General features: G+C 40.3%; 1 protein-coding gene across 1 annotated transcript; it reads right to left on the minus strand.

The window, feature by feature from the left end:
* Positions 1-224: 224 nt before the first annotated feature.
* Positions 225-42778, minus strand: LOC149318196 (putative guanylate cyclase soluble subunit beta-2). Its single transcript, XM_089507740.1, has 16 exons — positions 42600-42778; positions 35700-35773; positions 32448-32542; positions 31090-31250; positions 29495-29594; positions 26806-27026; positions 24986-25097; positions 21486-21589; positions 19595-19811; positions 17395-17715; positions 16280-16428; positions 13381-13527; positions 10606-10760; positions 5977-6176; positions 4501-4623; positions 225-2389 (listed from the first exon to the last, which is right to left on the minus strand). Exons 1-16 carry the CDS (start codon positions 42600-42602, stop codon positions 2235-2237), a joined length of 2337 nt encoding a protein of 778 aa, XP_089363866.1. The 5' UTR covers positions 42603-42778; the 3' UTR covers positions 225-2234.
* Between the last annotated feature and the right edge of the window lie 21436 nt (positions 42779-64214).

Here is a 64214-nt window from a genome sequence, read left to right on the forward strand (position 1 = left end):
AACTCTGGGAACTGTAATTTTGTGAGACATTTAGACTTCTCTGTCAGAGAGTTCTGGTGCCACAATAAATTACCATTCCCAGGATTCCCTAGCACTGAGCTAGGGCAGTTAAAGCAATCTCAAACTGGATTATTTCTGCACAGTGTTTTGGACCTACCTATGGTGGGTGCAGTACCACCTGGATACTTCAGCAAAAATAATTTTCTTGTTAAAAATAGCCCTCCATAAATGACATTTTTTTTCACATAAAAAAGAATGCTAATTCGATACTTCATATAAAACATTTATTGCCCAAATAGAAATGATGTGATACACCATGATGGTGCATTCACAGTGACATTCATACAGATAAGAAGACCATACCTGCATATACTGAAACTCATTGGCAACCACACCAATTCAGTCAACTACACACTGCAACTATGGCTACTGGCCTTCCATGAGATTTACTGACACAGTGGTTAAAACTAGGATGTTAAACAGCTGTGCATGAAATCAATACACTCTATTTTCAAGATGAACTACATGTAACTTGTAGTTCTGGTTCCTTCTCCTCCACCTCAGTTTCTATTATGCAAAACAGTTAAAGGTGGTTCCAGGCTTACTGAAGGACTTAGGAGGAGGAAAGGGGGACTGTTCGCTCTTCTCTTCCTGAACCAATTACCTGCTCTGAATGGATTTTCTTTCTGAAACACAATAAACACAGGGCCCTGAATCTTGTATCTCTTTGTATAAAAAAGTATAAGAGAGGAAACTATTGAGCAATTTTTCACAGAGACTGATTCTATTTGGAAGCTAAGTGGAGCTTCCAAATTCAGAGGCAGCATTTTTCAGATTGTTAACTGTGAGGGCTGATGCTTATGGTACCTCCCATGTATCAGAATCTTTGAGGAATTCAAGTTTTGTTAACATATGGTCCTCTAGATCCTTATTGAATCCCTCTATCCTACTTATATGAAAGTTTGGGAGGAGAATGGATGGCAGATGCATATATCCGATGGCTAATCAGTAGCAGTTTAGGAGCTGTACCTAGGTACCATCCAGTGGCCATTGTGCAGCCAGGGAGAACCACTGTACGAGAAGGTACTGGAATACCTTCACACAGAACATCAAAAACAGGAGTTGCACTAGAACAGTGGTTCCCAACCTGTGGGTCGGGACCCCTTTGGAGGTCAAATGACCCTTTCATGGGGGTCTCCTAAGACCACTGGAAAACACCTATTTAATTACAGTTATGAAGTAGCAATGAAAAAAATGTCATGGGTTTGGGTCAGCACAACATGAGGAACTGTATTAAGGGGTCACGGCATTAGGAAGGTTGGGAACCACTGCACTACAATAACTCCTGATTATTCCAGCAAAAAATATAAAGTGGGTTCTGGACTAAATATCTTCACACACAAGTGGGTCACAGGAGGGGAGCCAGAGGTCTTGCTTGCATTGGTCAGTTAAGTCCAGGGCCAGTCTATAGCACTATGCTCTGGAAGTGGCTCTGGATTGGTTGCCAGGTGGCTGCAAGCACTGGGCCAAACCCAGTGTTGTGGTGCAGCATTGTCTGCATGAGCTGGCCAGGATAAAATTGCATTGGCATGGCTAGCACATCCCGTGTCCCTGAAGCCACCTTCAGAGGGTCTTTAGAGGCCTCTGCCATGTAATTTGGGTGTCCCTCTGTTCTATCGCTTTGGTCACAGGTGAGCCTATCCTTCGGAGAAGCAGCAGTGCACTGGTAGGCCTGTCCATGAAGCTGCTGCAGTGTGACGACTCCAGAGAGAGGCCAGCAATGCCAAGAAGGGAGATGGCATGGTTCTTGGCTTGTGAACACATGTCCAGAGCAAGTCTGGGGGCCAACTGTTGCAGTACTATTGAAGAAATCTTAGCCAGGCTCATGTTCACTACAAGCCTGATTCCTGAATCCAGTCATTCTTTTCTGAAATGTAGCAGACTTTGGAATAAGATAACAAACACATTTAAATATGCAGACACATGGAGGACAATCCTCTTTTCATCTCACGCAACTAGATGTGTCATGTTCATATGTATAAGATAAGTCAACACTGATTGTAAAAATGCCAACCTTTGTTTCATTATTGCTACCAGTGATTTCAAAATATGTCAATATTGGGAGCACATGTTGTACTACTTTTATGCAAAGTCAAGACTCCAAGAGACCAACAGCAAAATACAACATCACAGAATACACTCACACTCTTCAGCTTGAAAAATTCAGGAGCTGTTTAAAGTATGTTGCAGAAATTGGATCTGACATTCCTGATCCGTGGTGCCTCTGCTGCTGGTTTGTTTCTTCCTTGCATATGATGGGGAGGGGTGTCTTTGTTCGACTGCTGGTCACCATGGAGACTTACATAGGACTCTCCATCATGTGCTCTGACTGTAAAGACATAGTTCTTCTATGAGAGCTCATCAAGATCATGGATCTTCTATTCACAGCTACATCATGAGGAAACCTAATAAAATCTTTGAAACATAGGTTCATATGACAATGAAAAGCATCATAACTGAGTAAACCTGCTTTCAGACCCATATAATATGGGCTTCTTTATAAAAAAAAAAAAATCTCCTAAAATCCTCTTTGGTGAACAATGAAAAGCCTTCTTAGATAAAGAGCTCTGAGGTAACTAGTTATAAATATTGAACTATTTGGAATTATTGGATAATTTCTTTACCCAATAACTAAGGTTTGTGTAAAGTACAATGCACTTGGAACTTAATGAAGTGTTACTATGGGGGAGTACAGTCTGCCGAGAAATGGTGGCCCGCAGGTGCTTCCTTTTACTCCGGAGGGACGGCACAGCCCCCAAACCACGAGTTCCTTCTGGGATGCTGGAGTGATGTTGTGAGTGTGCCACTGGCGCACTCGTGACATGCGGTGATGTGCGGATACCACACATTGCTTACATCAAAATGGCGGTGCCAGTAAGGACAGGAAGCCACCATTATTGTGCTGCTGCACCATGCTAGGGTTAGGGACTGTGTGGTTGGTGTGTGGTCCCTAAGCCTAAAATCAGTGCCAGCATGGAGCATTTGGCTTGTCTGTTCTGGGCCTAAGGTACCTGGAACTTCACTTCTTTTGCAGTGTAAGTGCTTAGTTGCTCTCCTAATTACTGGTGTGTATGGGCTCACTAAAGGGTGGAAGAAAAATATCTCATACTTCAAGCACTGGCTCATGCAGCTGTCTCATGCTTTGTTGTGGGTAGTGAGGTGAGAGTCAGATGTGAGGAGCCAGTTGTAGCATTCAATTTTTTTAAAGAAGTAACAATGTTAGTTATTTGTTAGTTGAGAAATATATGTTAAATATATGACTCTAACAGTAACTAGCTACTTTGAGGAGTTTAGAAGTATAACTGTAATCTGTTAGGTTCTTTGGTGGGGTCTTCATCATTATAAGAGAAGAATCCCCACTCTGAACACATTGGACCAATTTTCTCAAGGAAAGTGATCTTTCTGCTACAGTACTTAGAAATGACTCCCCATTTCAAAGGCTGTAGTTTGGCTATGCTCCTGATTTGTACCAAGGTACAAAAAAAAAAAAACCTTTTAAAAGCAGAATACAGACCAAGTGCACAGCTGTACTTGGTTAAAATGAAAACAGGTTTGTTTGTGTGGATTGAAGAATGCTGGCCTCATTTTGCATTGTTATGGTTCGCAGTGACCCTATTAATGCCACACACTCACAGACACAGCAAGGTGACACTGGCATAACTAATCACACATTTTTCAGCAAACTTCACTCAAATTTGGAGTAAATTCCAATTACCTCCCCCCCCCCCCCGGATTAAAGCCCTGAGGCACTGAAAAGGCCCAGATTTGACCTCAGTCATCCCATACATCATGTAGACAGCTCATTGTGAAGACGATCTGAGCCCATTTCATTGGACCATGTAGGCAAGCCCTGAGTGGTATATATGGCTTCCTACAGCCAGCATGAAGCACAACCTCTCTTGATCACTGGGAAGCTGCCATGAGAAAGTCTAAGGAAGATATTGGAAGGGGAGAAATTTTGAGTAAGAGCAGAATATCTGAGAGAGGAAAGAGTCCAAGAAGAGCTCGGGGGGCGGGGAGGACCAACTAAAGAAGACAGCAGAGGACAGAAGAGCATCTAATACCCTCAACACAGCCTTCAGGCAGCAGCAGCTTGAAAGCGAGAGAGTAGTAGTATAAAGCTTAGAGCTGCTTCCCAACTCAGGGCTATATAGCAGCAGACAGATATAAGACCCTAAGTGGACATCTTCTTTTGTTTTGTTTTCGACTCCATTCTGTCCTTTTTCATGCTCCTTGCAGGTTGTGGGAGACATAATTAAAGTTTAAAGAAAGTGAACATGAGTCCATCAATTCACACAAACCTATCTGGGGGGTTTCAAACCAGGAACTTCTTCAAGTTCCTTCCTTAGTGCACTTTGCACAAGGAATCATTCTTTTTCCCTCTCAAGGTAGAGTTAAAATTAAAGGCATCCTAAATCCCAATCCCAATCTTCTTGATACCTGCTAAATCTTTGGTTCTTGTTTCATTCTTTCTTTTAATGTTGGCTTGTGCTTCTGTGGAACTATCTGCATATTTCATTGCTATGATAGGAAATGATTCTTCATTTGAATTTAGTTGTACAGCTTGAAAAAGAACAGAAAAAGACAGAATTTTAACAACTGGAAGAAAGATTTACAATAGAATTCTGCAGTGGAAAGTTCTTCTGTTCAGTATTCCAGTTACTCAGAATGCACTCCTATGCAATACTCCATAAGAATATAAGAAAAACATGCTGGATCAGATCAAAGGTTTATTTATGCCATATGTTCCGTTCACACAGCAGCCAAGGTGTTCCTATGGAAAGCCCATTAGTAAGTCATGTGTAAAACTGCACCCTCTACCTCATTTTCCCCAGTTACTGATATGAAGAATCATCATGTCACTGTAGTTATTATACACCCTTCCTGGCTTGCAGCATTTGATGGCTCTATCTTAAATGCATTCATCCAATTGCCTTTAAAAACCATCCATGTTGGTAACCATCACTGTTTTTGTTGCAGTGAATTCCATCCTTTTACAATGGACTGTGCAACTCCATGTCATTTCCCCTTCCTACAGACGTTCCATTCCCTATGTGGCAAATGTGCATTCTACTGAGCATGGGATGTCAGCAATGGGATGTTTTTGTGGTCCTTTCCCACCCCTTTAGATGTTTTTCTTTAGGTTTTTTTGGCACTTCTGCAAATGTAAGGGTAACCTGCAAGCATGTGCAAGCATTGTGAAAAGATAGGGCTGTTTTTGGCTACAATAAACAATGGCTAGCATCCTTTTAGGCAATTATTATGTAATTAGTTAGATGTACAACCTTATGGCTGTTTTATATTCACATTTACAATTGTGGTACCATTGCCACAACCACAACTGTCCCTTAAACCCACCTAAAAAGCTAGGCAGCCATACTGAGTGCTGCAGAATTCATTCACTTGGTACAGCTGCCAGGCTTTTTAAGGTGGGTTTCAAAGAGTTAGATCTGGAGATGGAGGAGATTATCAGATGGGGGGGGGGGGGGGAGAGAATGACAGGAGAAGGATGGGAGCGAAGCACCATGCTCCTGTCCTTGCATGAAAATTATTAGATGATGTTGTGATTATCCTGTGATTATACTGTCAATGAAGAGGAATTGTCCCGTCATTTACCTCCATTTCTTAATAATGGAACAACCCATTAATTCTGAAGTGATGGGACAATTCCTCTTTATTGATGGGATAATCATGAGATAAGTGCCCTGTGTCTTCATGCGACTTTCATGCAATCACACAATAAGGATGGGAGCATGGTGTTTTGTTCCTGTCCTCCTGTCATTAACCCCCACATCTGAAAATCTCCAGAGTGTAGCTCTGACATCATAGCTATGTGTCCCATGCAGGAGATCAGCCAATGGCTTTCTTAACTCAGACATCAGAAATAGAAAAATATGTTGGTTTTCTGTCATCTACCTTGTGAAAACTTTTGAAATTCTTCAACTCTGCATTCTTGATACAGTTGAGCAGATTCATGGTTGAGATCAGGCCTCCCTATGATTTCACTCTCTGTTGCAGTTGTATTTTGGATGAGGAAGTATGTATGCATTTTCCCTTTGCCTTTCACGTCAATTTCTCCTCTTTCCATCATCTCAAAATTCTTGTCCTTTAAGCACCTGAAAAATAAAGAGAGCAACACATTTCAGCAGAGGATTTTGAAGAAATGTCCTTATAAAACAGTAAGTGCCTTAATAAGCTCTGTGAAAAATTTGATTATTACTAGGCAATGCACTAAAGACACTACAAAGATCAGGGACACATTCACAGAATCATAGAATCATAGAGTTGGAAGAGAGCGCAAGGACCATCCAGTCCAACCCCCCTGCCATGCAGGAAATCTCAATCAAAGCATCCCTGACAGATGTAAAATAAAAATAATAAAAATTTTATTTGTATACCGCCCTTCCATCAATCAGGGCGGTGAACAACACAATAACAATACAGAAACACCATGAAAATACAATACAGTCATATTGAAAACAAAATTAAAACACCATCAGTCGATCACCATTGTCATCGGGGGGGGGGGGGGGGGGAGAGACCAGCTGGAACTTCATTCGGGGAATGCAGATTGAAATAAGAAGGTTTTTAGTTCCTTCTTAAACTGGGCCAGGGAGGTGGCCGAGCGGAGCTCTATGGGCAGCGTATTCCAGAGGGCCGGGGCGACGATGGAATATGACCTCCTCATTGTGGAGGTTAGTCTAGCCCCTGGGACCCTCAGTAGTTGCTGCCCAGAAGTTCTGAGGGTGCGGGGCGGAATGTATGGAGAGAGGCGGTCCTTCAGGTATCCTGGGCCCAAGCCATATAGGGCTTTATAGGTTATCACCAACACCTTGTACTGTGCCCGGAAGCGGATGGGCAGCCAATGCAGATCTTTGAGTATAGGTGTAATATGACTGGCCCTGGAAGTACCAGTGACCAGTCTGGCTGCCATATTCTGTACCATCTGTAGCTTCCGGGTATGGTATAAGGGTTGCCCCATGTAGAGCGCATTGCAGAAATCCAATCGAGAGGTTACCAGAGCATGTACCACCGTTTCAAGGTCTCTCTGGGCCAGGTATGGGCGCAGCTGGCAAATAAGCCAAAGCTGATAACAGGTGCTCTTGACCGTCGCATTCACCTGAGCTGTAAGGTGAAGCGACGAATCAAGAAGCACCCCCAGACTGCGCACGGAGTCCTTCACAGGAAGCGTGATCCCTTTCAGGACAGGTGGAACCACCGCCATTCCTGGACCAGGGGAACCTATCACAAGTACCTCCGTTTTCTCTGGATTCAGACTGAGTCGGTTTTCCCTCATCCAGCCCATTACCGACTCCAGACAGGCCACGAGAGGAGAGACGCCATCCTCAGTCACTGCATCAGTCAGAGACATAGAGAAAACTACTTGGGTGTCATCAGCGTACTGATAACCCTGCGCCCCATGTCTCCGGATGATCTCTCCCAGCGGTTTCATGTAGATGTTAAATAGCATGGGAGACAGAATGGCTCCTTGAGGGACCCCAGTTGTGAGGGACCTCTTATCGGAGCACACGTCTCCCAGCTGCACCATCTGGAACCTCCCAGAGAGGTAGGAGCGGAACCACTGGAGCGCAGTGCCCCCGATTCCCACCTCTGCCAGGCGCTCCAGAAGGATACCATGGTCTATGGTATCGAAAACCACTGAGATGTCCAAGAGCACCAACAGGGACATGCTTCTCCTGTCGATGCCCAGACGGAGATCATCGACCAAGGCGACCATGGCCGTCTCAACCCCGTAGCCCGCCCGAAAGCCAGTTTGAAATGGGTCCAGATAATCCGTTTCATCCAAGATCGATCGAAGCTGGATTGCAACCGCCTTCTCGATCACCTTCCCCAAAAATGGCAGCAGCGAGACTGGCCGATAATTACTATGTACCAGGGGGTCGAGGGAGGGCTTTTTTAGCAGCAGTTTTATGGTGGCCAATTTCAAGCTGGTTGGAAATTGCCCATCCCTCAGTGATGTATTTATAATCCGGTGTAACAACAAGGTTACAGCCGGTCCCCCCTGAGCCGCTAGCCATGAGGGACAGGGATCGAGAGAACAGGTTGTCTTCTGAACACTTCCAAGGATCTTGTCCACATCATCGGTACTTACCAACTCAAACTGATCCAGTTTAATAGAGTCCACGGAGGCTCTGGATGCCTCTACCCTAGGTTCTGCTCTAATGCCGGCGTTAAGACCTTCGCTTATCCGAGAGGTTTTATCCGCGAAGAAGTTGTTAAATTGGTCACAGCAGGCCTTAGAAGGTTCAAGGATCTGGTTCGGGGCAGGAGGGAGCTGAGTTAGCTCCCTGACCACCCTGAACAACTCTGCTGGACGCGACTCCGCGGACGCGACACGAGCACCATAGAACGAGTTCTTAGCTGCTCGTATCGCCTCTCCATAGTCCTCCAACAGGCGGTCTAGGAGAGCCTTGTCGGCTAAGCGTAGGTGTTTCCGCCAGCGGTGCTCTAGCCGTCGCAGGTCCCGCTTCCTCGCCCGGAGATCTTCCGTGTACCAAGGCTTACGTTTGGAAGCAGGTCTGAGAGGGCGCTTGGGAGCGATACTGTGTATAGCCCTAGAGAGACCGGTATTCCAGATACCAGTCAGGGCATCAACAGAGTCGCCGTCACTTCCAACCATGTGTCCCTCTAGGGCTTCCTGGAACCTTTTGGGTTCCATCAGCCTTCGAGGGTGGACCATCCTAATAGGTCCACCACCCCTGGGGGGGATCTGGGTAGAGACCTTGATTTTTGCCTCCACAAGGAAATGATCCGTCCATGACAGGGGGGAAATACTGGTTATTTCCGCCCACGGATTTTCCGCATCCGAACAAAAGACCAAATCCAGTGTATTACCCGCAAAATGCGTTGGACCCGTAATCAGCTGGGACAGGCCCATGGCCGTCATGGTATCCATGAATTCCCGAGCCGCACCGGATGGAACATAGCTGGCCGTGAGGGAGATGTTGAAGTCGCCCAGGACAAGTAGCCTGGGCGTCTCCAGCATCAGCTCCGCGACCAGCTGTGTCAGCTCGTTAAGGGAGTCCGATAGCGCATGGGGTGGCCGATACACTAACAGAATCCCTAGACTATCCCTAGTTTTTAGGGTCAGGTAAATACACTCGATAAAGGAAGTCTGCCGGATGTGGTTCCTAGTAAGAGACAAGGTGTTCTTATATATCAAGGCCACACACACACACCCCGCCCACCTAACCTGGGCTGGTCCTTCACCGAGAACCCGGCAGGAAGGGCCTGTGCCCACACAGCATCTCCCTCAGGCCCAAGCCAGGTCTCGGTAATGCAAGCCAGGTCGCACTTGCTGTCATCCAGTAAGTCATAGATTATGTGGGACTTGTTGTTAATCGACCTGGCATTGCACAGGAGCAGTGACAGGGTTTGTGGCACGGTTGGAGTGACCCTCAGGTCCCTTTGGTTGGGAGGGGGACAGGAAGGAGAGATAGATATGACGCATCGATCTCGCCTTCCTCTGTAACGCAAGTCCCTTCTCCCACCGCCATACCTCCCCTTGCCCCACACTACCTCAATGGGAGCTCCGCTCATGCCGATGTTATCCCCCTCCTCCCCAGCCAAAGCATCCCCCGCGTCCATGTCCTCCCCCTCCCCTTCCCCAACAATTGAGAGAGCAGAGGTCAGCCACTTCAGGCATCCTCTGCTCTAAGGCTGACATCCGCACAATCTCTCCCCGCTCTTATACAACCAAGGGTGCGCAGCTGCGCAGTTGCGGGGCTGCGGAGTCCTCCAAACAGTCCGTGGGCAGCCTCTCTGGGACGGTGTGCAGATGCACACCTCCGACACCCCAGAGAGAGCCGCCTGGCAGCAGCGCAGCCCCTGGCCCAAAGTCCGGAAGGAGAGGGAGGCGTGGTGAAGGAGGAGTCCAGCGGGCTGGCTTTTGGCGTGTTGCTGCCCCAACACGCCCCTCGCTCCACCTTCCTCCCAGATGTCCCTGATCAGGTCCTCTGGAGGCGCCTTGGTGCCGCAGGCAAAACAAAGAGGAGTCCTCCAAACAGTCCGTGGGCGGCCTCTCTGGGACGGTGTGCAGATGCACACCTCCGACACCCCAGAGAGAGCCACCCGGCAGCAGCGCAGCCCCCTGGCCCAAAGTCCAGAAGGAGAGGGAGGCGTGGTGAAGGAGGAGTCCAGCGGGCTGGCTTTTGGCGTGTTGCTGCCCCAACACGCCCCTCGCTCCACCTTCCTCCCAGATGTCCCTGATCAGGTCCTCCGGAGCCGCCTTGGTGCCGCAGGCAAAACAAAGAGGAGTCCTCCAAACAGTCCGTGGGCGGCCTCTCTGGGACGGTGTGCAGATGCACACCTCCGACACCCCAGAGAGAGCCGCCCGGCAGCAGCGCAGCCCCCTGGCCCAAAGTCCGGAAGGAGAGGGAGGCGTGGTCCATCCAGCCTCTGTTTTAAGACATAAAGCCTTAAAGCAGCACATGTTAAGAGAGGAGATACCATCATGTATGAACCTAAGGCAGCATTTTCATGAAAAACTGTCTTAAAAGAACACATTGCCCAGACGTTACTTACTGATGAACATTGGCACTCAGGTGAATTTTGCTTGGTACCCCATGGCTCTCCATACGGGATGCTATATTTACAGTGTCTCCAAATAAGCAATAACGTGGCATTTTTTCTCCAACAACACCAGCAAGGACAGGTCCAGTGTGGATCCCAACTCTAATCTGAGTGAGATTTTAAAAGTAAAAATAAAAATCTTATCCACAACATAGTTACTTCAAGTGCAACTCATCCATCATCTCTAACACACAAAGAAAAAGGGCTATCATATCACCCCTTAACCTCCTCTTCTCCAAGCTAAACATCCCCAGCTTCCTAAGTCGTTCCTCATAGGGCATAGTTTCCAGACCCTTCACCATTTTAGTCGCCCTCCTTTGGACATGCTCCAGTTTCTCAACATCCTTTTTCAATTGTGGTGCCCAGAACTGGACACAATATTCCAGGTGGGTCCTGACCAAATCAGAATATAGTGGCACTATTACTTCTCTTGATCTAGACACTATACTTCTATTGATGCAGCCTATACACTCATACAAGCCACGGTGATAGGTACAACTCAGAGTGAAATGAAAATATCTTGAGGGATTTTTTAAAAAAGTTGCTCACTTAGTAAGGCAATCACACAGATTTCTTGTTGTTGTGTGCCTTCAAGTCAGTTCTGATTTATGGCAATCCTAAAGTAACCCCATCACAGGGTTTTCGTGGCAGAATTTGTTCAGAGAGGGTTTGCACTTACTTCCTCTGAGATTGAAGTGTGATTTGCCCAGGGTCACACAGTGGGTTTCCATGTCTAAGTGGGGATTCCAGCCCTGGTCCCCTAGTATCCTAGTCAAGCACTTAACCATGCTGGCTCTCACACAATTATCTAGGGAGAGTGAATTTGTTAAATGTGGGGTCACCACAATAAAAGCCCTATTCCTAGTACCTTTCATACTTATGAGATTATTGTACGAAACTTGGACATGACTATCCCTAATGGGATAGATGCATGTTTATCCCTCAATGACGGACCTTACCACACTCTCCCATGGTTGGGCCATAGGCAGCCCATTTGCAACCCTGGCTTATCCCATAGCTTTTCAGGAATAGGAAAATCCCATTCTTGAAAAGCTACAGGACAAGCATGGACTGCACATACTCTGCCTACAGCCTAACCATGGGAGAGTGCAGTAAAGTCCGTCATTGAGGGTTAAATGCATGCCTATCTCATCTGGAATAGTTGCAGCCAAATCCTGTGCAATAATCTCCTAACATCTTTCAATGATGGGACAAGATTTGTGCCTCAAACATTAATTTCAGTGCACTAATAGGATTATACAGGTGCAGATGAACATTCAGATAATCACATTTTGAGTATATAAAATGGGAACTACCATAGGGTGAAAAATGTCTCCTTGAACATTATTGTAGGCTGAGGGCATGTCTCCTTTCATTATTCACCTTGTTTTTTGGGGGGGCTGTTAAATGTAAGTAACTGATCAATGAACTGAATACACCGAAAAAACACCAATAAATTATTTCATTATCATCTGAAGAGATATGGCAGAAATTTTGGAGAGCTGAAAGCAGTTTGAAAAAGGAATGCCTCAACCATAGTGGCATAAAACATCCTACTTTTGCCTCTGAAAAAAATTTGCAGGGGCTGGGGCAAGGTATAACTTTTTTTAAAATCTGCAAACTATTGTAGATGAATAGTGGGGTAAAAAGTGTGCATGTTGGGACATGCACACACATGCATGAATGTATGTACACATTACTAGGTATAACATCTGTCTCTGATGATTTTTTTGGGGAAAAATGTCTTTCTCCAGCCCCAGCTGCACAGTCTGAATCACAAGGTTATACACAGCCATTTCATGAATGCTGAACATCCTTTATAGTTGCCAGCTTTGATAAAATCCTATTAAACCCCACTTCTCTAGTCTACAGTGGATTAATGTTCTGAGGCTACTCAAAACTAATTCTGTAGAGACACTAAGGGTGCGTATGTGTTTCTACTGCCTTGGCAGCATATCTCAATATAAAAACAGAAAGGTATGTACCGCGTGGGATGAAATGAAGTGGATTCTGGCCACTTTGGAGGTGTGGCCTTTAGACAACACAAGCCTCCAAAGCATTCAGAAATCACACCAAAGCCATGTTCCATTCCTTAAGTCCAGAGCAAAAAGGATCCAAGATAAACTGACTCCTCATGGTACTGGTTGGCCCCTGCTTTCATGGCCTGCCTTGGGAGCAGGCTATGTGGTCAGTGGGGTTCTGCTCTGGCTGCATGTCCCAGTTCCAAATCAAGATCTCTGTTTGCTCTCTGGCACTTCTGCATGATCAAAGTTCCTGATTGTTTTTAACAGAAAGGGCAGCACTCTGAATGCATGCATTTGAATTAGTAAGCCAGGGATGGGAAAATATGTGGCCCTTCAGATGTTCCATCAGCACTAGCCAGTATAATCAGTGATGAGTGATTATGGGAATTCTAACTCAACAACAACAGCTAGAATGCCACAAATTCTCAAATACCCTGAATGAATTATCCTTGCGAGCATAAGAGCTCTGTGTGCATATTAATGCTCTGGACATTGGTGCTGGGCCATTTCTGTGTATTTTCCAAGATATGCCATGGTGGTTTTTATGATGCTGAGGAGTCAATGAGATTAACCTAAATCCTATTCATTTTATTGGGTTTGTTCACTGAGTATGAGTGAATCACAAATCAAGTGTGAAGTTGCATCCATTTCAAAGTATCTTTCTTCACAAATAACAAGTAAAAACAGTTACTTTTAAACTCACTTGAATAGGATTTCCAGAAACTGGATTCTTGATGTCTTTGGCTGCTATGATCATTCCCAGAGCAAAGTTGGCAACCCTTTCAGCATGTGTTGATACAGGCACAGGAACACCCCCAACCACCATGTAGGCATCCCCTATAGTCTCCACCTTTAAAAAAGAAACACAGAAATTCTACCATTACAATAATCTCTGTCTGAGCATCTTCAAGGTTAAAAAAAAGTAAATAATTTGCCCAGTCATTTTAAGTTCTTAGCTATTGACAACAGAGCAGCTCCAGCTTTGTACAATTTAAAAGAGGGTCAACATTGCTGGATTGGGTGTACTTTTACTATCACAAAAAACCCTTACACTTTCAAATTGAAAGATGAACATTCACCATCTATCATTCAATGGTTAGATCTTAGCACTTGTGCTACACATGAAAATGTAGTTTGTGGATGTCAGCTTCAAAAACAAATGTGGTTCTGAAAATATGGTCAGCTTATGTCAGTGTGTATGCCTAAGCCTTGTTCATATCCAATGTACCTTCCCCCTCTTTTTCTTTTCTTTTCTTTTTCACTTTCTTGGGGGCTTTTTTTCTTTGTAATCATTCTTTAAAAATCCAAGATTTTCCTTTTAATTTTTTTAAAGCCCTTACTTCCCACTAACCTATAGAAATGGAGGGGAAGTATTAGTTTCAGTCTTGACAAATTTCTCCTTTCCCAAATATACATCTCTTCCAGTCAGAATTTGTATCATTTCTCAAATGCAGCAAAATTTGTTCACAACCAATATGCATTTTTATGCCTTTTCCAAAAATACATATTTTTGTATAGACTTTCCTAGGTACATACTTTCCACAATAATTTCCCCCAAATTAGTAGTGCCTTTTTGTGCATAATTTTTCTCAATATACACATTTGGAAGGTGTACATTTCTTACAGTATAAATATTTTGTGCATTTTTAGTTGCAAACTACATTGCAAAGTTGCAAGAAGTGCTGATTGTGGCATGCAAGTGCATTCTGACTTCCTTATAGGCTCAGCAGGTCCAAATGTAGTAGATTTGTATGAAGGTTCAGACCAGATGAATTTCCCCTACATCCCTACATTGAATCCCCCCATACTTTTTCCTTCTTATACAGTATAATGGTTGAGCACAGTGTAACATAGCAACAGATGTGAAGTGGAATCCTGGAAATGAGACATCCATGGACAGAATTTTCACTGAGCAGGCCTATAGTTGATGGTGTGCATAATAAGGCAAAGTCTTCCAGCACTATAAAATTGGATAACCTTCCATTTGCCATCTTAGGCTGGTTCTTTATTTTTATGTCCAATTTTTTAATTAACATGGAAATTTTTCACCTTCAGTAATTAGATTATTTTACCACATGCTGGTCTAGACTTGCCAGACTGGGTCTGGGACAGGGCTTCTGTAACTTTAATCTTTAACAGGTTGTGGTGCAGGACAAAGTACCATAAAGCTCCATCAAGCAGAACAAACATATTTGTCTTCCCTCAGCTTCTAGACTGCAACTTTCAGCCATAGTCCTCTTCTCTCAACATGGCTATTGTCTCAGCAGTGGAGAGTTGGGAGGATGGATCATGGACTGTACACTCAGTAACAGGAAGAAATCTGGGTGCTCATCCATGTCCTCACTCCTCACACTCCAGTAAGGAGGCAAAAGCCATGTTAGAAGTAGACAGCTGTGGCTAAAAGTTGGAATTTTGAATCTGAGGGAAGACAAGTACCCTCGTCCCATTTGGTGGAGCTTTACAGTATCTTGTTCTGCTTCACGATCTGTTAAGGGTTAAAGTTACAGGAGCCCTGCTGCTTATCTAACCTAGGAATTCTACAGGGCCCTGAATCCTATTAGTAGACTTACCATTAAAGAATTGGTTCATTAGGCCTACCTTAGTTGTCTAGCCATTGTTATACTGAAGTACTGTGAAAACATATTATTGGCTGACATCCTAGATCAATTAGTTACTTTAATTAGTATCCTTAAATATGTAGTGTCTCCTGGCCCAGTTCCCCCCACATTCCTGCTCTACCAGGCAACAGATGCAGTGAGCAACAGAGGTCTGTTTTCCTGTTGATCAGAAGAGGTTCATAGATTCCAGCAGACTAATGTTTCCTCTCCCTTCCTACCAGCTACCTCCAGTGCAACAACATTCAGAGGCAGGGTCCTTATTGCAATTCCTCCTTGCACTGGAGATCATTGGAGGGAGCAGGTGGAAACATAAATATGATACACTCTAATTGAGGTGGTGCTACTACTTGCAGCAGCCACTAACTCTAGACTGGAAAACATTTACAATCATGGTAATAGTAGGTGCATAATCTTTGTGAATACGGATCATTTATGGATGTGTAGCTCTAGATTATACATTCATAACTATGATAGTAAATTCCAGCCATTACTACTAATACTACTACTAATAATACTACTTCCAGCAGTACCAGTATTACTATTGCTATTATAGCTATTCACTGTTTGGAGTTTTCTGAATCATTTTGTTAAACTATTGCTATCCCCTCTTGTCACTTAGCTAATGACAAGTGGCGGCATAGAGGATATTTAAGGACAAACAGACAGAGAAGAGACAAACAGTCTAGGCAAGTTGAGGGGAAAACCAGGGCAGAGCAAGGCAAAAGCAACAAGAGCATCACCACCTGGGTATGATGCATAACCAAGGAATTCTAAACAAGAACTGTTTACCAGCCTCTACATGCTTTACTTTTATAGGTTCCTCTAGGACTCTGAAGGCAAAAAAAGCAGAGAAACTCAAACAGCCTCAGACATTCTTCTACTTCTAAGGCAAGGAAAAGTTGAGAAGAAATTATTCTTGACATCTGTTCCTCCCTTTCCCTTACATCACTCTCATGAAATTAATGCAAACTGCAGAACAAATACCTTATAGACATCATGCACGGTAGTCAGCCTGTCAAATCGTAGATACATCTCATTTAACATAAGAACTATTTGAATAGGTTCACACTGGGCACAAATGTTGGTGAAAGTTACAACATCACTGAATAATATTGTGCATTCCTTGAACTCTCCTGCAAACAAAGATAGATAGATAGATAGATAGATAGATAGATAGATAGATAGATAGATATTTTAGAAGTCTTTTGTAGTACTACACTGCAGCATTCATGCAATATTCTAACATCTTCTTATAAAAATACCTACTTGTGAGCTATTTTAAAAATTGTTTGCATAACTTATTGGTTGCCTTGTCAAGAGAAACAGTCCCAGGAGACATACAAAAGATAATCGCAATACCACTGTGAGTATAAAGATCAAAAACAACCCATTACCAAGCAATATTTTGCATAAGGGCACAGTCAAGCCAATTCTCACTTACATTTCATTGATCTTATCATAAAAGTTAAACAAAAGTTAAGCAAAACACTTTTCAAAAGCTCAATAAAAAGCGAAAGAGACTGTTAGATCATCTAAACAAATAGGAAGATGCTTCCAAAAGCTTGAGAAAAAGGTATGGAGATAAACATTCTTCTTTGCTTTCAATCGTCAGAATCGCATATTCAAAAGTACACTTCATCTGAAAACTAACTTCATCAATTTTTCTGAGCTCCTGCATTCAGATCAAAGGCACTTAGAAGTGCTTAACATTGGACAGTGCACCAAACTAATGTCTTTTACTGAGTGATGGTTATTATCATTAGTAGTAGATATTATTATTATTATTAGTAGTAGTAGTAGTAGTATATTCCCCTAGAATCCTCCACTCAACAAGGAGTTGTGGTCCAAATAAGTAACCTTTCCCCCCAAACTGTACTACACCACACCACTGACAATATTACCAAAGAGAGGGAAGTTGATTTGAATCAACTTTGTTCTAAGGCCTATAAATATTCTCAGCACTCACTAGATTCAGACTTTCTACTTACTTCCCAGGTCATCTTTCCTAAAAATCTGACTCTCATTCTTACAACATCAGCAAACTGTGTATCACAGCTCAGCATATATCCAAGTGTTTGGCCCATACTGTGCTCATTCACCTGCCTCAACTCGTTTCCCTTCTTTGAGCTGATTGGCCACATGCTTAGGGAGCATGGCATAGAGAAGGGCTTCTGTTTTTTTCTTCTCTTCCTCCAAATGCTTTGACAGGATCCTCAGTTCCTCTTTCTTCCTTTCAAGTTGACTGGACAGCTCCATCTCAGCCAGACGCTGTTGGTTAAGAAGGATCAAATCTCTGGTGACATCATGGGGAGCAATGTCCGCAATGTGCATATGCCGTTCTTCCAGCTCATGCAATGTGCGCAGGAGAGGGGAGCAGAGGTACAGCATACACTGGACAGACTCCATCCAGATCATCTGTCCTGATTAAAAGGCATAATAATGGGTAGACTTCCTATACAACATTGAGTTTACATTTTTAGTGCTCTTGTTTCCCATTTTTACATTCTCAATGCTCTATTCCCATCCTTCCCATTCTCTTGTGCTTCTATTTTCTGAATAGAAAATCAGCTATCCCAACTCTTAAAAGGGGGAGACCATTTCAGACTGTATGGGGAAGGAAAGACAGATTGTAAGGGGAAGGAAAGAAAAACAGCAGATTTTCAGTAAGGACTACATACAAAATGATATTTTAACAGACTTTTAAGCAGAAACTAAATGGAGATTCCACCTAAATATTAGGAAGAACATCCTGACAGTAAGAGCTGTTTGACAGTAGAACACACTTCCTCAAAGTGTGGTGAACTCTCCTTCTTTAGAAGTTTTCAAACAGACTGGATGGCCACCTGTCAGGGGTGCTTTGATTGTGTGTTCCTACATGGCAGGGAGTTGGACTGGATGGCCCTTGGTCTCTTCCAACTTTTTGATTCTATGAGTCTATGAAACATTTTTCAGGAACACTCTAGTTTCCTGCCAGCGAGTTGATCTAGATGACCTACAAGATCCTCTCCAAACCTATGAGCCTCTGATCCACTGTCATTATTATGGCTTCTAATAATGGTTACATGTCCCCATCCTTTCTTAAGAAGAAGAATCTGTGCTTTTGGCAAGTGTACCTACTATAGACAAGAATCTTTCTCTGAGAAGAATTAAGTCAGTGTATGACTGAGTTGTAAATGAAAACAGGATCTGCCACTCAGGAAGATCTTAAAACAGCAATGGGCTTATAGAAACAATCCTTCAAATAGTCTGGATCTAAGATGTATAGGACTTTATAGGTCATGATCATAAAATGGATCCTGTATCATAAGCTCCAGGCTACACTAAGTAAAGTATGGCAGGTCAGGATTAAATCCATGAACTTCGCATTTGGTAATTTATTTTCTGCAATGGTTCTTTCAAATTGTTAGTTTTCCAAAACCAAATGGAGTTTACTACACCATGAAGAAAAACACAGCTTGGAAAAGTGATTTTCTGAATTGCTCCCAGAATCCCTCAGATATCATGCTGTTGTTATGCAAAAAAGAAACCAGCTGAAAATGGTGGAGCATCAGTTTACTAAAGTAATAGTACAGCACTGGCTTACTAAACAGTACAACACCATGGAGAAAAGTAGAACTTGGAAAAGTGACTTTCTGAACTACCCACAGAATCCACTGGACGTCTTGTAGTTGTAATCTAAAAAAGTAATATTTTTGTGTGCAAGAGTGTTATGGGTAGTTATTTGGAAGCTAAGAAGTCAAAATGCATTTGCAGTATGGCCTGTTTCTTGCTTTAAATGTTCTGGCTCTGTCCTATGGAGTCTTGGTAATCCTAGTTATGGAAGGTGCAATACTTACAATTTTCAGCCAGAGAGCTCTAGTGATACAGCATTCTAAGGATGTTAGAAAACTATAAATTCCAAGATTTCATAGGATGGAGCCAGGTGATTTAAACCAATGTCAAAGTACTATAATTGTGTAGTGTGGGAGTTCACATGACTGCATGTTCATAAAACAAAGAAATTAAATGCACACAAAAAAATTAACATTTCAGTGAGAAGGACAGGCTGAAACATTTTTTCCAGATATCTAGCGTTTTCTACACAAGAATGGAGCAGTACTGAACTATGTGAGTGCCCATCTTTAATCCAAAGTGGTATAAAGATCCGAAGTCAGATAAAAATTTAGCATCTCTGTGAGAAACAGTTGTTTGTCTTCCATAGTTACTGCTCAAGCCTATCTATTTAATTATTTTACTAATATTAACATTAGTGTCTCCAAATTACAATACAGAATTTATTGGGAAAAAACAAGCTACTACCTCTCAGCTCTAACATTGGACGCTGTTTCCAGGATTCTGGCATCATCTCTCTCTTAGTTCGAAAAACAAACTGGCTGTTGATAAATTTCTGAACACTGGAGATGGTGAATTTCACTTCAGGGCGTACAATAATGAAGTACTGATTAAGGCGAATGCCCATAGTTTGAAGACCAGGAACAATCTTTTGAATGCTGACTCCAGCCTGCTTTACTTTCAGCTTTAAAAGAAATGTTCAGACAAAATAACACAAGAATCTTGAGAACCCCTCCAGGATTTTTATTCGGGCACCAACAGAACTTAATTTCATAAGTACCTCTGAAGCAGATATTGTTTACATTCTCCCTTAAATGCTCTCAGTTTTGATCCATCCTGTCTCTCAGTCTTCTCACCTTATCTTTTTTCCATGAGCAGAAACTCTTCCTAAACTATAGAAGACCACAGCCAAGTCCTATTGTGAGTCCAAAGTAGAGCAGGCCCATCATTTAATGTTAAGTTCAAAGTTAAGTCTACAAATATATAAACCCCATTGACCTAGAAGTTGTATTCCAGTTGGAAATGACAGAGGGATTCTGGTTAACATCCCCATGTGACTTAATCTCTATCATACGATGGCAGTGCATTACTATGACTATCCTGAAATAACTGTGAGAAGTAGGCTATGAGAGTATAGTTAGTTGTCTTTCAGGCAAAAACAAATATGGTATATTACTATTATTATTATTATTATTATTATTATTATTATTACTATAGTTTATTTCTATAGCACTGTAAATGTACACAGAGCTGTACATACAGATAATCAAATCAATAAAAATATATAAAACCTGCCAATGGAATACAATCTACCAAATACATATAAATAGTAGGTAGTAATATAAAATAGAATTAGTTAAAAAACAGGCAACAATTAAAACATCAGCATCCACTATCTAATCAAATATCAGATAAATATTCACACAGTGCCTGGGAATGCTTCTCTGAACAGGGTGGTATAAGAGTGTTGGGGGCTGAATGCACAGGTCAAAAGGCCCATGTTCCCTCCCAGCCTGGTTTGCTCCTGTACAAAGTAGGCCAATAGCCCCAGGACAAGATTAGCTTGACAAAACATCAATCCAGCAGTCCCAGCCCAACCCCAACCCATGAGGTGACATGATGCCATGTGTGCATGTGAGCACCCACTTGTCTCTGCGCTGGCCCAGGTCAGGAATAGGTCAGAACCACAGGTGAAATACCATAGGGTTGGCCCATGGTATCCTGCCCGTGCATAAGTTGTTAGAGTAGGGCTGATGAGACATAGATTCAAATTTCCACTTCCAGGTGGGAAGTTAGGTAGGTGTGGAGAGGGTAGTCTGCTGGGCCATCAACCAGTCAGGGAGGCCACAGAGTCTGTCCATCCCACCCTCAGTTCCTGCTGTGGAAGGATGAATAAGGGACAATGAGGAACAGCATAGTAGTGCCTGCACACTGCTTAGGGAGAAGGGAGGAAGGCAAATGTAGAACATGGCTATAATTCTGAATGCCTGCTGGAACAAAGCCATTATGAAAGAAGGGATCATTTACCTTTCCCCAGTTCATAATACTAGCAATGCTTTACGTCACCCTTGCCTCTTTCTACCTTGGCAGGGTGTCATGGGGATGCCACTGCTGCCATTGTCTTCCCATTTTCTGCAGACAGAGGTAGAACTGTACAGGAATCTGTGAAAATCTGTATGTTCACAGAAAGGAGGCATCAACATCGAAAAGTAACCATATTGACTGCACTTTTATGAAATGGCAGAGGAGCTAGTGTGGGCATTTCTGCTTCTGGATTGTCAATCCCTAAGATTTGGGTATTTTTTTAAATGGCTACATGTTTGGTTCAGATACAGAGGACTACATTAGTTTGGTTTACCTCTTCATCAAAAACAATATGGAAAGGAAGCCCATTGCAGAATGTCTTTGGGTCTATCCAGAGAGTCTTAGGGTAGACAGGATCAAATGATTTCAGAAGTCGTCCTGCAGCATGGAGGGCAAGAAAAGGTGATGCTTTCAGTCTTAATATAATTCTCTTAGAAATAGTAGTTACTTGTGGTTAGCATGATTTTGTACAAGGCTTAATATTCATTCATAAATAAATATCCTATGCTGTACCAAATTTTCATTAAGCTGTACCCCGTAAAGGGAGTGGCCTATTCTATCCATAACTGACTGCAGTGTGATTGTATCAATGCTTCCTTTCTCTTCTTCTGGCACTGCCAAAACAATTTCCATTCATAGGAATATACAGATTAAGTCTCCCTTATCCAGAATTCCAAAATCTGAAATATTCCAAAAACCAAAACTTTTTTATGGGTGGACTAAGATAGTGATACCTTTGTTTTTTGATAGTTCAGTGTACACAAACATTGTTTCATGCACAAAAAAAAAAATATTGTATAAAATTATCATTAGGCTACGTGTGTAAAGTGTATATAAAGCATAAATGAATTTAGAAATGGGACTTGGGCCCCATTTCCAAGATTCCTTATTATGTGCATATATATGCAAATACAGGTATTCCAAAATCTGTAAAAAATCCAAAATCCAACACACATCAGGTCCCAAGCATTTTGGATAAGGGAGACTTACCTTTAGTAAAATTGCAAGTACTGTGAACAGTGTATACAGGTTCATCGATTAATATACTAACATTCATTCACTGGAAATTGAAAAAGACTTTTAAAAAAATCACAAATTTGGAAAGAAAAAAGAGCATATAAAGCATATATAAGAGGATATATAAGTGAATAAATGTTGCAAGTCATTTATTCTTCAATTACACACCTATGTTTAACTCTTTATACAAGCTGAACATGACATATACAGGAACCTAGCTAGTCCAGAAGATCAGTAGGCAAAGGGATCTTGTATGCAGAATATCAGTATGCAAAGGGACCTGTAAAACTAATTGTATGAAAGAAATTTAGCATCAGCTTTTGTAGACTTGGGTCTTGCCTCTCTGGTTGCTGAGGGACCATGGTGACCAGAGGTAGTGGTCCCAAGGCTGGCCGCTACTGCATTCCCAAATGGGCTGCAGCATAGAGTGGATAATATCAGCTCCTTCTGCTGCTGGGTTTGAGATGCCTTAGGCAGCCCCAGTGTGGCCCCAGCATGGCTTCTGCACAGTTTGGGGTGTGTGCATCATCTAAATGCCATGCCCCCAACATGGCCCAATGGCAGAGCTTTTGGCCTGTCTGTTTCAGGCCTTGGTCTACTTCCTCAGATGCATGGAGTAAAGTGATGCCCAAGGAGTTTTAGAATTAGACTGTATGAACAGCCATGGAAATGTAAAACCTGTGGGTTTGAAGGCAATCAACAACACAATAGATAATAGGAAGACAGATGATGAGCAAGGGGGGAAATGTGAACTGACATCATTCCGTGTAGTTTGGATTACAGTACTTATAATGAGGAATAAAGATTCACAGCCTAATAAACAAAAATAACTTCTGGGACAATTTCAACAAAGCATAATTTCAGAAAGATATGCAAGACCAGTGATCAGTGAGAAGGCAAAATATATTCAGAGCCCTGATGGATCAGACTACAAGGTCATCTAACCAAGGATTTTGTTCACACCATAACCAACCAGGTAATTATGGCAAGCCTGCAAACAGGACATGAATGCAATAGCACCCTCCTGCTCATGTTCCCAGGCAACTTTTATTCAAAGGCATACTATCAATGACACTGGGGTAATCTGTCATGGCTATTAGCTTTTGATAGCTTTATCATTCATGAATTTGTCTAATCCCTTTTTAAATCCATCCAAATCACAATGTATAACAAAGTTGCACTAGTCAAGATATTCCCAGAGTATGAACCCAGAATTTTAGTATAGAAGGCGGAAAAGAATGGGTAGATTTGTAATACTGTATATAGTGAAATGATGCCAATATGATACTTTCTGGATTCCAATTTATAACTACTTTATGAGTATTACATACACTGGATCACAAAATCATATTAAATTATACAGAGATGAGTGAGTGTTTTAATGGTTCTTTTTATGATGGATTTCATAGTGAGACAACGCTAAAGGAAGAATCCAGAATTTAGCTTGAGATTTGAAAAAAATAACCTGGGAATGTTGTAGAGTATGATGGGGTTTGTCTCCCAAGGAGTTTATTGGCTAAATTACTCGACTAGGATTGTTAGGAATTAAACTGGAAGGTTGAAGGGCTAGGTCGAAGCTATGCAACTAAGATAGATATGTAATTTAAGTAGCACATCTAGAATATCAATCCCATTTTACAAAGTATTTTAACACCACACAGCTTCCCTTTTGCTCCTCATCCTTTCCCAGCTGGCAGTGTGAGCCTGAGAAGGGGGATGAAAGACGCTGAAGAAACACAGACTTTCTATGCTGGGTTGCAGCAGCATGTCTGCAGATAACAATGCAATAAAGACTGAGCAGCTGCTATGTACAGGCAAGATAAATGGCAGCTGCCTCTAGAATCCCTTAGTAAACATCTGTGAATATTATAATTGAGAGAAAGGGGGGAAGGAGGTATGTCTGCCTCACCAAATAACCCTACCTTAGGTTTTTTTGTTTTTTTGTTTTTTAAACAGGTCTCTAAGTTTGGCTACCAAAATGAAAATTATAAGAAAAGTAAAGGCTGGAGTAACCAAGAAAAAATCAACCCAAAAAATATCTTGGATATTTTCAGTTGGTCTCTAGAAGGTTTGAACTTGTTATTTATGTATGCAATACTTACTTGAAATAGCTGTTTCATTTCACATGTGCATATCACTAGCTTTTAATAAAACATGTGTTGCAGAAACTTATCCCCATTGTTCCCATTTTTTTTCTGCCTCTGGTACCAAATTTTCTCTTTAAAAAGTAATGCCCAGGAACACATCTAGTTCATAAACTGAGAGACTTGTCACATGAGAAAAGAAAGCTAAAATGGAGAGGGAAAGTAGTGGCTTTCTCTGTGCCTCTTCTCATGCAATTGTAGCACTTCCATTCTTTTCCCAAGAGAGATGGTTGTACAGTAAAAGCGTGCCTTTTGTCAAACTGATTTTTTCCAGCACAACAAAAGATACACTTTTACAGTTGACTCACTTGGAAAGAGAACATAAGTGCTAGGACAGCATGCTGAGAGTCATGGAGAAAGTCACAACTCTTCCTCTCTGTTTCAGCTTTCTTTTCTCATGTGATAAGTCTCTATGACATACCTGCAAGTGGGAAGGAAAATAACCATTTACACTTCCTAAAGCTCACTTAAGGAATGATGGCATAATAATTAAATACATAAATTAATAGATTACCTTTGATATCAAATGAGAATAAAAATGGAACTAATGTAGTTTAAATGTCAGACTGAAAAAATTATGAATTATATCCAATGGATATTGAAAGATGTTTACCTTTTCCTAGAGACACAATTCCTCGGATTGTTTCCCAGTGACTTTTCTTCACAGGACAAGGAGAAAGGAGATTTGTTTTATGTCTGATCTTGTTCATGGCTTTATCAAGATCCTGTAAAATAAACCCAAATCTGTGATGATATATTTCTTTCTTCTAAATAGTTTTTTTTAAAAAAATGAGAAATATAATAGAGATTATACATTAGTAAAGAAATAAGAATAACAAGTAAAGAATGTTTTATATTCCTTTTCTGATACCTGTATTTGGGATACATTGGGAATTTGTGTAAGTGGAACTCACTATTTCAAACTACTTTTTTTAAAAAAATCAATTTATTTTAAGGAATTTTGACAATGAGCATAGGCATGCATTTTAGGTGTTGCTTTTTGGTTGTAGAGCTCTGGGTTAACATCATCATGCCTGGAACCTGCACAATCTAACAATTAAAATATTATTCTGGAGCAATCACAAGTGAAACACACACACACACAAAAACAGTTATTCTAGCATCCTAATGACAACATCAGTTAAATATCACATCAGACCAACAATATGTTCAGAGTACTATCTATAATTATCAATGAGTAATTTGTACATTGAAATCAGTGAGGTAAATAGCATCCAGGATTGGATTGTGTGTTCAGTTTTGTATTGCAGATTTTAAACTGGTCAGTTGTTCATTTGTTTGTTTGTTTTTTAAAAAATCATTTCAGTTTTATAAGTAGAACTCCCCAATCATTTTAACCCAGGAGTCCATTAGTGTACACAGTCAGCCTTTCTTATACATGGATTTTTTATACACAGATTCAAGCATCCACGGTTTGAAAATGTTAAAAAAAAAAGTATAAATTTCAATTATCAAACCTTGATTTTCCATTTTTTATAAGGGACACCATTTTGCTATGCCATTATATTTAATGGGACTTAAGCATCCACGGATTTTGTTATACATTGGGAATCTTGGAACCAAACCCCAGCGTATAACAAGGGTCCACTGTAGTCACTGCAGTTTCTATGGTTTGGGACAATATGATATTTCTATTCCATGCAGGCTCTGAAGATCTTATAGTGAAGTACAATTGACAGCACAACTTAGAATCATTTTAATCTATTACAAACAATTAAAAACAACATAAAACAATGAAGGAAAAACTGAACCTGTAACACAATAGACTGAAACCCAAGAGATGAACACACTTAAGATTCAGACCCCTGGATGAACAGCTAAATTTTAACTTAGTCTTGAAAGACTTGCAACCTTGATTCTTAATAGAACACTACTTCCTAGATATAACTCCTCAAACCAATTATTAACAACAGGGACATGTGTTCTATCACATAACAAAGTCCCAAGTTAAGATTATGAAAGTCATCACAACATCTGATATTTAGAGGGGAAGTGTATTGATTACTAGTGCAGTATCTTTACAACTGGTGTAATATGGATTATCTTCAATGTTGCTGACAGTAGTTTAACCACTGCATGTTGTATAAGATGCAACTTTCAGGTCATCCTGAAAGATAGATCCACACTGAGTTCCTTGCATCACAAGATTCTTAATGAAACATATACCATCATACCAATGAGGATCCTAATGCTCCTAATGTCAAATGCAGCCAATGCATACCACAGTTAGATGAGAAAAAATGTATTTATTCTGTGCATGTGCCATTTTCAACGTAACCTATGTAAGAAAATGAGAATTTGTTTCTACTGGGTAGGCCCGTTACACAGCATGCAATTTTGAAACATCCTTGATGTTTTATCTTTATCTATGCATTCATGCTAATGTTTTCATCCAGAATAAACACACAGTACCTCTTTATTTAGCTGTTTCTCCACCTGTGTTCCAGAACTTGAAAGGTATTGTGGAGAAGTGCAGAACCTATTTCTCCTTTTGTATGAAAAGACAGGTTTTTGAGTTACTAGAAATACAATGTGTTCTTTTTTTCCAGTTCTTTCTTCTTCTTCTGTTTGATTTACTATTTCCATGGAAATTTCAATGTTGAAAAAATCCAAGGCTGCTGCACCAATGATGCCTGAAGCAGATAAAAAAGGCACATCCTTTTTTTTATCTAATATTATTATAAAGATTTATGGAGAGGAATCTTAAGGTTGCTTAATCAGAGGTAACTCACAGTGGGACATACCATAGCAAGTGTGCTTAATATTGTTACTTGAATAATCGCTGTCAAAAAAATGTTTGAAGGTATCTAGTCATTACTGGTTTAAACCCTCAGTTGAAACTGAAGAACACAAGGTCACCTTGGTCTAGTTGCTACAGCTCAAAATAATCTACAGTACTTCACAGGATTGTTATGGAAATAAAATAGGTTATTTATCTACTTATCTGTTTGATTTTTTTTTTAATTTAAAAGTGTGTTTGTGTGTTTGTGTACACATCGTATTGCACACATGCTTTGAGATCAGTTAAAACAAAATAAAAATATAAAATACAATAAGAATGCACAAAACAGCTAAAATAAAGTTCCCCATGACATTCTTGCAAACAAGCTTGTAAAATGTGGGCTAGATAAAGCATCTGTTACATGGGTTTGTAATTGGTTGACTGGCTGAAGCGAAAGGGTGCTCAACAATGGCTCCTTTTCATCCTAGAGAGAAGTGACCAGTGGGTTCAACATCTTTATCAATGACTTGGAGGACAAAATTGGGGGTATACTTATCAAATTTGCAGATGACACCAAACTAGGGGGAGTAGCTAATACCCCAGAGGACAGGATCAAAATTCAAGATTACCTGAATGGACTAGAAAGCTGGGCCAAAGCTAACAAAATGAAATTCAACACGGAGAAATGTAAGGTACTGCACGTAATCACTTTTGGAAAGACGTGTGATTCAATCATACTTTTTTGGATGGTAACTTCCAGAATCCCCCAGTGGCCATACTGGTTGGAGGATTCTGGCAGCTGTAATCCAAAAATATAGCTCTTCCTGTCTTCCTGACAGTAAGGGGCTTCAACAGTGAAACAAACTCCCTCAGAGTATAGTAGAATCTCCCACCTTGGAGGTTTTTCTGGTACTTCCTGATTTGACCATATAACTCCTGTTTTAAAATCACTCCACTGGCTGCCAATCAGCTTCCGAGCGCAGTATAAGGTGTTGGTTATTACCTTTAAAGCCCTATATGGCTTGGGCCCGAGTTACTTGCAGGAACACCTTTCCCAACACGATCCGCCCCACACTCTCAGAATATCTGGGGAAAATCTACTGGAAATACAATCTACCAGATTGCACACGACTTCCCAAAGAACTTGTACTGCCGCTGCCCCTAAACTGTGGAACAGCTTGCCGGAAGAGATCCGTCTTATCACTACCTTGGACGCCTTTAAGAAGGCAGTCAAGATGGAGCTCTTCCGGTGGCCCTACCCTCCTGAGCTTGATTAGGACATTCCCCTCCAAGAAGACTCTTTGTATATAACCACTGATGTATTTATTGGAACTGGATGTATTTATTGGAACTGTTGGATTTTATGATTGCACTGTAAGTTTTTATCAGGTTGTAACCCCGCTTCAATCCATAGGGACAGGTGGTGCAATATAAATAAAATTATTATTATTATTATTATTATTAAACAGAGGCTGGATGGCCATCTGTCGGGGATGCTTTGATTTAGATTTTCTGCATGGCAAGGGGTTGGACTGGATGGCCCTTGCCTTCTCTTCCAACTCTATGATTCTATGATTCAAGTTCTGAGTCAACTGATAAGTCATTCTGGACATTATGATTGAAACCATCCCCATTTTTCCAGGTGGAAAATAAAAGCATAAAGGCTTATAACATGATGCCAATAAACAACACTGATACAACTTGATTATTAGCAATAATAAATTATTATGGACATTACATTCAGGAGTGGGGAGAGGCAGGTGCTCCACCCATCAATCATTTTTTAGATTAACTGCAAATAGCAACTGAGAGAGAGAGAGAGAGCGCTTTCTTTTGGGTTGCTGGACCCAAATTTAGTCATACTTATAATCTGTTGTTATATACCTTTATGCTGACTGCTACTTATGGGGAAACTATAATAGAGATTTCTTGCCAAGATTTATTCTGATAGGGTTTGCCTGTACATTCCTCTTACTGTAGCATACAGCAACTGATATTCCCTAGTGGTCTCCCTTTAATGTTTCTACTTAAGCAGGTGGTCTGACACTGCTTAGCTTCCAAGAACAGAAAAGGATCTGGTAATTCCAGGGTATTTAGGCTATTCCATGCTTAGATTAGAGGTACCGAAATCAGTAAGAGTTCCATTAGCCATCACAAATTGATTTCAATGGATCTGTTCTTAGTACATCTATAACTGGGTCAAAAGCATAGGGGATAATGAACTCTCTTTATTGGATGGTTTAACTGTAAAATCAGTTAATAAATACATAAAAACTTAAAGACATGAAAGAGCACTGAAAATAATGGACACTAGATATTTGGTAGACATTGATTCAATAGGTCTCAATTTCAAAGCCTGTTCCATAGAAAATCACTTACCCGGAACAATATGGCATAGGCCTCGTCTGTCTGAATAATAATGCAAATGCATTGATCCATCTTCATTCTTTTCCACCCTAAATGAAGGGGCATTCATTTTCTGAAAAACACTCAAAACATCAGTCTGAACATGATAGATCCCATACCCTCCAACATTTCACAGATGAAAACTGGGTTATGTGTGGCCAAGCAATGTCAGAGTGTGATCAACACAGCAAAAGTTATTAATGAGGGAAAAAACACAAGCTAGGAGAGACTGCAGCACTTTGCTTTTTCCTGAGCCCTCTGAGAAAGGCAAAATTCTACCTTCTCTCCTCTGTACTGAGTTGCAGCAACTGAAATAAGCTGAAGAAAAAGGGCAGAAATGGGAGAGAGAATAAAACTGGAACATTTTCCAAGCAGCTGAACGAGGCTTAATCAGGACTATTCCCTGCTAAATTGGAACAGTCAGAGGATATGCATATTTTAGGGTTCAATAATAATAATAATAATAATAATAATAATAATAATAATATGATTAATTTATAGCCCATCTTTTCTTGAGGAATCAAGGCAGGTTACAACATCTTAAAAACCATACAATACAATACAATACAATACAATATCAGTTACCATTAAAACAAGTTCCCCCCCACCCCCAACTCAATTAAAAAATTACAATTAAAAAAACCTACAATAAATAAGAATAAATATAATAAAGGACAAAGCGGGGAGGGATAGTCTATGTTTGCAGGGCAAAGAGGTGACTTGCTGGCGGGGGGGGGGGGGCTAATTAGGAAAAGTCATATTCAAAGTCTGCTGAACCATCATTTACCACTAAGCAGTCTGTGGGCCAAGTTAAGGCAAAAAAATTGGGATTTAATGGCTTTGCCAATTGGAAGTATGATATAGCTAAAATAATGCATCCTAATAAGAATATTATTTTCCAAGGTCCAAAGTAGTTCCAGATGCATCTCTCTGGGTTTTTAAATTTAACACCCTGACTATGACTAAGTACTCATGCTTCATAAATATGAAGCCATCGCCAACACATTCCGCTAATTATAGAACACTAGGAAATTTACTTAGTATTGCCTAGGTTGGTGATCTTGCTTAACGGTTTAATTCCCTTAGGCAATAAAAATAAAACAATTTCACTAATTAAATTATTGTTTTATGATCACTTGCCATGCATATGCTTTGGCAATAGTCTTTTTGGAATCCCTGCAGGCAGTTTTAAAGTTGCACTCCTCTGAAGAAAGTCATTAAATATTACTAAGCTGAAACACATTGGGCTAATTGCAAAAATAAAATAATCTGTTACAACACCCTGAAACTTTTTAGTTATATCCCCCCCCCCGTTTTATACCTAAAACAATATTTTCTGTGCAGATAATAAGACTGATACACAGCAATATTATCTTCTGCATAGAAGAAACTGTTTTCTTCCTGAATTTCTGTAATTAGGGATTTATTGTGCATACATAGTGGATCTGAAGTGACTGGAAGCAATACTATGTATATCAGATGCATTTGTTGAAACATGCATTGGGAACATGTACTATGTAAACTGATCCTTCTTTCCTTGAAGCTTCACAGAGTTTATTTCTACTTGCCTGGTAAGATAGACTCAGATAACTATGCAGGGCATCCAAATTCTCTATGAATTCATAGAGGTTTCCTCCCAGAGTTCTCAGCATATGGTCATAACCTGACCGCTTACAGAATTCAAAGAAATATTCTCCAAACTGCTTTAGGACCATATCTGGGGGTACATCTGAGGAAATAAACATATATTAGTGTAACAGAATTGTCATGATTTAGAAGAGGAAACCCAAGTGAACCCAGATGAATTAGAATACTTTGATTCATATTGCTTTAGGCTATAGAGTCATGTGCTATCAGCATTCTTACCCCTAACTGCTGTGGGATCTATCTAAAACACATTTCAGTTAAGGCAAGATGTACCCCCAACATTTTCTATTGTTCTTGGAAGGTCATAGCAGACCTGGGTCTGGCTAAAAACTGGGAAGAATCAAAGGCTGAATTTCAAAAAATTCATAAAGGGTCTTTCTGTCTTTCTCTCTCCATAATAATAGGAGCACTGGTTGGGGCCATCACAGAAGTCGTCAGGTTCCTGTAATTGAGATGGTGGCTAGCAGTATAACCATTTGTGCTACATAATTCGTTGTCCAAAGTGGTTGACCAACCTCCATGCTTTTTCTATTATAAGCATATTACTAACTTAATGCAACACACATAGTTTTTTCTTAGTTGTGGTGATGAACATGTAGTCCTCCAGCTTTTCTTGGATTGGCGTTCCCATGATCCTTCATTATATGCTAGAGCTGATGGGAGGTGAAAGCCACCAACAACCAGAGAGGCAAAGTTTTCCCACCACTACTCTAAATAGCAGTCTGTTTTTCATGCACTTAAGGTAAAGGCGTGTTGTGGAATTTTGGGGGAAATTTTCATATAATTCAGTGACAGTGTTCATTTATCACTTTCTAAGATGAGGCAATCTTATTGTGAGAATCATGTAAGATAGCCTCTATACCCAATGATTCAGAGAAAATATCAACAGGAGATATATTGGAGTCCTAAAAGAAGACAAGTGCAAGAGTTAAATGCAGTCAAAGGTAAACCCACTCTGAACAAATCTTGCCAAGAAAACTCCATGTTAGATTCACCTTAAGGTCGGTATAAGCCAGAAATTATGGATCTAAGTAGAGATAAAAGACAGGAAGTCTTTGAAATGTTTTATACACAGCATCACCATGGGTCAGGCACAACTCAAAGGCAGTTAACAACAAACACAACCAATAACAACAAAACAATTGAATGATTTATTTTCACTGAATTTAGTTACAATTGAAATTTTAGACTATCGAATAATAAACACAACAATCTTCTCTTTTTTAAAAAAAAAATGCAGTCAAGCTATTGCATTACCCTCATACCCCAAAATGCATACCCAGAATTTTGCAAGCCTTGTCAATGAGCTGCATTGTGATCTCATCTCTATAAACTTCAAAAGTCAAAAAGGTATCCTCTACGCCAGTTTGGACTCTGTAACAGAAATACAAATTTTGCCATTATAATAACGGTATGATAATATTATAGTAACAGTTGGTATAGGAATATCCAGCAACCTCAGTGAAATTGGAGATGATTCTGTGGTAGTAGTTTTTAACACATGGATCATCACGAGGTGACTTTCCACTCTTGAAAATATAAACTTGCAAAAACATCCCCCTTAAAAATAGAAAACATAGAGACTTCATCTTTAAACTGAATATAGTGTGGATGCAACAAAGGTGAGGAGTCATGACTTCCTCACATTTGAAAAAGAAAGAGCTACATCCTTATACAAGATTAGTGCAGAGAAAACAATCACGATTAAAGGAAAGGTAACCACCATCAATAGTGTGTCACAAGCAAATTTAACTTAAATCTACATATTTAATGAGTCATCATCTTAATTATGATCAGTCCACTTCAAGACACTCCCTCTTCCTTTCCAGTCCTGTTTTCTTCAGTCGGCTGATTAATATGTTCTATAGATATGTCATGTCTTTGTCAAATCTGAACATTATATTTAACACTCAGAACAGCTGAGGGAATGCTTCCTTTGATTCTTTAGCAAATAAATGAGAAAGAGAGAACCTAATTTTTTTTCAGCTACAGCTATTGACACTTAGGGCTGCCAGTTGTAATAACTCTGGAAGGTGATGTTACTTCATTCCTGTATAATGACTCTTGAGCTGCTAGACAAGAAATCAACATGCTGCTACAAAAATGTTCATCCAACAACAGTCATCCTGAATCATTTTGCATAACAAATAAAGCAGTTAGAGGAGAGAAGTGTTATATGTCAAGGCAATGTCTTATTTTTGTCTCAATAATTATTTTGAATTATCTTCAGCTGAGAAAAAATATTTTGCTACAGCCATATTGCTCCTGTCACCATAAATTGTTTGTTTAAGTATTCCATGCCCAAAGGCACTTTCACTGTGGGGTACCATACTGAGTCATGCTGAGATTTACTTAGGCATTTTCAAATGTTGGCAGTCTATGTGTGCATTTTCCTTCTGGATGTGCTACAGTTCCTTCAATCTAACCTAAGGTAGTTTATATATTCATTCTCTCTAGGTAGCCTATGCTTCCACTGTAACCCCCCCCCCCCCAAGAATGTTTTGATATGTACTTATAAAAACATAAAATAATTTCCTCCAAATTCTGAGATTTATGATACAAGTTTTAGGTAGAGGTCTTCTTGGTGAACCTTTAGTCTGAACCATTGGAGAGTTTCTACCAGACAAAGAAAGCAGTGCTGGGACAGCAGTGGTCAATAAGGGTCCTGTGGAGCAACTCACTAGAACATACATCATACAACTTGTTTCACTCAATTCAAGAATGGGAAACATGAGGTTTTACAGACTTGTAAACTGCAGGACACATTCCTTTTTTAAAAAAAAAAAGTTGGAATCTTTTTTTAAAAAGTGAAATCAGAGGAAAGGTCCTACAAAAACATTTCACTGAACTACACTGCAACGGGAGCAAATTATTGTTGTTGTTCTTATTGTTATTGTTAGTATTAATGTAGCCAACACAGAACCATCGTTTTTTGTGGTGGTTTTGGGCTACGTGGCCATGTTCTGGAAGAGTTTATTCCTCGGTAGATGCCAGCCACAGATGCTGCGAAACATCAGGAATAAACTCTTCCTGAATACGACCCATAGCCGAAAAACCCACAAAAGACTATGAATTCTGGTCGTGAAAGCCTTCGACTTCACAACCCAGAACCATTTAGCATGGTAAAAATGATCAGATTTATTAAAGCATAAGCTTTTCACAGAACAGAGTCTAGTCCAGTAGACACAACTGACAGAGCAGATGCTAATCTATGAGAATGTACGCTGTCGTAAATCTGTCCAACTTTAAGGTAATGTAGCTACTCACACATGGCTGAAAAAGAAGAAAAATATAAGCAGAACAGTTGACAATAGTGTCAACAGATGTGGAAAAAATTATATATACTAATTTATATTAATTTAAATTTATTATTGATGAGTATTATTTAAATGGGAATACACCCCATCTCACAATAGTAGGAAAGTATCATTAAGCAGCTAGTGTGTGTGCTCTGTTTGCTGCTCTGATGGGCAACTTTAAGACCTTTGCTCTCTTTTCTTAGGTTTTTTTTTTTTTTAATTAAACTATCTTAGACTGGGCAGCCCTACAAATAGAAGATGCCTTAAACAGAAGACTGTCATCTGGCAGTCTTTCTAACAGGGAGCTGTCCTCTACAAAACAGGGCAGATTACCACTTTGCTTTAAGATGGCACACATCTTTTTGTTGACTTGGCTGCAGGAAATATTTACTCCTTCTGAAGTAAAAGAATGTAGCAAATGAAGAACAAATATACTGTGGAGAAAGGAAATAGGGTCTATCTGCTATTCTCATAAGTTAAAAAAATGGACAGAATGATGGTTTCATATGGTATTATTATTATCCCACATTGTTCTAGTTTGGGACTCAAAGCATCTTATGACAAATTTAACCAAATATTGTTAAAAATCCACAAGATACCAAAGTTAAAATGAAATTAAATAATATGATAACAGTTATAGTATGGTAAGACAACTCAGACATAAATACTGTAAACACCCGGCCAGAATCAAGGTGCATTTTGAAGAAAAAAAACTAATTGGTATGACATTAAGTTGCTTTGCTGCCAGAGATAGCAACAATGACAGCAAGGAAAACAGATAACAGGAAAGAGGAAGAAGAGGCTGTTGGAGGAGAAGCTGGTTAGGTGAGCTGCCAATTACATGTATTCTTGGCTTTGAGGACCTCAGTCTGAAGATACTATGGGAAGCTGTATAGGAGATTTTCCAAGCTATCCTTTCCATAGTGCCTTTGATAATGAGAATCCTGTAAAGCCCAGGCATTCATGAAATAGATGGTGGACAGCCTTCCACCTCTTTTTCCTCTGCCACAGATGACATCACTGTGGTCCCATTTGTACAAGTACAGATTGTGAAATACTTCACAGTTATGTTTTGTGAGTGGTTTGCTGCATTAGAAACCTGGTTATTATGTACAATGCGTGTTCGTGTGGGTTATTGTTTTGAGGATGCAACATGAAGAAGTTTTATTTATTGTCCTTTGAGGTTCTTCCAGCCCTAAAAGACTATGAATAATTTTGTAGCATTAAATTACCTTAGTTTTTCCCATATCTCTTCACCATACTTTTCAACTACCAGAGACTTCAGGCATGTATTTATGAAGCCATACTGCAAAAGTAAATGAATAAAAACAGAGAGAGAGATTACAAAAGGACACATTGACAGTTTGTTCAGTTTGAGTTTACTTTATCTGTTTGTTTGCTTGCTTGCTTGCTTATTCATTCATTTACTTAGAGTCATATGCTATGTCCTTCCATATCTTTGTAGGGCTTGGGGCAGCACAGAACTATTAAAAGTATAACAATCCCATAAAAGAAATCAAAAAAAGCAAGCTCAGCAGACACAAACTATTTTAAATGCAGGATTACAACAGTGGGGCAGAGATTACATTGGCTCCCCATCAACAACCACCCCAAGGCTGCACTTTGCCACCACATTGCTAAATTCTAGTGGCACAGTACTGAGAGTGAGGGAAAGCTGCATGAAGAACAAAAGAAGGCTATGCCTTGTTTTAAAAAAGAAGCACAACTCCAGAAGGCTTCAAAGAGGGAGAGTCTGCTTTAAAATAAACCATGTACTCGGTACATACCTTGTTTTCTAATCAAATTTTAGATCTCATCTAAATACAGCACCACCAAAATTCTGCAACATGGCACAAAATTCAGCAGCATTAGAAATGGCTGTCAAAAAAGGAAGGAGGCCAGTGTGGTGTGAGAGCCACTGTGGTGTACTGGTTAAAGTCATAGGCTGACATCAAGGATCTAGTCCTCACTGAGCCATGAAACACATTGTACCTTGGGTCAATTGCTCTCTCTTTAAACCTGACTTGCTTCACAGGCTTGTTGTGAAAATAAAGTGAGGAGGATAGCCACGTATGCCATGTTGGGCTTATTGAAGGAAATGCAGTATAAAATTGTAAGTAACAAAGAAATCTAACAAATAAATACAGTTTATGAGTTGTGTGTTGCCTGCTTCTAATTTAAAGAAAATGCAAACATCTGAAATAGAAAGCAAAAAATAGTTAAAGAAGCCTGGTAGCTTCCATGTACAGTAACTCCACCCTGGTTTTTAGCCTGAACTTTCAAGGAACTATCTGAAGTACTGAACCTATTTTTTAGAATATGTTTCAATATTGTATATAGCTCCTTTAAAGTTTGGACTAAGGCCTGGAGTTGATTTATTGTCACATGACATAGGAGATACTAGCCACTCAGGGATGTAGCCAGGATTTTAGGAAGGGGGGGGCCAGACTAAGTGCCACCATTATAATGGGGCTTGGGCATGGCAGCACAGCAGCACACACCATTCATTTTTCTAATGGAAGGGGGGGGGGGGGTCCGGACCCCAAGAACCCCCCCCCCCCTTGGCTACGTCCCTGAGCCACCACTGATAAGGAGAAGCTATGGAACAAGGTATACTACATTAAGGAGGGGCTTCCAAGAATATGTTTCTTCTCTTCAGTTATGCCTCAACCTTACCAGATAACTCCTCTAATAGATTTTAGGGGGAGATCATGCTGGAACAGGGGAAGAAAGTCCATCATTTTGACCCAAGCCATCTAGCTAAGATTCTATGTTCATTTCCCTTACAGTTAGCTCCACTAAATAAAAAAGGACTTGTTTTTCAATGAATATACAGGAGAATGTGCTGTTAAGGCTTCACCTAAAAATGAACAACAACCAGTGAAATTGCTGTGTGTCACTACCAGAAATTTTGGGTGTCTGTTCTTTAAAGCATTGATTGAATACACACAGTGAATTCAGAGCTGGACAGATTTTGACCAGAATTGGCCTTAGATAGTCTTGGGTCTTGGGTTTTTGTTTTGTTTTGTTTGTCATAGTTCATATTTTGTTGCTGTTATGTGACTTCAAATTGACTTTGACTTACAGGGTTTTCTTGGCAATATTTATTTAGAGGTGGTACGCCATTCCCTTCCTCTTAGGCTGAGAGAGTGTAAATTACCCAAGATCACCCAGTGGATTGCCATGGCTTGGTCTCCTGGACCCCTAGTCCAATACTAAGACTACTATTCCACGTGACTCTCAATTCACATTTAAAAGCATATGGATGATTTTTAATTATTTTTTAAATCACATTTTAAAAACATTAGCTGGAAGCCTGTTGGGGATTTAAATATGCATAAACACTGTAGTTATAGTACTCTGCAGTGAATCCCAAAACAGTCCTGCCCCCCCCCCCTGTCCTCATTTACTGGAAAGCAGACACTGTGATCAATAGCTGTTGATCAGGAAACAGCTGGCTGATGGTCCCAACTCCCTCCTGTGAGCAATCTTGAGAGCAAGAGGCAGAAGCAAGTCCCATGTTACAATTCTCCCTCGCACTAGAGATCACTTATGTGAGGAGGGGTGGGATCATCAGCCAGCCATGACATGCTATCCCAGCAGGACATATTTGAAAGTTTAATGTCTGTTGTACCATCAAAGATCCTAAATGAGTGATCAGTACTGAAAACTATATCAGCATTCTTGTAGAGTACAACTTTCTTTATGCTTCCCATTGGCATATAAAGACACAGAAGACACATGAAAGTACAGTCATATATATACACACTTACTCTGATGTAGGTCACATTGAATTCAGTTGTGCTTAATCCTCACCCAGGATTTGTTGCTGTTATGTGACTTCAAATTGACTTTGACTTACAGGGTTTTTTTTGGCAATATTTATTTAGAGGTGGTAGGCTATTCCCTTCCTGAGAGAGTGTAAAGTACCCAAGATCACCCAGTGGATTGCCAAGGAAACAAATGGAATGGAAACAAAACAAAACCTTCTACTGACTATCTTAATCTGGGAGGATTTTTGACCCCAATGAGAATTGCAATGTATTTCAAGGTATAAAAATGCACTCAAATCTTCAAGAGTATTTGTGGGTGCAGAATAAATAATATTCCCCAATATTCAAATTTCAGTAGACAGGAAACAAATGTTCATGTAAAGTGAAACCTTTGCTCTGAGTATATGCCAGCCTTCCTTCTTTGTAAAAAATAAATGTAAACAACAGAACTGCAAGGATGTGGTGGAACAATTTTCTTCCCAGCTGGTTTCCCCAGTACACAGCTGAAATTTAGCAACACTGTGTACAACATTTGATCAACAATCTCATAAAATGGCTCCCTCTTAGGTTCTAATTCTATGTGAATTCTGCAACAAGATGGGACTTTGGGAAGTGAAATGTCACACTTGCCTCCCTGAAGATTAATTCTGTACAATGCATAGGACTGACCGTGAGCCTGCAGTTGTAAACACACATGTGTGAGAGAGGGTTTGCTTTGTAATAAAATGGTTGGACTTGGGTTGCATCCAACAATTTTACACACATACGTCACAGTGAAGATGCGCTGAACAAGGCTGCATAACTTGTTTTGATAGGAATGAGTCATATTCCCCACCATTTTTTCTTGACTATATTTGAATTTCCTTTATGTCTTCCAGTTTGTTGCTTGCCACCAAATTTCCCACTGTGTTACTTCATTAGGAAACTCAGTTTAACATGACTGCATCATGCAAAATATGCAGCTTTCCATAACCTACAATGTCATCGTAAGCACTCCTACTCATATGTAGTACATTCTTTGTGTAAACACATTCTTTGTTTTTCATGGGATACTGTGTGACGTCTTGACACTCTTTTAGTGCATTTCAGAATACACTGTGCTTCAAATATGCAATATACACCATTCATTCAAGCTTTGCAAAATTATCCACATGTCACCAGACCACAAACTAAATATGAGACAGCCATATAATATGGCACCTAACAAAGTCAATGCAATTTTAGGCTGCCTCACCAGGAATATAATGTAGAAGTTAAGGGGGAAAATAGTACCACTCCATAATGCTTTGATCACATCTCCCTTGGAAGAGAGTATCCTGTTCTGGACACCACAGTTCAAGAAGGATATTGACATGTAAGAATATGTCAAGAGGAGGCCACCTAAGATGGTAAAAAGTCTGGAAAGCAAACTGTTTGAGGAAAGGCTTTGGGACCAACTATGCTTAGCTTGGAGAAAAGAAGACTGAGAGATGATATGATAGCCATATTTAAGTACTTGAAGAGACATCATGTGGAAGATGGGGAAAACTTGTTTTCTACTACTCCAGAAACTAGGACATAAACCAATGCATTCAAGTTACAAGAAAAGAGATTCCAGCAAAACATTAAGAAAAACATCTTGTCTGTAACAGCTGTTTGAGAGTGGAGTAGACTGTCTCAGTGGACTCCCCTCAACATTAGGAGGAACTTCCTGACAGTAAGGGCTGTTTGACAGTGGAACAAACTCCCTCGGAATGTAGTGGAATTTCCTTCCTTAGAGGTTTTTAAACAGAGGCTGGATGGCCATCTGTCAGGGAAGCTTTGATTTGGATTTCCTGCATGGCAGGGGGTTGGACTGGATGGCCCTTGCTGTCTCTTCCATAGATTCTTTCTTTCAGTTAATCTCAAAGTACTTGACATTCTATGATTCTATGATTCCCCTTCTTTGGAAGTTTTTAAACAGAGGTTTGATTATATCTTCAGCTTGTATCCCTGCATGGCTGCTTGTTGAAATAGATGGCCCTTGCAATCCATTCCAGTCTATTAACATAATATTAATAAATGAATTAACATATTGATCACATCTGTGGAAAGGTAGGGTAGAAATAAAAAATATTATTATTATTATTATTATTATTATTATTATTATTATATACATGACTTCCACAGTAAGTGTCAGATCAATATGGCTTAGGAGTCAATACGTTTATTGTGACGCAAGTGCTCTCCGATTTTTGTTAAAATTTTCCTTGAATGGAATGGTAAGAATTTTTATTAATGCCTAGTGTGCCCTCTGAGATAATCAAATGTATTATTGTGCTCAACTGAGCTTTATAGTTCATGGCATTTCATGATTTCCTTTTTGTTTGGGAGAGGGAGCTTAGGAAGCAGATAGATATAGGCAAGAAATACAGAGAACAGCAGTTTACATGTACCTGTGTCCTAAATTCCCTCTCTCAAGCAGGAAGGAAATCATCAAAACACCATGAACTATGAAGCTCAGTTCCATGGATTTAAACAGAAGTGAGTCCAATTGCATTTAGTGGAGCTTAGTCTCAGATAAGAGAGTGTGTATACAGGATTGCAGCCATAGTAACCAATGCCTCTAAGCGGAGCTGCATGGACATATCCCAAAGCCACTAGCACACCCTTGCATTCCAAATAATATGCTGGTATCAAAGAGAAACATTCCTTATTTCCAGATAACAGGAGTTTTGTGGAGAGTGATAACAACTAAAATGCCTTGGGATAAAAAGGAAGACAAGGAAGCCAAAGAGCAACTATGTGATCTTGAGTTTTATTTTGGCCAGCAGATGCTCTTACTACTCGGAGTACATATTTTTGGTTGTTGTTAACCACCCTCAAGTCGAGCTAGATGCATGGTGACCCAGTGGATGAGACATCTCCTAGACTCCCTATCCTCCACTATTCTGCTTAGTTCCTGCAGACTCATACCCATGACCTCCTTAATACAGTCCATCCATCTTGCATGCACCCTTTCTCTCTTTCCACTTCCCTCCACCTTTCCTATCATTATTGTTATTTCAATGAGTCATGTCTTCTCATGATGTGGCCAGAGTACGACAGCCTCAGTTTTGTCATCTTGGCTTCCATGGAGATTTCTGACATATTTACTCTCTCCTACCCCCTCACCCCCAATTGACTTTATTGGAAGTTGGATCAACCATTTAATTTGGGGGTGGGAAGGGCAACTAGAAGAGAAGCTTTTGAAACATGATCACAAGTTGACTAGGGCTGCATTCACACTGCAGCAATAATCCGGTTTGAGACCAATTTAAGGGCCATGGCTCAATGCGATGGCATTTTGGGAAATGTAGTTTGATGGTGCTTGCAGGCCATTCCAGTCTATAATTCTATAACCCTTGGGTCCCTTCTGGGAGAAAGGCAGCATACAAATGAAAAAAATAAATAAACAAATACAATAAGTGTCAGATCAATATAGCTTAGAGATCAACACATTTATTGTGACACCAGCTCTAGTCCCAGAATTCCACTGAAAAACAAACTACAGTCCCTTGAATGCCATTACATGGAGCCTTGGCAGTTGAAGTGGTATCTAAACTGGATCATTTCTTCAGTGTGGATGCAGCCTATGATGAGTTTTGAGTCCTCTGGCTGCATTTGCAGATCACCCCATGGTCTGGAGACCCCCAAAGCATTTGTTCCCAGAGCACTCCTTACTAAAGTTAGTCAGTAACTAGAGGTAGAAATCAAAGATATAGCCATGTTAGTCTGTAGAATCAGTATGTAGAGAGATCTTATAGCACCTTTGAGATTAACTGAAAGAAAGAAATTGGCAGCATGCGCTTTCGTGGGATCCAGTCTACTTCCTCAGATGCATTTGGTGAAGTGGAAGCCAGGTACACACACACACACACACACACACACACACACACACAGCATTGGTATGTGAGGATGTCAATACAAATTATAAGTCCTCACATACCAATGGCATCTGTATGTCTGTCCCTGGCTTCCACTCCACCAAATGCATCTGAGGAAGTAGGCTGAAGTCTACAAAAGCTCATGCAGCCAATTTCTTTCTTTCAGTGAGTCTCAAAGGAGCTGCAAGATCTCTATAGGTACTAAAGTTAGCCAGTAACTAGTGTTTTTTCCCCCCTGAGACTATAAGCTCTTGGGAGGGGGAATTTCAGGTTTGATTTCTCTCTCTTTCTTCTTTCCAGAGCTGGCCTCTCCCTCCCTTTATTTTCTCCTAACTCCTCTGGAGGCTAGTTGACCCATAGCACCCCCTTGACCCATAGGATCCCCTCGGACCTTCCTCTCTTGACTTTTACACCCAGGTGGAAAGAATCCACTCAGCCCTTGTTTCTAGCGAGCAAAAAGACCACTGCAACTCACCATCCTGGCGCATGACTCAAAGGACCGGGTGGTGCAACATTGTGGTGCGATGCTCCTTGGCTTTAAAGAGCCCAAGCACCCATCCTTCTGCACAGCCGTCCACTTCCAGCAGCTGGCACCGAGCTACTTGGGGGGATCCTCTCTTTGGAAGGAAGCCGAGCCTCCCTGGAGAAGCTGAAATCCGCCCTGCATACTGACAGATCCCTTGCTCAGCCTTCCATCCCAACCCACTGCTCTGGTGCCTTTCTGCTCCTAAAGGTACACTGGCTTTGGCTGCTTAGAATCCAACCAGGGCAGCCCAGTTACGCTGGTGTGGAAAGAGCGCCCCCTTCTCGGCGCCCTGAGGAACTGCACCCCTCCAATCGCTTAAGCCATAGTTGCAATGGAGCACTCAGGTCGTTGTCCAAGGCTTGGTGGTTCTGAAGGGTCCTCCTCCAACAGGATGTCTTCACCTGTTAGGGCAGATCTCTTTGTGTTGTTGTTGTTGTTGCTGCTGCTGCTGCTGCTGCTGCTGCTGTTGTGATCAGGCATGTCCTCCTTTTCCAAGACCTGCCCTCCATTTCTGCCTCCGTTTCTGCCTTCTGTCCAGGAGGGATTCCACAATGTCCTTAGCAGGGCTAAGAAGTATGAAGTCTGGAAACCAGGAAGCGCTACAAGGAGAGACTAAGGGAGCTGGGTATTATCATCATCATCATCATCATCATCATCATAGAATCATAGATTTGTAGAGTTGGAAGAGACCACAAGGACCATCCAGTCCAACCCCCTGCCATGCAGGAACTCTCAATCAAAGCACACCCGACAGTTGGCCATCCAGCCTCTGTTTAAAGACCTCCAAGGAAGGAGACTCCACTACACTCCAAGTGTGTGTTTCACTGTCAAACAGCCCTTACTGTCAGGAAGTTCCTCCTAACGTTGAAATGGAATCTCTGTTCCTGTAGCTGGCATCTATTGTTCAGGGTCCTGTTCTCTGGAGCAGCAGAAAACAAGCTTGCTTCCTCTTCAATATGACACCCCTTCAAATATTTAAACAGGATTATCATATCACCTCTTAACCTTCTCTTCTCCAGGCTAAACATCCTCAGCTCCCTAAGTCATTCTTCATAGGGCATGGTTTCCAGAGCCTTCACCATGTCCTTTGGGCATGCTCCAGTTTCTCAATATCCTATTATTAAGCTTTATTTATTTATACAGCACTGTACAGACAATCAATTAAAATGGATAAAATCAGCCCTCCAGTGGCATACATTCTATGAAAATAATTAAACCTAAAAGATATTAATGCATCTTAACATTCAAACCATAAAATATAGCAGACAACAAATTAAAATAACATTGGATAACCATTCAAAGATGATAGCCGTGTTAGTCTGTAGAATCAGTATGTGGAGAGACCTTGTAGCACTTCTGAGACTCTCTGAAAGAAAGAAATTGGCAGCATGAGCTTTCACATCTGAGGAAGTAGATTGAAGTCTACGAAAGCTCATGCGGCCAATTTCTTTCTTTCTCAAAGAGTCTCAAAGGTGCTAGAAGATCTCTCTACATACTGGATAAAAATGTATGTGTTCATCCTGGAGAAAAGGAGGTTAAGAGGTGACACAACAGCCCTGTTTAAGGATTTGAAGGGGTGTCACATTATTGTTTTCTGCTGCTCCAGAGAATAGGACCCAGAGCAACAGATGCAAACTCCAGGAAAAGAGATTCCACCTCAGCATTGGGAAGAACTTCCTAATGGTAAGAGCTGTTCAACAATAGAACATGCTGTCTCAAAGAGTAGTGGAGTCTCCTACTTTGAAGGCTTTTCAACAAATTCTGGATGACCTTCTGTTGAGTGTGCTTTGATTGTGTATTCCTGCATGGCAGGGGGTTGGACTGGATGGCCCTTGTGGTCTCTTCCAGCTCTATGATTCTATGAGTCTACATTTATATGAGTGTTTTTAGCTCAGGGTGACCAGACATGCCCTCCTTTTTCAGTACCTGTCCTCCATATCAGCCTTCTGCCCAGGAGGGATTCCGAAATGTCCTTAATTTGGAGCAGGGCTAAGAAGCATGAATTTATATTTATATGAGTATTTTTAGCTTTTATTTGGCCATTCCTTACATTTTTTCTTGAATGCCCTAGATTTTGTGGTGCCTTGTCCTCCTTTGCAGTTGGACATCTAGTCACCCAGTGTGAACTGCCCTCCAGGTTGGCTCCGACTCATGGTGACCCTGTGGATGAGACATCTACAAGACCTCCTTGTTCTCCACAGAACAGGACCTGAAGGAACGAATGTTAACATTTTACTTGAGAAAGTGCAGGAAATTATTATCCGTGTTAAGTGCTTTGAGACAAAGAAGACCCAGAGGAAAGACAGAAAAGAGAATCTGGAACTGGAGGCTATGGGGCATGATAAAAGCTTAGTTTGTTTTTAAAAAATACAAATTGAGCCTGTGATTTGAAAAACAAAATATAAGCCAAGAGTTGTCTCAAATTAGTCATCTATAACAATAACAACAAAGTAATGGGAGAACAGCAGGACCACCTAGAGAGCTAAACGAAAAGGTTTTAGAACTGGAACCATAGCTGCAAAATCCAAACAACACATTAAAAGAAATGATTTTCCTTATAAGTAAATGTGAAACACAATCAGGACAAAAGAAAGCTAAATTTGAAGAACTTCAGAACCTGAAAAAAAAATTAATAAAACGATGTGGAGTTTCAGAAGATCAAAAAAGGGTAAAACCTTGTGGCATTTTAGAAGAGCCTCAAACTAACTAGATGTAATTAAACCTGCATATATATTAGGGTCAAATCCATCCCATAGAATTATCTCTGTCAGATTTATTAACTTCTGGGTTATAGACATGGTAAATTATAGATATTTGTTGACAGGGTTGAAATTAGATATAAATGGCATTCAAATATGAATTCTTGCAGATCTCCATCCTGACATCTGAGTTAAGTAAAGATATTTTTTAAAAAAAAACTATTTGCCTTAGGCAAGATATGTCCAGATAGAAATGGAATACACTAAGTTGCTCTTATTTTTCAAGGGTAATGGCTTTCAGGGAGAATAGCAGAAGATATGCATCTAACATTACAGAAACATTAGCTCCATTTTCCCCACAAGCATCTTGTTTTCTCAGCCTGATAAATGTAAATTAAATAACCAACACATTTTAATAGTCCTTCTGCAAATCATTTTGAACCGCAAGAATGAAGGAAACTGTAAGGGAAAACATAGTGACATTACTTGTGTAACTTCAGCAAGATTAGGGTATAATCTGATATAGAGACTATTATTTAGGATGACTAAATAATCAGATACCCAGTGCACCTGAGGATCATCATCACCCTTCTGAGCTAAATCACAGGAGAGGTATAGCAATCAAGGCAACAGAATAGACATTAACTTCCACACATGTGAATGAGTTGGGATGTCAGTCAGAATTTTATGAACATAGCAGCCTGCCAACATTGAAATTTACTCTGATACTTATCCAATTGCCATAATGCCTTTATTTCACCTTAATCAGGCCTTGTCAGATTTTCAATAATAATAAAAATAATAACAATAATAGAAGATACTGTAAAATTAGAGAGTGAGAGTGATTACTAGCTGGTAATTCTGATGTGATAATGTAATTTCAAGAACATATATCTAATGTGAGAAAATATAAATGTGCCAATAACAATATCTCATACCTCTATCTATCTAGCTAGCTAGCTAGCTATCTCAGTCCAGAACCCAAGAATTTAAATAATTTTATTCTATTTTTTTAAATTAAGAATTAAGTAAGTAGCTTTTTTCTCCTAGTACATCTTCAAAAGAGCTATCAGTTAAAATGAGATTAAGGTGTTCTTGGATCCTGCTTCAATATTTATGGGATGAACAAAATCATAGAATGTGGTGACTTCGCTTTCATTTTGTGAGGTGAAAACAGGAAGAGAAAATTATCCAGAGAAATCTGCAGAGTAATATGTAAAGAACTGCAGAACAGAAGGCCAAATAGCTGTCTGATGTGATGCTTCTTCATTTGCATTATGGTAGCTAAAGTAAGAAGCGAATCTTTCATAAATGAGGTTCACAAATTACAGGCTGAATATTAGACAAACCAATTTCCAGATAAAATTAACGATCACAGCTCTTCATGAAAAGATCAGTTTAAAAGAGACAAGATATGCCAAAAAAGCAATGGGCTACCACAAACAATTTGGTTTGGGGAGGAGAGGTGCTAAATAGGAAGGCCAATTGGTCACTGCCATTGCTTTATTCCTCTCCATTCCAAATCCTATTTTTCTAATTGCATTCCACAATGTCTGGACCTCAGGGATTGCTAATAATAGCTTGAGGCCAAATTAAACATCAAGATGAATGCCTATTCCTTGTAATTATCTATTGCCCTCAACCTTTGGAGTTTCCTCAGAGGCACATGCCTTATCAGGTTTGCAAATTAAGCTCACGTAATGCCTAGGACCAATGTTCACAAAACAAAGCACTCTAAATGCAAGATATATCACTGACTACAACCATGTGCTATTACAAACAAATCTTTTTCACCACTTGAGGCAGCACTTCTTCTGAGCATATGCTAAGACACTTAAAGGCTGTACAGCCTGATGTTATACGCTAGCCTCAGGGCAGAGTGGGGGCATGGCATCCACACAATGCACACCCTGACACTACCATCACACTATGTGTCCAAATGCACAGCAGGCGGTGTCACAGCACTCATTTGGCGCTCTAGCATGTAGTTGCTGTGGCCCTGATCCGGCTGCTGAAAGAGGTGGCAGCAGGCTGCTTCAAAGGGGCAGTCTGCTTATCCCCTAAGTCAGCTGTTGATTCCCCTTCATAGCCTATCCAGTCAGCCATCTGTATTGGTGGACTAGCCATTCATGGATCTGAGCATCGGCAGATGGCCCCTCTCCATTGTTGTCAATAGCACTACGTGCTTGCAACCACACCAATGTGGCCATGTGCGTGTTTTTGGTATCCGTGGGGGTGTCCGCAACCAAACTCCCATCAATATGGAGGGCCCATTGTATCAGCCTTTGCCCATGTGTGTGTACACCAGGGGTGGGCAACTGTGGAAGACTAGGGAGCCAAATTTGTTCTCTAAGAGATCTTGAAGGGCTGCACCTGCTCCTATAAAAATAAAAAAATTGACACCTCCCCCCCCCCCCCCCATGCCTCTAGAAGGTTAGGGGGCATTTTCACCATGTTTGGGCTTCAAAAAAAAAAAAAAGGCTCTTCTAGGCCAAACAGTACAAAATGTGGTGGAAAGGCACCCCACACCCTCTAGGGCACATCTTGGATAATTTGGAGGCAAAAATATATTTTTGACTCCTGAGGGGCCAGAGGGCCTCCAAATGTGGAGAAATTCCTTCCATACCTCTAGAGTGCACTTTGGAGCATTCTAGATGGAAAACGTTTTTTAAAATAAAAAATTGAAATAAATAAATAAATAAAGTGTTGAACCCAGGGGACACAATAAGAGCCCTGGAAGTCACACTTGCTCACCACAAGTGTACACAAAGGTGTTCTAGATGGTGTGGAGTATCCTATTGGACATGATAAATTGATATCCAGAAGCCCTGAGAACACTGGATAACATGTTTCTCAGAACATTTTCATTACATCCTCTGTGTTCTTTTCCTCTTAAACTGGTAAATGTACATTTAGGTTCTATTCTCTGTAAAATTTCTCTGTAAGTCTTCTTGCTTTCTTGTTCTATGTGTTCATGTATTCCATTTCTTGCCAGTGAAATTTAGCTCCAAGTACCACATGGGAAAGATTCCAATGTAGCCATGTAGCTTGCCATTTCCTAAGTGCACTGCCAGCTCTTTGCATAGTGAACCCACAAATCCCCCAACTTTGCTTGATTTTGTCTGCTTTGCTCTTCTGTTACTGTTACATCATTTTTATCAGGAATCATAAGCAAACTGTTTGCCTGAGGAAAGCTTGGGGATTTGTATAGTAATGATTGTTTTCCTTTATGCAAAAATTGGTGTTTTCATAATTTATTCATTCTTAGTCTGCTCAGAATTTTAAAAATTGTCTAGGAATAACACTAAAAATGCAAACACAGTGCACAGTAAACAACAATAATGATCAGCAAAATATCAAAGTATGATGTTACAAAAATACGTGGAAAAGAACCCTTTGTAACTGTGTGAGGATTTAGTAATAGCCAGTGTGGTATATTGTTTTGAGTGTTGGACTATGACTCTGGAGACCAGGGTTTGAATCCCTATTTAATAATAATAATAATAATAATAATAGCAATAATAATAACAATAATTATTATTATTTATATTCTGTTTAATCTCTAAGAATCCAAGCAGATTACAACAATAAAGCAAAATGCAGTTAAAAGAGAATACATTCAAAATTCCAAGATCCTCATCCCTCCCCCCAGTCATTAAAAAACATAATTAAATGCTAAAAGGAGATTAAACCAAGAAAAGAAGTTAAAAATATTAATATACAATAACAATTAAAATGAAATAAGTGTTTCAAGTGGGGTCTGGGCAAAATAAAGATAAAGCTGGGGATAATAGGAGAAAAAGGAGGGGAGGCTGTCAGCAAGGATGTTCTAGTCTGGAAAGACCTGCCGGAAGAGATCCATTTTAATAGCCTTCTTAAAGGTTTCCAAGGTGGTAATCTGACGGATCTCATCTGGCAGATTGTTCCAGAGTCTTGGAGCAGCTGCAGAAAAGCAACACTGGGTCACTGCAGAGTCTAGTCCTCTTCATTTGAAGCAGATTCTTCCCAGTGGAGCAGAGTGCAGGGAGGATGATATGGGAGAAGGTGCTCCCATAAGAAGTCAGGACCCAGGCCATGTAGGGCTTTAAAGGTTAAAACCAACACTTTGTATCTTGCCCGGAAGCTAATAGGCAGCCAGTGAAGAGATTTTAAAACTGGTGTGATATGGGCAGATCTAGGTGTGCCAGTAATCAACCTGGCTGCCATATTCTGTACCAGTTGAAGTTTCCAAACTTGACACAAAGGTAGGACCATGTAGAGCGTGTTAGAAAAGTTGAGCTGAGAGGTTACCAGCACATGTACCAATGTTTCAAGTCTCCCTGCTCCAGGAAGGGGTGCAGCTGGTGTATCAGGCAAAGCTGATAGTGAGTGCTCCTGACTTTTGCAACCACCTGAGCTGTCAGATGGGGAGACGAGTCTAGGAGCACCCCCAGACTATGAACAGAGTCCTTCAGGGGAAGTGTGAACCCGTCCAGAACTGGCTGGCATAACTTCATTCCCGGATTGGGGGTCCCTATTGCAAATACCTCTGTCTTACCTGGATTCAACTTGAGTTTGTTTTCCTTTATCCAGTCCATTACCGCATTAAGACAGGAATTCAGAGGAGAGATGTCATCCTTAGTCACTGTGTCAGTCTGAGACAGAAATATTTCTGGGTGTCATCTGCATACTGATAACACCCCGCCCCATGTCTCCAGATGATCTCACCCAGTGGCTTCATGTAAATGTTGAACAATATTGGGGACAGAATCGCACCTTGAGGGACGCCTGACCTAAGCTCCCTCTTGGTTGAATAACTGTTCCCAAGCGACACCATCTGGAATCTACCCGAGAGTTAGGATCGGAGCCACTGCAAAGCAGAGCCTCTAATTCCCAACCCTCTCAGGCTTTCCAGAAGAATACCATGGTCGATGGTATCAAAGGCAGCTGAGAGGTCCAAGAGCACTAACAGGGTCACACTTCCCCTGTCAGTGCCCAGACAGAGATCATCGACTAAGGCGACCAAGGCTGTCTCAACTTCATAGCCCACCCTAAATCCAGTTTGAAATGGATCTAGAAAATCCATTTCTTCCAAGACTGCTTGGAGTTGAATGGTGACTGCCTTCTCAATTACCTTGCCAAAAAATGGTAACAATGAAACAGGCCTATAGTTGTTGCTGTCCAGGGGGTCAAAGGAAGGCTTCTTCTATTTATCCATGGAATTCCACTGGATAACCTTTGGTATGTCACACTCTCTCAGCCTCAGAGGAAGGCAAAGGCAAACCTCCCTTGAGCAAATCTTGCAAAGAAAACCTTGTGATAGGCTTACCTTAGGGTCACCATAAATAACCTGAAGGCAAATAACAACAAAAATAACAATAAAATTCCTGTCTATAAAAGCTAGAACTTAAAAATCATATCAGAAGAGGAATGTATTTCCCAGACATCCCAAAAAATAATAACAGTTTCCTATGACAGGGTTCCATAAGTAAACCCCTACAACCAAGAAATCTTTCTTCCTTTCATCTAGCTTTTTAAGGAAGAAGATCCTTTATGTCCCAAAGTATGTATGCCAGATATATATTGAATCAACTGAATCAACTTCAGTCTTAGTTTCTCCATTTTCAGAATCAGAGCCTTTCCAATTTCTAGCCTAAGTAAAGAGTAAATTCTTCTTGCACTCTGCTTCTGGAAAAGATTCCAAAGTAGCCAGTTCAATTGATTACTTAGGTGTGAGTTTGCATGTACATGTGAACAAGGGCATATATTGAAAGGGTTTGCCTGCTTGCGTTTGAAAGCCCTTTATACATTTATACACCACAATTAAAGAGGGTTGCTATCGTTGTTGTGTGCCTTCAAGTCAATTCCACCTGACAGAGAATGTAAGATAAACCTATCATGGGGTTTTCTTGGCAAATTTCTTCAGATATTCTTTCCTTTTTCTCCAATTTAGGTGAGATAGTGTGTGTGCATGTGCTTTGAAATCACCTGTTTACTCATGCCATCCCCATTAATTTGATAAGATTTCTTTAGGCAAGGAAATACTTAGAGGTGGTTTTGCCAGTTCCTTCCTCTGAAATACAAGGAGGTATCATTAAGTTTTAATTATCACCTTTAAAAACTTTTTGACAGAAAGTTTGTTTTGATTTGTAGTTGTTAACTTATCTTTACATAGTCACCATCCAGATTTACACATTTTCCCCAGCATTTCTTGACCCTCCAAATACCTGATATTTTAGAAGTCTGCAGACTGCGCCTTACAAGAGGGTATCATAAAAAAAAAGTAATTATCACCCAGATGTTATTATGGTATATTGATGAAATTTTGTCAGTGTCATCATTGGTCCCTAAGTGCACGATGTTGTGAAAATCAACTCATTATATCCTTTATTTTGTGACAGGTTGTGCCAGAAGTGACTAAAGTGTAAAATCCTCATAAGGTGCAATATGCAGACTTCTACAATAACTGTATTTGGAAGGTCAAGAAACACTGGGAAAATTTTGTAAATCTGCATGGTGACTACGTAGAGCTAAATTAACAACTACAAATCGAAACAAACTTTCTGTCAAATTTTTTACAGGTGATAATTAAAACTTTACAATACCCCCTCGTATAGGCTACAGAAGCTGGTATTTTATTGGAAGTCTCACATCCATGAACTAACCAGGGCTGGCCCTGCTTAACTTTCAAGATCAGATGCGATCTGGTGCCTTTAGTGTATTTAGGCCCTAGGCAAAGATTACTACTAAATTGGTACAGTACTTGTAATGAAATCCACAGGGTGGCCTTGGGCAAGCCACATGCTCTTAGCCTCAGGGGAAGGCAATGGCAAACCTGCTTTGAACAAATCTTGTCAAGAAAACAAAATAATAGATTTGCCTTAGGATTGTCATAAATTAGAAACAACTTGAAGGCACACCACTACCACCACCACCACCACAACAACAACAACAACAACAATACATTTTTATTTCTTATCTGCCTCTCCCCAAGGCCTGAGGTGGGGTACAATTTATAACTGACCATTAACCAAATAAATTGAAACACATAAACATAGGTTTAAAATGACTATTATACATTACAAATAATCCAAATTAACATATACCTGTTTAAATTTTAACCTCTTTATATGGAGACTGATGTAAACGGGATTACTTTTTTTTTTCCCCTGAGGAACAAAAATGGTCATTTGTTTATGTTCCATGCTGGCATTCAATCCATACTTTGTGATACAAAGTTTTGCCAATCATGGGCACTGACTTACTATGCATTGAAAAGAGAGTGGGAATAAATTTCCTTCCACAAATCTCTTGTGATCCATCCACCCAAACTAGAAACTAAACCAATCAGAGCTCTTTAATAGAGATTCTTTTAACAGAGAGGTAAGGTGGTTTTTTGGTGGTGAAACACAGATACAAGAACTGAATACCATAAGGGAAAATAAACAGTATTGCACTGATACAGAGACTAGTCCAGAAGAAAAACAAGGCTTCTTATGGCTCAAAATCAGAGTAAAAAAATAATTAAAAATTTAGCCTTGACCTTGGACAGTTATTACAGCCCCCTCCCAGCTTGGTTTATATTTTCTAAGCAGTTTGTGGGTTCTTCCCTGCTCTTCCTTACCTTTTAGAGGAAATATGAAACATATTATCTTTCAGAGCAGACCAGTCAATTGTGAAACTCAAGCTACACTAGGACAATATATTTTCCATTAATATTCTTTATTTTTAAAATATGTGAAAAATAATTCTGTTTTCCAAAATGCACCTAATGTTAATAATAATAATATGCTTTATTTATATACCGCTCTCCCGAAGCGATCAAAGCAGTTCACAGAATCATTTAAAACTTTTACATCATAAAATGTATATGTCAATAAAAACCAATAAAAGCCAATAAAATTGAACATCGATAAAACATGCAAACAATAAAACAGGCAAGGAATCTATCAATTGTGGTTAATCATTCGTATCAGGGGAGACAGTCTCTATGACTCAATGTTGATCTTCAATGTACTAGTCTTAGGTTCCATCAAACACTATGGGGTTACTTTAAATTAAATATTAATTTTATTGCTCTGTACATTTTTAAAAACAATAACAATAATATCCCTTAAAACATTTTTTTAAATTCAAAATATGTAATGATGTTCCACCTCAGTGTTTGCACTTCAGGGTTAAAAATTAAAACATGGATCCCTATAGTGTCCATTTATTCTTATAATCCTACAGTCTTATGAAGGCTTGCTTTCTGTTGACACACACACTTATGAAATATATGAAACAACACATAACCATCAGGCTGTCATGAATGGCATTTGCGACTGAGATATTTGCATATTCCTATAGATTTGATGCTGGCTTTTAGAATAATTTCATGCCTTGCATCTGAGTGTTTTCTTTTTGTAGAAAGCTGTTGCTGTGTTCTCTGGATTGTGGATGTGCTGTGTAATTTGTAGGTGTCTGGGCTATGATAAAGTGCATTTCCTCATAATTTGTCATGACTGCTTCAAGCGTAGCAAATAGAATTATTCATTTCCCTGGTTGAAGAAAGAGAGTTCTTAGTTCCTTAGCAAAATGGAAACACATCTGGCAATATAGTGGATGGTATCCAGGCATGAATCCTGTTAAACCAAGCCAAGCATTATCACTGTTAGCAGAAATGGGGCTGGATGTTCCCTATGTGTCCTATGTGCCAGGACAAAAAGCAGTAGTCTCGGGTCTATGCGATCTTGATTTAAGCCAGCCTCTGCTATCACCAGCCTCATTACAAAACAGCTACTCATTTTCAGAATCACACCAAATATTTCATTCTCATTACATCTCAGAATACATTATCCCAGAACATTTTAAGACAGAGGGGCCATTTTCACCCCTATGTCAGTGCAGCAGGCCAGATAGCCCTGTTTAAATATTTGAAGGGATTTCATACTGAAGATGGAGCAAATTTATTTTCTGCAGCTCCAGAGAATAGGAGCCGGAGCAATGTATTCAGACTACTAGAAAAGATATTTCATGTCAACATTAAGAAAAACTTGCTGACAATGCTTCCTGATTTTCAGTCACAAATAGGACTTTTTTGCCCCCAAATGTCCATTTGGGGCAGAGTGCAAACATTGCTTGAGATGGAGTTTTCATTGTTTTTAGACCTGTTTGGGTTTTTTAAAAGACAGATCTAGGAGCTTTGATGGGGTCAGAGATTATTTAGGAGCCACACAAAGAAGTAGGATGCCATACAGCCTTCAGGCTGTATTTTCCCCTTCTTATACTAATTGTTCTATTATTTCTGAAACTCTCTGGAGAAATAAATGCCTGTGCAAAAAAAGCAAGATGGCGCCTTTGCCCTTTCTATTTACAAAAGCCAACTGGACTGGTAATTGTGTCTTTCTTTCATAATAGCAATGGGGGAACATCCTCCACCACAGGTAACAGGGTAGTTTATGGGGCACGGCCAGGGCAAGCTTCCCTTCTACCATCTTGCTGCTGCCTCCCTGTATCTGCTACCTGACATGACCACTTCAGTCTGACCTATTGATATATATTCAGATTTTGGCTCTGCATGCAGTGTAGATCAGAATTATGTCAACAATACACCCACAAATTAAACTGCAGGTAGATATAACTAATGACATGGTTGCAGCATTAGTGCCTGCAGTGTGTTATTGTAGCACTGGTACTGGGCCTTTCCTATATGATATTTTTCCAGATGGATAAATCAAGATGCTAAGACTTGTAGAAAACTGGGTTAACAAGGACCCAGCAGTTGCAACATAAGGCACAGTGGTGGGGCTTTATCCTGGTGACTTGGATATCCTTCTGAGACCATCTGAGACAGAAGAGCTACTGAATCAGATGATCAAATATTACCCCAAACTGATGAATACAGTTGCATTCCCAAGAAATCTGAACCCTCTTTGACTGTCTCAGCTGCATTACCTGCATTATCAAGAAGCCAAAACCTTCAAGAAGTGAAACTAAATTAAACACTTCAAAAACATTTTTACTCGACTCAAATTTATTTTTGAAATGAATGAATTAATGGGGCACAACAGAAAAAAAACATACTGATAATGTAAAACACTTATCAACAGCTGCAGTTGTACCACTAGAGGGTGCTCTTTCCAAATGTACATTTAAATGTGTAGTAAAACAGGCTTATATTTCGAAATGCTTTTATGTTCACACACACCACACTTGAAGATATTCACTTCTGTACATTGTTGTTGTGTTGTTTCTGACTTATGACAACCCTATCATGGAGTTTTCTTGGCAGGTATGTGAGGCTGAGAGAGTATGACTTGCTCAAGGCCACTCACTGAGTTTCCATGGCTGAGCAGGGATTTGAACCTTGACCTCCAGGGTCCTAGTCCCCAATATTAAAACCACTACACCACTCTGGCATAATAATCTAAACTGATTGTAGTATAATAGGAAAATATTTGCCTTTGTACATATGTAATAAAATGATGGTCACAATTCTATATCACCTACCTAGCTACATAGCCATTGTAGTTACATGATGGAAGTATTCAAAGATATAGCTGTATTGGTCTGTAAAATCAGCACGTAGAGAGATATTGTAGCACCTTTGAGACATATTGAAAGAAAGAAATTGGCAGCATGAGCTTTTGTAGACTTCAATCTACTTCCTCAGATACATTTGGTGGAGTTGAAGCCAGGTACAGACAGACAGACAGACAGACAGGGGTGTGTGTGTGTGTGTGTGTGTGTGTGTGTGTGTGTATGCTATTGATATGTGAGGATATCAATACAAATTACAAGTCCTTTGTGTATGGAAATGAAGTTGCAGGTCCAATTTTAACAATGGTCATTCGTTCACAAAGTCATAGGAAACTGGTCTTTGTGCATGGAGATGAAGTGGCAGATCCAATTTTGCAATGGGACTAGCTTGTGGTGAGGGGAATAGGTGAATGTAGGGCACCCCCATGAGGATGGGGTCAGATAGTGATGAATTGTGTGTAGTGGACTTGTAATTTGTATTGAAATCCTCATATACCAATGGGGTGTGTGTGTGTGTGTGTGTGTGTGTGTGTGTGTACCTAGCTTCCACTCCAGCAAATGCCTCTGAGGAAGTAGACTGAAGTCTACAAAAGCTCATGCTGCCAATTTATTTCTTTCAGTTAATCTCAAAGGTGCTACAAGATCTCTCTACATGCTGTAGTTACATAACTAAGTAGTATTTCCTAGCCCAACCTACCACAATCCCTACTTGCCAAACATCAGCCACTGGACGTGATGGGGGTCTGTTTCCCGGTCAGTTGGGTAGCAGTTGACTGATGTTCCTTTCCTCTCCTCTGAGTGATCTTCAGTGTGACTGTCAGAAGCAGATCCCTGTCACAATTCCAGAGATTGCTCACAACAGAAGATCAGAACATCGGTCAGCTGCTTCCCTGTCAACAAGGGGACAGACTCTGAGAGCTCACAGCAGCTGCTGCCTAGTAAACTGGGACTGAAGGACTTCCACAGTCCCTGTGTATTCCCTTAATTCAAAGATATAATCATGTTAGACTGTACAATCAATATGTAGAGAGATCTTGTAGCACTTTTGTTTCAAAGGTGCTACAAGATCTCGCTACACCCTTAACTAGTGAATACATAGGCCTGTTACAGACTGCCAAAATAAAGCTGCTTCGGGTCTCTTTGGAGGTATGCTATTTAAATGATGCATGGGTCCTAAGAGTCTGGAGGTCGCACCAAAGCCACACTCCATTCCTAAGCACCGGAGTGCAGCTTTTGGTGCAGCTTCCGGATTCTTAGGATGCATGCATCATTTAAATAGCATACCTCCAAAGAGACCTGAAGCAGCTTTATTTTGGCAGTCTGTAACAGGCCATAGGGATTGTGAATACAAACTGGTCACAAATGTGTAACTCTAGCTTATGCCAAAGGACATCAGTGAATTTCAGTCTGATATTAAGCTATGTAGGGTCAGCTCTAGTTAGTACTTGGGTGGGAGACTTCCAATGAATACCAGGTGATATAGGCAGTATTTCATTTCTATGAATACCTCTTAGTATTCCTTGCCTAAGAAAACCCTATGAAATTTAGGTCACCATAACTGACAGGTGACGAAGGCATATACACAGTTTAAAGGAGGGTGTCTGGCTGACTACCAGCCTAAAAACTGAATGCTTCATTGCTCTGTACTAGAGAGGGAAAAATTTGGAGAATGAGAAAAGGTAAAGCTCCCTCCACCTTCCTTCCTTCCTGAAACCTACCCACATAGCATAGGGAGAGGAAGTGTTAGTATCACTACCTGCAAGCCACTTCCAACTCTAACCTCCCTGAAGAATCTATTGAATCCTATGTATGTTTTTTTAAGCAACCCTGTTGTCGCTCTACCTGGTCAACCAGGCAGCTGAAATTCTGTTCTTCTGCTTCCACAAACACATCCATGACTTTGCCAACTTTTCAACCACTCTGGGAGATTTGGTTAATTTGAGTGTCTGCTCCACACAGACACACACACCACTTCCATTCATAGCATTTGGAGGATGCCTGCATTCTCAAATATCAAATGCAAGTTTTAGACCAGTGCTTCTAAGGTTATCTGATATGGGATACCAGCAATCTTTTCCCCCCTCTTCTGTCATGGGCCAGTACTATATTTGTGCCCATTGGCTACAATTGTTTCTTTCTTTCCTGGTGACTTGCCATGGATCACTAGCAAATGGTTCCAGAACAAGCATCAATCCAGGGGCCATCACTTTGAGTGCCGTTATTATATCAGATAATAAAAATGAGCAATCCACCTTTGGCTCTTTGAAAATGATTCTGAAGGCACAATAATCCAATTGATCCAAAACGCTGCAGCCAGATTGGTCACAGGTACATCTAGATCTGACCATATTACTCCAATATTAAAATCATTACACTGGCTGCCAATCAGCTTCTGGGCCCAATACAAAATGTTGGTCATTACATTTAAAGCCCTACATGGCTTGGGCCTGAGTTACTTAAGGGAACGCCTCTTCTTACACAACCTGCCTCGCACTCTCAGAATATCGGGGAAGAAAATATTGGAATATACAAAGACTGGACTAATCACAACTTCCCATAAAGCATTCACAGCAGTGGCCTCCACACTTTGGAACAACTTACTGGAAGAGATGAATCTTATCACCACCTTAGATGCCTTCAAGAAGGCACTTAAGACGGATCTCTTCTGGCGGGCCTACCCATCTGATCTTCTATAACTGATCTTAAAAAATCTTCCACACTTGATTTAATAGTGCATGTACTTTTGTGTGCTTTTATTGACATTTTGTAACCGTATTGTTCGATTTTATCTGTTGTAATCCCACCTCGATCCGCAGAGAGAGGCGGGAAATATAAATAAATTTATTATTATTATTATTATTATTATTATTATTATTATTATTGTGTCTCAAAAATTCAAGAATGAAAGACTCCTGTAAATCTGAGCACATACATGGTTGGTGAGTGTACATTCACTGAGAAAACCATTGCCAGTTTGCTTCAAGTGCACTTCTCATTCCTGTGATTAAGGGCCCTTTCACACCAGACAAGTGTATTGCTATGATTCCACTTTAAGTGCCATGGCAACATCCTGTGGGATCCTGGGATTTGCAGTTTATGGAGGCATACTTAAAATACTCAGCCTGGAGGCTCTAGCCTTCTTGGTGGCTGCTTCCACCTTGTAGAACTCCCTCCTTGCTGGCCTTTTGCTAGTGAGCAAAAAATTTTTTATTCAAGAAAGCTTTTTAAAATCACGCAAGCCTGGTTTTATTTTGGGGGGGGGGAGTTATATTATGTTTTTAACTATTGTACATTTTAAATCTTAACCTTCTAGTGTTTTAATTTGGTTATTTTAATTGTTTTTAATCATGTTGTTTTAATTTGTTTTCTTTTGTGACTATGGATGGCATCTCTCCTCTGAATGCCTGTCATGGGGTGGTAATGGACTGGATGAGGGAAAACCGACTAAAGGTGAATCCAGGTAAGACGGAGATACTTGTTATAGGAAACCCAAACCCACATATGGAATTATGTCAGCCAGTTCTGGATGGGGTCACACTTCCCCTGAAAGACTCTGTCCGCAGCTTGGGGGTGCTCCTTGACTCGTCGCTTCACCTGACAGCTCAGGTAGATGCGACAGTCAGGAGCACTTGTTATCAGCTTCGGCTAATACGCCAGCTGCGCCCCTTCCTGGAACTGGGAGACCTTGAAACAGTAGTACATGTGCTGGTCACCTCTCAATTGGACTTCTGTAATGTGCTCTACATGGGGCTACCCTTGTGCCAAGTTCAGAAACGTCAACTTGTACAAAATATGGCAGCCAGGTTAATTACAGGTACTTGTCGTACCGATCACATAACACCGGTTTTGAAATCCCTTCACTGGCTGCCAATTAGTTTCCAGGCAAGGTACAAGGTGTTGGTGATTACCTTCAAAGCCCTACATGGCTTGGGTCTAGAACACTTAAGAGATCACCTACTTCCATACTGTCCGTCAATAAAATCTAGGCTAACTTCAGTCACCCAGAGGGCCTTTTCCACCACAGCTCTGAAGCTATGGAATGACCCGCCGAAGGAGATCCGTGACATTTCTACTTTAAGAAGGCTCTTAAGACAGATCTCTTCCATCAGGCCTTCCCTACCTAGTTCCACTCCCCATTTACTGTGACTTACATCACTCTGTCCACCAATTCTTCTCTTAAATTTAATGAGAAGAATTAAATTAAAATTAATTAAAATAAAATCCTTGCCTCAAGAAGAAGAGCCCTCCCTCCATGATGTCATCATGAGACCTGGGAGGGAATGAAAAAGAGAGGCCCAATTTCCATCAGGCCTAACTGTGAATGTACTCACTTCGCTCTCTTTAATTTTATTGTATTTTATTGTATTTTATTTTTTAATTCTCTTTATTTTTATTGTTGTAACCCGCCTGGATTCCTTGTGATTGGGTGGGCTATAAATAAATAATTATTATTATTATTATTATTATCATTATTTGTGAGCTGCCTCGGGTCCGTTTTTGGGAGAAAGGCAGGATAGAAATAAAATAAGTAAAAATAAATAAAAATAGTACTTCACCAAACTGTAAGTCCTGGGATTTCACAGGGAGCCATGACAGTTAGTGGAAACATAGTGCTATAACTGTGTAGTGTGAAAGGGTTGTCAAGAAATAAGGACATTAAAAAAGACCTGCTTGGTCAGACAGAAGTGCTATCTAGTCCAGCATACTGTTCCTATAGTGGCCAATTGGATGCCTCTGAGAAGTCCCAAAGCAAGACATGAATGGTAATGATATACTGCCACTTGTTTTCCCCAGTAGCTCATAACACAGAAGCACACTGTCTCTGATGCTGGAAGAAAGATATACCTGTCATGATTAGTAGCCATTCATAGCCTTACCCCCCATGAATTTGTCTAACTCTCCTTTAAAGCCTCTCAAGTTGATGCCCAGCATGAGAGCTTGTCATAGGATATTATCAGACACAGGAAATTGGAAGTATAATCCAATGGCAATCTGAACGCAATCATGTGGTTTAACATTATTGCTTGATAGACTACCACACGCAAATTCAGGCAATGGGAAGTCAGTCAGAGCGTAATCATGGGGTTTCACATTATCGTGTGATAGACTACTACATGCAAATTCGGGCAATGACATGCTATTTTCGGGCAATGGGAAGTCAGTTTGAATGCAATTCACGTAAATTCGCTGAACTAGCGAATTAATGTAAATGCGTTCTGGCCCCACTCTTTTCATTCTAAATTAAGAGAAATTCCTCATGTGTGATAAAGTCCATAGTAAATAGCACATAGTTTAACTATGTTGTGAGGAAAAGTGCTTCCTTTTATCTCCCCCAGATCTATCACCAATTCAGCTTCAATGGATGCTCCTTAGTTCTAGTAAGGGGGGGAGAGGAAAAGCATCTGATCCACACCTTACCTACTTTTCATTTCTTCTACACCCATGGATACCTCTTTCATTGCCACTGTAGCTCTCCCTTTTTTGTTTCCATCTAACCATTATGCACAAAATTTATTTGCTGCCATGCTACCCACATCACCCTAGATTTTATGCATTTGTAATTCTACCATCTTAACCCTGTCATCAGTTCACAACTCTATCTTCTTCCTTCCCCTTCATCCCATATTTGGGCATACACACATTAGGAAATTGAAAAGTACTTTTCACCCTTTCCTGTCAGTCATTCTTTCCCATATACTTTCTAGGAGTCCACAAGTATATCATATAATGGCATTTTGAACTTTCATTAAGTTGGTAAATATCCCTTTGTCAGGAAAAAAAAATGAAAAATAGGCAGTTAAAGTGGTCTCAAACTGGATTATTTTTGCAATGTGTTTTGGACCTTATTCTTCTTTCTTCTGTATGATTTTTAACACATTTGCTTGATGAAATACTCAATGGAGCTTCAAAAGCTTGCATTGTGTATTTTGGGTATTTTGGTTGATCCCATAAAGGTATCACTATTTTGTGGATTTTGGATGTTATTACACTTAAAAACACACTGCTAACATTGTGATAAACCCACAAAGGAAGTTTAAAACTGCAGATTTGCCTATTATCTTAAGGTGTATAAGCACTTTTTAAAATTAAATGCCAATTTGCTTTGAATTTGTGAACAATACCCCTTCTAAGTTGGACTTCTCATACTTGTGTTTATGTATACTCCTGAATGCAAAGCTCCTCATAGAGATATCTGAGTATCCTGAACAGTTGGAAAGATTCTTCTGTATTCTGCTTTTATTCCATGACTGTGCTACTAAACTGTAGTGAGATGAATTCTTTGTCTCTCTATGAGGCAGCTGTGAATAGTGGTTCCTTATGAAGGTGAATATAAGATCTGTCACAGGTCTGCTTTAAATTGTCCTGGAAGCAGAATGTGTCAAATCAAAGCAGAGTGACTGCTGGTATTCCATTTGAAGTGCTAGCTAGAAATCATTTGGAGGAAATATTTCCTTACAGCTCCAGCATTTGAGGCTGGAGACTGAAGCATAGAAAACGTGAACTGTTCAGACTGTTGGGTGATTTGGGAGTTACTATTTCAGCTTTACAGATGGTACTGTCTAGCCACAGTTTTCATTACTGCAACAGAAATATAAGGGGAAAGAAGAGCAGTGTGTGGGTTCTTGGGGGGAAAGGAAGACAAACCCATGATGTGAAGGAGAAAAAATAGGAACAGAGCAAAGCCTGGAGAAAGTATTACTTGAAGTACAATGGGAAAAAATCCCCCAGCCAGCAGGGGCAACTGGAGTTGCAGTTAAAAAAAAAAAAAGCTTTTCCAAGCTCTGAGACAGAAGTGTATGGCTCAGAGCTAAACTTGTGCTCCTAATAACATTTCCCACTATTGACAAGACAATCTGATGCATAGTTTCATTAGCTACATCAACTATAACTTTGGCCCTCCTGGATCAGGCCAAAAGTCAGTCCTGTCCTGTATCCTCCTGTTTCTTATAATGACCAAGCAGTTATGTCTGTGAAGCCCACAAGCAGCAGGTGAGTCAATTGCCCTTTTTCTGTGTTGTTTCCCAAAAACCATACTAGAACCATTCTGAGTGTAGTCCTCATGACTAGTAATCACTGTTAGACCTATCCTCCATGAATTTGTCTAATGGCCCCTTAGACTATTTAAAAATAAGTGGCTAAATAAAAATCACTAAATCCTATAGCAATGACTGTAGTTCATATTTGTTTCATTCCTTAGTAAAGATGTTATGATGGGAAGGATATTTTTTGCAGGCAGGCTGCAATCAATAGGATTTGCCTGAATGTTGACATGCCCGGTCATGAAAACCTTCGACTTCACATGTTGACATGCCCTTCGACAATCAATTGAATGGGTCTACTCCAGTTATGAATAGTGACTGGTTTTAGGTTTAAGAATAGATAATCTCTGACAATGACCTTGCTAAAGGGATTCTGGGTGCCTGAGAGGGTCAAACAGATTCCTCAAAAGAGATAATGGGGAAATACAAAAGGTGTAGGACAATGCAATGAGTGAACTGAGTATGCATTAGTTGTTATGTGCCATAAAGTTAGCTGTGATGTATGGTGACCTATGAATGAGAGACCTCCAAGAGAAGTTATTATTAACAGTCTTGCTCAGGTCTTCCAAATGCAGCTCATGGCTTCTTTGATTGATTCAATCCACCAGTACTGTGGTTTTTCCTACTGCCTTACACTTTACTAAGTATTATTATCTTTTTTTTCAGTGAGTCACATCATCTCATGATATGTCCAAGTACAAAAGTCTTCATTTCGTCATCTTGGCTTCTAGTTATTTATTCTATGACTGCCTGCTTCTTCTTACTCCTCCTCCTCCTCCTCCGCCGCCGCCGCCTCTTCTTCTTCTTCTTCTTCTTCTTCTTCTTCTTCTTCTTCTTCTTTGGTCTTTTTGACAGTTATTAGCATCTGTAGAACACTCTTACAGCACCACTTTCCAAATGAGTTTATTCTCTTCCTGTTAGCTTTCTTTGCTGCTCAAATTTCACACCCACACATAACATTTAGAAATACTATGACATGAATGGTTCTAACTTTGGTATCTACTAATGTATCTTTACACTTGTGGATCTTACCTAGTTCCTTCACAGCTGCTCTTCCAAGTCTTAATTTTCTAATTTATTGATTACAGTAACATTCTGATTTATAACAAAATCCACTATGCCCAGAAATCTCACTGAATTGCCTGCCTATCACCTTCTCTCCAAATTCTGACATTTCAGAAAATATCTACACTTCCAAGTGTTTTTTCATAGCTAAAAAGGATTAAAGGTTTGACTTAAAACAATAACAACAACAATGAATAAAACCTGAGGTCCTTAGGAAATTGAATCTATACTGACTACCATATTCTGCATTTTTAATGCTG

The sequence above is a fragment of the Sceloporus occidentalis genome, unplaced genomic scaffold, assembly GCF_023333645.1.
Source record: "Sceloporus occidentalis isolate IW3139 unplaced genomic scaffold, rSceOcc1.0.p SCAF_2, whole genome shotgun sequence".
NCBI classification, from domain to species: domain Eukaryota; kingdom Metazoa; phylum Chordata; class Lepidosauria; order Squamata; family Phrynosomatidae; genus Sceloporus; species Sceloporus occidentalis.

Bases quoted from the DNA above. Each gene is read 5' to 3' on its own strand.
- LOC149318196 (XM_089507740.1), bottom strand. The intron at 21,590-24,985 runs GTAAACATCTTT...TCCATGCTGCAG, and splicing joins AATTGTGTCTCTAGGAAAAG to GACGACTTCTGAAATCATTT. The intron at 2,390-4,500 runs GTATCAAGAAGA...ATGTCTTTACAG, and splicing joins AAGAACCAAAGATTTAGCAG to TCAGAGCACATGATGGAGAG.